This window comes from Lygodium microphyllum, chromosome 18 (genome assembly GCF_053477565.2).
Source record: "Lygodium microphyllum isolate KBCC chromosome 18, Lygodium_microphyllum_v1.1.10, whole genome shotgun sequence".
Taxonomy (NCBI): Eukaryota; Viridiplantae; Streptophyta; class Polypodiopsida; order Schizaeales; family Lygodiaceae; genus Lygodium; species Lygodium microphyllum.
In genome coordinates this window covers 135,813,445-135,885,533 of record NC_141152.1, presented here as the reverse complement: position 1 = coordinate 135,885,533, position 72,089 = coordinate 135,813,445, and the positions used below count along the sequence as shown (strand labels likewise).

General features: G+C 38.8%; 1 protein-coding gene across 1 annotated transcript; it reads left to right on the top strand.

Annotated features, from left to right (window-relative positions):
- The first annotated feature begins 55,061 nt into the window (after positions 1-55,061).
- On the top strand, positions 55,062-59,474 carry LOC148021417 (phenylacetaldehyde reductase-like). Its single transcript, XM_087699271.1, has 6 exons — positions 55,062-55,450; positions 55,542-55,708; positions 56,498-56,686; positions 57,601-57,763; positions 58,886-59,075; positions 59,185-59,474. The coding sequence occupies exons 1-6, from the start codon at positions 55,312-55,314 to the stop codon at positions 59,339-59,341; spliced, it is 1,005 nt and encodes a 334-aa protein (XP_087555397.1). The 5' UTR covers positions 55,062-55,311; the 3' UTR covers positions 59,342-59,474.
- Positions 59,475-72,089: the final 12,615 nt, after the last annotated feature.

Sequence of the window (72,089 nt, the reverse complement as noted above, 5' to 3'; positions counted from 1 at the left end):
TTCACCTTCATGTGGTAGTCATTGATGCTCATACTTTCTCTTTGCACATTATGCAACTCTTGCTTGAGCTGCATTTTCCAGGCTTGCGTATTTGTACTATACATTTTTGACAAAGTATCCCATGCCTCCTTTGGCGTACTTGCATCCTGAATATGCACAATCATAGAGTCTGAAATACTGATAGACAGCCAGTACATAACTTTCCTGGCTCTCTCATGCCATGCTTTGAATGCCTGCATTTGCTGTTGATTGGGAACATCAAGAAGAACTGGTTCTTCTTCATTTCCTACAACAAATTCCCAATATCCTTTTCCCATAAGGAAATTCGTCATTCTAAACTTCCATGCTTGGAAGTTGTTCTTGTCAAGCTTTTCAGTTACAATCTGTGAAAGAGAATCAGACGCCATTACAGAATACTGCAAAAAAATTCTGTCACTGCAGAGAACACAGCTTCAGCCTCACAAGGGCAAATCTGCAAAACTGACGAAAGTGGTATTTAACCACACAGTCACTTCCTAGTGACGATTTTGCATCAACAGGCAACAAGGATGATTCTGTAACTCCCAATGTCTCTGCGCACAAGCATACGGTGCAATTTCTACAGTAACTTTTCACCGATTTGTAGAACAGTGGCTGCACAGCATAAAACTGGGCCTTTTCCTGAGTGCATGCAAAAAACTTCCGCCTCCAAAACAGGCCCCGAAATGGCCTCAAATAAAAAAAAACAGGGTCGCCGAGGGCTAAAGCCTACTCCCACAGCATATACTACCCTCTTGCTTCACCGCGAAGGGGATCTCAACCTGAGACAATGCACTCTTGCAATTTCCGGCTGTGCTACCTGCAGAGATCTGCTCCCAAAACAGAAAATGAAAGCAACAATGCTCCTCTTACCAGAACACTGCGAGCTTGGCTTGCTTTCTTGAGCTCCTTACCACAAACAAGGCTCTGATACCATGTCAAGATTGTGGGAGAGAAGGAAGGAGTCTCACTTGTAGCTTTCTTGCTTGCACAATGGGGAAATACACACAAGGGTGGAGGCTGAAAATAGTTTTCCTCTTCTTAGTTGTGTAAGCCAAAAGGAAGTCAAGTACAAAGAAATAGAAGAACCCTATATATGGGTCTCAAACCAAACTCAACTAACTAAGGTGGCATACTAACTGAGCCAGGAACTAGAGTAGATAAGGATAGCTGTCATGTAGCTATTATTCATGGGCAGTGTACCAACCGCATTTGCAACTGACAAGTCGGTGACATAAATGCACAACGGTCACCCTAGCATATCACGACTGGAGCTCGATATCTCAACACCCATCCTTTTTTTACATGACCGGCCATTGTGGCAAGGTCCTTTTTCCATTTCCCTCTTCTAGCCTTGTGCCTCTAGCCTACACCCATCTAATATTTTACAATTGGCACAGGAGGGAGCCTGGCGTTCTTTTACAACAGTTTTTCGACTTTTTTGAGATGCCTTTTCATTTAAGGTTGCGCCTTTTTTCCCGATTCATCTTTAGAGGCCACCTGCGTATATTTGCTCTTTTTCCATCTTCCTTTTGCTTTTTCCTCCATTTTTTCACCATCTCGACTTGGGGTTAACATATTGTTTTTTTTTCTGTTGGAAGAGTAGAATGGCAAGAACACCATGTATTAGAACTATCCTTGCCACCTCTACTACATCAAATGGAAAGGACGCCAAGGAGGAGGGGAAGGTGGCTCTGAGGGGCTAACAGAACAAAGCCATATCATCAGGATCAATAAGAGGGTTATCAAGAGCATTAGGTAAAGTCTTATGTCGAGGTGATTGTTAGGATCCCCAGGGAGGGTAATACTTCTTGAGGTGATATCCATTAATCAAGAATGGATCATCTAAAGTATTGAATGTCTGGACTTAAACATAGCCATTAGGGTTGACAGAAAATACCTTATAAGAGCCCATCCAGCGTTGTTGAAGCTTGCCTAGAAACTTGCCAAATCAGGAATCATAGGCTGGGACTAAGTCACCTTCCTTGAACTCCTTCTCCTTTGATAAAGCTGTCATGATAGGCTTTCTATGGGCTTTTGTGGCTCCTATGCACTATAGGGCCATTTTGTGAGTCTCATCAAGACATTCTAGATGCAAGAGATGGCGTTGCAGGGACTTTTCATCTCCCAAGCATTCTTTGATAGCCAGGCGCCAAGAGGGTAGATCGAGTTCGACAGGAAAGACAGTAACCATTTCAACTAGAAAGAGGGAAGCATCAGGGAGGTCTAGATCATCCTACTCTTCTTCGCTTTGAGGGATTCACGACAGATGATTAGCTAGGGAAATGAGAGTGACTAGGTTTGGTAACCACTTCAAACTCCTAAAACAGAAGGAGCCATCTCATCATTCTTCCCTTCACATCGGCCTTGTTCATCAGGAAGGACAAAGCTTTACGGTCCATGTAGAATTTAAAGTGCATCGACAGCAGGTAGTGTTGGAGCTATGGGTATATTTCATGAAGGAAAAGAGTGATGTATTTGAGCACTTCAAATCTTTCAAGGCAGATGTTGAAATAGAAACATGCTTGAAAGTGAAGTGTTTGAGATGAGATGGAGGGGGGGAGTACCTCTCTTATGAGTTTAATGGCTTCTTGAGGACTCATGGGATAAAGAGACAATTTACTTCCAGGTATACCCCACAGCAAAATGGGATTGCAGAAAGAGAAAATAAGCATATTGCAGAAGTTGTACGTGCATTAATGGCCAATAAGAATATGCCAAATGGTCTGAAGCTATCCAAACTGTTGTCTAAATTACGAACAGAACCCCCATAGCTTTTGTTCATGGGATGACTCCTGAAGAATGCTTTACCGACAAGAAGCCTATTGTATCACACTTGAAGGTATTCGGCTGCATTGCATATGTTCATGTGCCAAATGAGCTATGGTAGAAGCTTGATCCAAAGGCTAAAAAATGTATTTTGATCGGATACTCTTTAGAGCAAAAAGGGTACCATTGTTATAACCCTATCACAAAGCAGAAAGGGTACCATTGTTATAACCCTATCACAGGTGAGTTCAGAGTGAGCAAGGATGTTATTTTTTATGAGATGAGTAATTGGTATGCACTTGTTGGTGATGTATTAGATGATGATAATGATCATGATAGTTATGTGCAGAAAGAAAAGCAAGAATTATGGAGTCTTAATGGACTAGAAACATCATCCGGTACTACACCTATAGTGAGCCCTTAGTTTGGGAGACTAAGGAGTAGTCCCACATCTTTAGGTGGATCTATAAGTGTTGCATGCAAAGACAAAGGAAAGAAGAAAGTGATGGATGGTAATGATGCATCTAGTAGTCATTTGGGATTTGATGGATATTCTAGTGGTTCGAGAATTTGGATGATGAGCTTGGTATTCCTTCAGTGGGGATACCAGGTGTATAAAAAGATCATAGTAATGTAAAGGCTCCATTGAATGATCTAGTGGTACACAGGTCTAGTAGGGTCAGATACCCTATTAAAAGATTTTTTTTTGAAGGTTATGCAGCTCACCATTATGCTTATATGGTGAAACTAGTTGAGGATGTTAAGCCCACTTGTTTTGAGGATGATGTTGGTCATGCTCAGTGGGATGCGACAATGGATGAGGAGATGGTTGCATTAGAAGCCAATAAGACTTGGGATTTGGTACCCTTACCTAAGGGTAAGAAAGCTATTGGCTGTAAGTGGGTTTACAAAGTCAAGCATAATAAAGATGGTTCCGTTAGCAGGTATAAGGCTAGGCTGGTTGCAAAAGGCTATGCTCAAACATATGACATAGATTATAAAGAGACACTCAATCCAGTTACTAGGATGGCAACTATTAGATGTGTGATTGCCTTGGCAGTAGCCAAAGGTTGGAGTTTGCAGCAAATGGATGTTAAGAATGCTTTCTTGTATGGTGAATTTGTTAAACAATGTGGATCTAGGACATGACACAAGCTATGGTGGATCAAAGATGTAAATCAAGTTCATAATGACATGGACAAGTAGAGATAAACTATTACACAAGTGAATTAGGTTCCAAGATAGATTAGCTTGAACTCATAAACTACAATCTTGTGTAGAATTGACAATGACAGACAGTTAACTGAAAGTACAAAGCATCATGATATTTTGTTCATTTCATAGTCAAGTACAATGCTTTATAGGCTTTGAGTTGTTCCACTCTCCTCACTGTGCATATGGGATTCAGGACAGCTCCTCTTGGAGCATGCATCATTTGTCTATTTCTCAACACCCCCCTCAAATGATGAGTCCCTACACTTGCTAGCTTTTGCCCCCCCTTCATGATAACATGGCCCAGAAGACTAGCTCATAAGCAGCCTAGTCAAGTTAAAGCTTGAGACTTTACATCTTGGCAAGGGTTGTACAAATCAAATTCACTAAGAAAGATCCACTATGGGAAAAATATATGAAAGATACAATGAAAGTTCTTCAAAACAATCTGTCAGAGTTGTTGATAGTAGTGGAAGCATATTCTTCTTCTTCTCTTTCTTCCATGTATTGGTTCTGGTGATGATCATTTTGCAATTGTTGGGCTCTCTTCTTGTGGAAACATTCACTAGCTACATGGCGAGTCTTACCACAAGAGTGACATGTAATCCGATCCTTGTTGTTGTTGTTGATGAATCCTCGACCTCTTCCTTTGGGTCCAGTAGCTCCTCTAGTGTATAAGAGGTTTTCCCTTGGGCTAGTTTCTTTTACATCTTTGCTTTTAAACTTGCTTTCTTCATCAAGCAGTGAGTGCTCAATATCTTTGAGTGAGAGACTCGGAACATTACTTAGAGTGGACACAAGGTTCTCATATGGATCCTTGTTTACACTTGCAAGCAGTACGGCTATTGCTTCATCTTCATCAATATTCTTTTTAAGAGATGCAAGCTGAGTTTTTAAACTCTTAAACTTATTAATATGTATGGTCATAGAAGCATTGTCTTTGATATCCATTTTATAAAATTGCATGAGAAGTTTTACCTTTGAATTCTTTGCTTGAGTACCAAACATTCTATCAAGTTCCTCCCAGGCGGTTCTAGCATTTCTAATGCCAGATATATGATGTAGCACATCATCACTTAATCCCCAGGCAATGATGCCTAGTGCCTTATTATTCATCTTCTTCCAGTCTTTGGATTTGAACTGGTCTTCTTCAGCGAACCCGTCTTCATCATCTTCCTTCTTGTTATCTGCATCATCTTCAAACAAGTCCCACAAGTCTTTCCGCATAAGATGGTACATGGTCTTCTCCTTCCAGGCATGAAATCCTTCACCGTTGAATTTAGCTATTTGCTCAATCTCTGCCATGTTGCTAAACTTCAGTTAACCAGCAAAAGATTGTATTTTAATGTGTCAAGAGACACAAGACAATCAATGTCAAATTGACACTAGTTGGGTGTTAATGGATACTAGTCGGTACTTGATCTGCTTTCTCTTAGGAACTTCGTGGATGTCTTCTGAGCTTCCTTGGACACTTCCAGACTAGTAATGATCTTCAGAGAGTATTCCTCAGTGATTAAAATCATTGTTGATGATGGTAATGAGAAAAGGAACAAGGTTGCCAAGCTTTCCAAATTTCTGGATATGGCTTCCTCTAGGGTTTCAAACAGCCGACTGTTCTTTCAGTTCGTGCAGCTCAAAGAGTTGACCATTGCCCAATATATTGTATGGGGAGTAGGCTTGCATAGTGAGCTTCAAAAGCCCTATGCTCACAGGGTCGATTGCAGACTGTACGATTGGCGTCAGCAATACGACCATGGATAGGCGCAGACATGACAGCGCATTTCAATTTGTGTAATGCTGAAGCTAGGAAGCAGTAATGTCATCGATTGAAGTGCTAGGATGAAGCGTCTTGAGCAAGAGAAGATACCTCCAGAAGGAATCACCTGAAGATATGTCCTATAGAGAGAGATCCAAGAGCTCCAAGTTCGGTAGGTGCAGTCTGGCTATGGTTGCCACAAGGTCCAACTGAGATTTGAAGTTGAAACTGAAGATATGAGCTGAATGTGAGCTGGTTAGAGATCACCAGAGGTGAAGGGAGACTAGAGATTCAGAGTATGAGCTGTGCCATGCCTAACTGAGCTCTGATACCATGTTAAACGATGTGGATCTAGGACATGACGCAAGCTATGGTGGATCAAAGATGTAAATCAAGTTCATAATGACATGGACAAGTAGAGACAAACTATTACACAAGTGAATTAGGTTCCAAGATAGATTAGCTTGGACTCATAAACACAATCTTGTGTAGAATTGACAATGATAGACACTTAACTAAAAGTACAAAGCATCATGATATTGTGTTCATTTCATAGTCAAGTACAATGCTTTATAGGCTTTGAGTTGTTCCACTCTCCTCACTGTGCATATGGGATTCAAGATAGCTCCTCTTGGAGCATGCATCATTTGTCTATTTCTCAACAGAATTGCAAGAAGAAGTGTATATGGAGCAGCCAACAGGTTATGAGGATTTAGAGCATCCCACATATGTTAGAATATCAAGCTCATTTTTTGTGTGTTGACCAACATGAGCTGGACACAGCTAGTCTAGCCATAGTAGTTAGATACATTAAATAAGTCGGTGCCTTTGGTGTGAATGGTCTTATGACCGTAGATTGTATCTTTCACTATTGAGTGTGGTATGTATAATAAAAAGAGTGTGAGAGAGGAAGCTAGTTGCTTCACTCTGTTTGTCATCAATCTGCCTCTTTGAATTTGAACATGGTATCAGAGCCATGAATGGGCTCACTGGTGGAATGCACTCAATAAGAAGACTTGAAGAGTGAACTGAAGAGCTGGAAAAAGAAGAGGACTGACTGTCATTTCCATCAAAGGTCACACTAGAGGTATGTACTGTGAAGCATTGGAGTCTCATGGCTTGAAGTAGGGTTGTGGCTTGCTGAGAAGTCTTCCAAGGACTGATTGAGCATCAGTGAGTGCATCATTATCATAGTAATGAGCAAGATGTGCAGCAACACAGATCTTCCCAGCCAGCGTGTTTGCACCTGTTTCCAGGCTGAACTCCATGGCTGAGATTCAACACATGGACTGCTTACCAAGGCTCTATTGAGCATCACCAGGAGTATAGCTTGTTTGGAGATTCACCAAAGCTTCTTTGAGCATCAACAAGTGGGTAAATCTGATCTGAATGTACTCTGAACAGTCTGTGTGGACTGTGCCTATGAAGAAGCTGCTCTCTTTGGCTGAGATTCAAGAAGTATAGCACTTGTCAGGTGGCATAGAGCTTGGATGCATACCAAGGAAGGTTCTTGAAGGGTATACCTTACTATTGCTCTTGTGGGAGCTCATGTGGGAGCTATAATAGAGGTGTACAGATCTGAATACACAGGGCTGAACTGTCATTGAACTTACAGTGACATTATACACTTGAGAAGTCTGCATTTTTGGATGCTCTTTGGCATGTACATTGAACTTGGATGTAGCACTTGATGCTTGGTAGAAGACATGTCATATTTCTTGGGTATTTTGACATAAACTTGGAGTTTGAAGTGGCCTGATTTGAGAGCCTGTGATAGGTTGAAAACTTAAAAAAAAATTTGCAGACATAAAGCATAAATTGGGCATTTCTGAAGATATAGTTGGCTGGGTTTGTTCCACAGGTACTTGAAGACTTGGTCTATGACTGTTGAATGCTTGAGCATTGGAAACGGAAATTATGCAAATGGTTTATGGTTTTTTGGGACTGAAATTAATCCCTGTTGCCAGTGCATTGGCTGTTTGAAATCTGGGAATTTATTTACAATGTTCATATATACTGGTTATATACTGTTTTGAGGTTCTATGCCTATGCATGGCTTGACACATGTACTAGCAGCAATCTATGGAAGTTTGGGACATGTATGACATGTATACTACTCAGTTTTGGGTTTGAGATCACTACTGGTCACTCACAGAAGTACAGTTTTCAGATTGCATATATGTACCTTGGCAGTGAGGTTGCAGGAGTTCAAACCGAAGTGGATACATAGTATTTGCATTGACTGCTTTACTCACAGGTTAAGCCACTTGGTGTGAGCTGTTTTGGACTGTTAGTGGGCTGAAATACCCTGGTTTTTTACTAAAAATAATTGCAGAAAACTGTCATAAACAGTTTCGGGCTGAAGTTGAACTGTTAAGAAGATCTTGGTTTGTAGGTAGTCAGGCAAGGTCTGCAACATGTCAAATGCTGATAGAACTGATAATGTAACCTAGATTGTGGGAGAAAAGCTTGATAGCAACAATTATGCAATATGGAAGTTCCGCATGGAGAACTTTCTGATAGGCAAAGGATACTGGGACTTAGTGACAGGTGTTGAGGTTGAACCTGAAGTTCCAGATAGGAATCCTACAGCTGATCAAATACGAGCACATTGAGCTTGGACGGAAAGAGCTCCCAGAGTTTTACATTGGTTGTCATTATGTATCTCGGATGCTATGGTGATGCAGATCATGAACTGTAAATCCCCAGTAGATGCATGGAATATATTGGTCAAATACTATGGCACAACTACAAGTGCAAGGAAGATACAACTGAAGCAGAAATTCAATAACATGGAGAGGAAGAATAGATCCATACAAGATTATATCACAGAGGTTAAGACTATAGCAGATCAGCTGGCATCTGTTGGCTCACAAGTAGAAGATGAGGATATGGTTGCAGTGACCTTAAATGGCTTGGGTCCGGAGTATAAGTCTTTTGACACTTCAGTATCTGTACGGGCTGAGATGCCTGATTTTAATGAGCTGGTTGCATTATTGATTCATGAAGAGGTAAAGCTTGGCTTAGCTACAGGGTCAAGCAGCTCAAAGACTAAGGATACAGTTTTTTATTCGAATCAGCGTGGTCGTGGTAGCTGTGGTAGAGGCTATGGATCTGGCAGAGGAGGCCAGCAGAATGCATCCTATAGTAATAGCAATCAGCAGTCATCAAATGCAAGAGGTAGTGGCAACTTTCGAGGCAGGGGGAGATCGAACTCCCGTGGCACAGGCTCATGGCAGCAGCAGCAGCGTCAGTCAGACAATCCAAATAAGGACAAGGATTGTCACTACTGCGGAAAGTATGGGCATATTGCAAAGGATTGCTGTAATAAGCAGGGAAATTAGAAGGGCAAGCAGCATGGACATTATGTTACATCCAGTCAGGCAGATGACTCTGGTGATAGACTGTTTGCCATGCAATATGTCAAAGATAAGGCTGCTGAAAAATCATCTGATGATGTAGTGTGGTACATTGACTCGGGGGCGTCGAATCACATGACCCCTCATGGTGATTGGTTCACGGATATGGTGGCTAAAAAGCATGGCTATGTATGCACGGGTGATGACACGCAACATAGCATTGAACATAAAGGCAAAGTGCCTCTGGTTGTACATGATGGCAGGAAGAAGAATCTTCATGATGTTTTGCATGTTCCTTTGATTACGAAGAACCTATTGTCTGTGGGCCAAATGACAGAGCAGAACTTGCAGGTTCGCTTCAATAAGCATGGCTGCTTTATTGAAGAGTTTGGCAATGGATGCAAGTTGATCGTGAAAGGCCACAGAAATGGAAGAATGTTCACTCTTGATGCTACACTGCCAGAGATGAATTCTGCTATGTTTGTCTAGGGTTCTGGCACTATCAGGGACTTAGAGATTTGGCACAAGAGAGTGGGGCATGTCAATTTGCAGAGGCTGTAGACCATGCAGAAGAAGCAGCTAGTAACAGGGTTACCTAGATTCCAATATTCAGATATTGGTCATGTATGCGAGGCTTGCCAGTTTGGTAAGCAGTCACGATTATCGTTTGTCAGGCATGTAAGACAGAGTACATGACCACTGCAGTTAGTGCACTCTGATGTTTGGGGACTAGCTCATAATGCATCTATGAGGGGTGCCAGATACTATGTATCTTTCATTGATGACTACAGTCGATATACCTGGCTTTACATATTGAAAACAAAAGATGAGGTCTTTGTTGTTTTTCAGAAATTTAAGGCACAGGTTGAGAAGGAATTTGAGTGTTACATCTCTTGCTTGAGATCCGATAGCAGTGGGGAGTATGTCTCCAATGAATTTGCTGATTTTTTGGCTGAAAATGGCATTCGTAGGCAGCTAACCTGCAGCTATACTCCGCAGCAAAACGGAGTAGCTGAAAGGAAGAACAGGGTTCTGATGGAAGCTGCTAGGGCCATGATGAATGAGAAGCATATGCCGCTTTACTATTGGGCAGAGGCTGTTGTGACAGCCGCATATATTCTGAACAGGACTCCCACTGCAGGCATTCATGACATGACACCGTTTGAGAGGCTCTATGGCTATAAGACGGATGTAAGACACATGAAGGTTTTTGGCTGTCTTGCTTATGTGCACATTCCAGATGAGAAAAGGAAAAAGCTGGATCCCAAAGCGCATAAGAGTGTGTTCATTGGATACTCGCAGGAGAAGAAGGCATACAAATGTTATGATCCCTCTACCAGGGAGACTTTGGTAAGCAGGGATGTCATCTTTGATGAGCTGGGCTCTTGGTATGTCTCACCAGTTGCAGTGCCATCTGATCTGCCTTCCACTCATGTCTCTACAGTTGATATGCAGCAGAGCACTGCTATGACAGGACCTATCAGTCAGACAGTATCCCCATGGACAGGGAGATTGAGGAGCTCACCGTCCACTGACACGGGTATGTCAATGAGGGGGAGACATGATGTCTTGGATAGCAAAGGAAAAGAGAAAGTTATTGAGGATAGTATGATGACACCTGGCAGAATGACTTCGAGCTATGAGTCTAGTGATACTTTAGACAGCGAACTTGGTATTCCAACTGTCTATACGCCTGGCACGAGGCAGAACAGGTACATTCCGCCTCATGAGAGAGGTGAATCGAGTAGTGCACCACAGCCTAGACGATCGCAGAGGGTCAGATACCTTGTTGACAGGTTGACGTACTCTGGTTATTCTGCAAAGCATTATGCATACATGACAAAAGTGATGGAGATCAAAGAACCAGGTACTTATGCTGAAGCAGCAAAGGATGAAAATTGGTGCATGGCTATGGACGAAGAAATGAAAGCCTTGGCTGAAAATCAGACTTGGGATTTGGTACCACTGCCTGAAGGGAAAAAGCCTGTTGGCTGCAAATGGGTTTATAAAATCAAATGTAAGTCTCATGGCAGTGTGGAAAGGTACAAAGCAAGGCTGGTCGCTAAAGGATATGCTCAGCAGTATGGGTTGGATTATGATGAAACATTCAGCCCGGTTGCAAAAATGGCAACCATACGAACTGTTATTGCCTTGGCTACTGCAAAAGGTTGGAAATTGCAGTAGATGGATGTTAAGAATGCATTCCTCAATGGTGATTTAGCAGAGGATGTATACATGGTTCAGCCGGAAGGGTATGAGCACCCTGATTTTCAGCATTATGTGTGCAGGCTGAAAAAGGCACTGTATGGGCTGAAGCAGGCTCCGAGAGCCTGGCATGCTAGGATCAGCAGTTACTTGCAGAGTCTTGGATTTGTTGTTGGCAGGGCTGATCACAGCCTGTTTACAAAGAAGACTGGCAGTGGCTTGGTAGTGCTGGTCATATATGTTGATGACCTGATAATCACTGGAGATAATGACATGGGAATTCAGCATGCTATGAAGATGTTGAAATCTGAATTTGACATGAAAGATCTGGGAGATCTGAAGTATTTCTTGGGTATTGAGGTCGTACCAGCTGAAAATGGCTTATGGCTGATGCAGAAGCACTATGCCATGGAAATGCTTAAGAAGTATGGCATGGCTGAATGCAAACCATTGGACACACCTCTGGACCAGAATGTAAAGCTAGACATGAACACTGGGGCTGAAGTAGAAGATGTGACTATGTACAGGCAGATGGTCGGCAATCTGATTTACTTGACCATCACTAGGCCTGACTTGAGCTATGCAGTAGGGCTGATAAGCCAGTTTATGCAGAAGCCGAGAAAGCCGCACTTGGATGCAGTTAGACGCATCATGAGGTATGTTAAGTCTACTGTAGACTATGGGTTGTTCTATGTTAGAGATAAGCCCTTGATACTGATTGGATACACAGATGCAGATTGGGCAGGATGCTCAACTGACAGATGATCTATGAGTGGCTATGCCTTTGGCTTTGGTAGCGGCATGATCAGTTGGAGCAGCAAGAAGCAGCCTACGGTTGCTTTATCTAGTACTGAGGCAGAGTACAGGGGGCTGCATTGGCAGAATGTGAGATTGCTTGGCTGCTCAAGCTTATGGCTGATTTGGATATTCAGGTTGATGCTCCAGTGAAACTGTTATGTGATAATATGAGTAGTGTACTCTTGGCCATGAATCCAGTTTACCATGCCAGGACAAAACACATAGAGGTACACTACCACTTTATTCGTGAGATGGTCCTTGCAGGAAAGGTTGATCTTATGCATGTGAGGACTGATGAGCAGGTAGCAGATATCTTTACCAAGTCTCTGGGTAAAGATAAGTTCTGTGGTTTTAGACAGCTACTTGGAGTACATATGTTGTCTTGAGCTTGAGGGGGAGTGTTAGGATATCAAGCTCATTTTGTGTGTGTTGACCGACATGAGCTGGACACAGCTAGTCTAGCCATACTAGTTAGATACATTAAATAAGTCGGTGCCTTTGGTGTGAATGGTCTTATGACCGTAGGTTGTATCTTTCACTATTGAGTGTGGTATGTATAATAAAAAGAGTGTGAGAGAGGAAGCTAGTTGCTTCACTCTGTCTATCATCAATCTGCCTCTTTGAATTTGAACAACATATGTGTGTAGGTTAAAGAAGGCACTCTATCGACTAAAGCAAGCACCTAGAGCATGGTTTGACAAGATTGGAGAGTATCTTGTCAATATTGGATTTTGTATTTTTTATGCTGATCACTCACTTTATGTGAGAAGGGGAGATGCAAGTTTGGTCATCATAGTCATTTATGTGGATGACTTGATTGTTACAGGTGGTGACAATGACAATGGGATTGCTGAAGTTAAGGACTTCTTAAAGAAGAAGTTTGAGATGAAGGATTTGGGCGAGCTGAGATACTTTTTTGGTGTAACGTGCCCGCCTATTGGTTGTCCAAACACGTTTTAGTGCTCCATCGAGAAACGAATCTAAGTGTCGTCGCCTGGCACTCCCATGGAATGTTTCGGGGTTTATTGCCTAGGGTTTTCTGAGCCTGCCTCGCAACGAAACGTTTGCCACCGAACCCACTAGGATCGACCTACATTTGAGTCCCTAGGGGTCAAGGTCTCCTGATAGTATTCTAGCGTCGGATTCTGGATGTCCTACTTTACATAGAGATACCCAATCCGAAGCAGACTCATGCCGCACTTGGTTCAAAGAGAATGGGAAACGAGAGGGATGCGCCGTCCGATCTCTCTGCCCATAGGGCATAGTCCCATTCCGCTCTCCTAAAACTGCATGAATCAGGTTCTAACTTATGAATACCTAAAGTCAAACGGTGATAAAACCTTGTGAGAAGCCTCCTAGTCCTCTGGGACCACCCTGCCATAGGGTAGACCATCAGGTTGTGCCCACCTACTTCCCTTGATAGCTTTAGTTTTCTAATTAGGTCCTATCACATTTATGTATGACATTCACAATCACCTTCCTTAATTAGGCCTTTTAGGGAATTGGATTCGTTTGCGTAATTTACAGCAGTAACATGAAAACAAAACAAGCAGTCCTTTTGACAAACAAGTTCCTTAACTTATCTTCAAGTTAATCTTTGTCTCCTACCCATACAGGAGATTTATGTATCCCTTCTGTCCAACAGAAGTACCCGGTCCAAATCACATGGCACCATAATTTCTATCCTTTAACTAGAATAGGATCTTCCAACGCCCTAGATGTTGGGCTCACGGCAGTCTATAATTCCGTTCTGATCTAGGCAAGGGCTGCCCAAAGCTCCACTAACCCCAAGCGACCTAGGAGTGAGACACAACTTCCGTGGTTGGCCTTTTCACCACTCTACCTCCTTTGACCCGTGAATCGAGCAGTGCCCTCTCGGGGTAATCCGCGGTGCAATCTTGGAGATGATCCACTCGTGAAAAATATTCTTCCTTCATTAATCCAATTAAGAATCAAGCATAATCAAGGCAATCAGTCCTAATATCATCTTCCAGGCAAAACATTCCTTTATTCCCATGGCAACTTGTCATTACAGACCCCTGTCATGCATTTACCATCAAACACAAGCACTTGGAATAATCATCCAAACCACAATCCAACAACCAGTTGATTGTAAAAGCATTTAATGTGTTGTTTGATCAGCCAACAAAAACCAGTTGTATTTTTTTCCAAACAGTACAAGAATAGACGTAATAACAATTTTATCGTATATTCGCTCTCCCCCTTGGGATCAAGGAGTGATTCTATGTAAAATTTACTTAATATTTGTATGCACAATTCTTAATGTCATTCTTTTTACGATTATGCTATTCATAATCCCTAACTGATTGCTCTATCAACGAATAAGCCATACACAACTAAGTGCAATTAACTTTCCTTAATACATGCACTTTGCAAACTCCATCTTTTGAATATGTGAGAAGAGGCCTATCCCTTCCCATGACCCATTCTCGTACACCATAGTATGGAGCCTAATGTATCTCATGCAAGAATCAAAGCAAGCATCTATCAATTTAGAAATACATTACTTAGGACTGAAACCGTGGTTGGATTGGTAGTGATGCCATCACTTGAAGCTTCGTTGATGGTTGTAGGATTGCCATCCGCATGCGACATTCTTTGCTTGGAGGCCATCGTCCACAAGTGTACTCAAGAGATTAAGAAGGCAAAATAGATTCAAGATGGGAGAGCATAAGAGAATATGGTTAAGTCGAGGATCGAGATAGAGAGAATTGAGCTAACTCTCTCCCTTGCAGCCTCTTGGGATAACTCCTCTCTCTCTCTCTCACAATCTCTTGGAGGGTTATCCTTCTCTCTACCTCTCTCTCGCAGCTTCTCAAGGTCTGTTTATGCTTCCTTGTGTCTCCCCATGCCTTATATTTATAATGAATTAGAGAAGAGGGGATGAGGCTAAGAACAAGAGTTCTTGGTGGAGGGACTCTTGGAAAACTCAATGATTTGATGCTTAACTCATAAATCTGATGGCTCCAAAAGGGGGATAAAACTCCAAGACACTTGGTTAGAAGGCTTTCAAACTACTCCTTCTTTCTCTCCCTAATCAAAGTGCTGTCTACTGCTTGTAGACTGTGATTGCAGTGCGCACGATTTTGCCAATCACTCTCTTTATTTGTTTTTTTTTTATAAAATCTCCAAAACTAACTAAAACATCACTTGTCTTTTCTTTTAAATGACATCGAGTTCTATCTTTTTAGGATAATATCTCAAATATCTCAAATATGTTAGTTTTGCCCAAAATCTAATATTTTTTTGCCATCCATACTATACATATTAACATTATTGATTAATATGGCTCATAACTCTCGTTCACGTTGTAACTTCCATGAAGAGTGGCTATGGTCCTTGTTAATCCGAGGAAAATATTGGATTTATGACTCTCGATTTTTCTAAATAAAATATTTTTAATTAAATAAAAATTATTAATGATTAACGTTAGTTAGTTTTTACCTTAGTTAGTCTTTAGTTAGTGACCTTACTAACTTACTATTTGACTAATTAATTTTCAAACTAACCAACTAACTTTTAATTGCATGGAAACATTACACTTGGTATTGAGGTGATCATATGTGATAATGATATATGGCTATCCCAAAGGCAGTATGGCTTGGATATGTTATCCAAGTATGGTATCATAGCATGTAAGCCTTTTTCAGTACCATTGGAGAAAAATGTGAAGATGAGTGATAGTGTTGGGGATGAGATAGAAGACCCTACTATGTTAAGGAGGATAGTAGGGAGTTTGATTTATATGACTATCACAAGGCCAAACTTGAGCTGTCATTGGCCTTATCAGTCAGTTTATGTAGATGCCTAGAAAGCCTCTTTTGGATGCAATTAGACATATATTGAGGTATGTGAAGTCCACTTTACATTATGAACTTTTTTATGAGGTAGGTAAGGATATACAGGTCTTTGGATACACAGATGCAGATTCGGCTAGTAGCATGTTAGACGTAAGATTTACTAGTGGATTCATGTTTTTCCTTGGTGCAGCAGTTACATGGAGTAGTAAAAAGTAACCTATTGTTGCTTTATTGAGTATAGAGGTTGAGTATAGAGATGCTGCTATGGTAGAATGTGAGGTGGTATGGCTACAAAAGTTATTAGGTGATTCGGATGTGCAAGGAGATGGTCTAGTTGTCATTCATTGTGACAACATGAGCAGTATATAACTAGCTAGGAATCTAGTGTTCCATGCTAGAACAAAACACATTGAGGTGCACTACCACTTTGTGAGAGAGAAGGTACTTGCAGGAGAGATTGACTTGGTATATGTCAGCACACATGATCAAATAGCTGACATTTTCATGAAGGCATTGGATGCAGAGAAGATTCAAAAGTTCCAAAGCTTACTTGGAGTTACAGAGATAGAGCTAAGCTTGAGGGGAAGTGTTGAGATGGCAAGCTCAACATGTGTGGACATTGATGATGGACCGCCTGGCTAGACAAGTTCGTACATCTACACTTAGCACATTGGTGGTCATTATGATACTCACATGTCCACTGACTTATCACTTATTATATTTAGTTTGTTACACCTACCTATAGCTAGCAAAGATATAACACCAGTCAATTAGTGTAGTCTGTTATGCACTGTTTGACTTAGTAGGCCACTTTCCTTTATGTTGTATCTTATCTATACTTTGTGTACATTGTATAATGTGTGGAAGAAGAAGAAGAAGAAATCAGCAAGAAAATGTTTTGGTCTCCATCTCTCTTCTTGTGTTCTTGAGTGAGCTTCCTCTTGTGTATAGAGTGTGTGTTTGGCACAGTAGCTCAAGTGAGTCCCCCCACCATGCAATTCTTGACGCCTTCCGGCTGACATAATAGATAGGTTGATCTAACTTCAAGGGGCCCTTTTGGCATTTGAGGAGTTTATGTAAGGGGGTTGCCTTTGTTGCAAAGTGTGTAATGAATCTTCTGTAATAGCCCATATGGCCAAGAAATCCCCTCAATTATTTGAGGTTGGTTGGTGCTGTTAAGGCGGAAATCTTCTCAATCTTGGCAAGATCTATTACTATCCCTTGTGCAAAGACAATGTGGCCTAGAAGAACACATTTGTTGAGATTGAGAGAAATCCCATACTCTTGACATCTGTCAAAGCACTTCTCTAGGTGTCCCCAATGCTTACGGATTAGGCTATAGACACACAAGTCATCAGGGTACACCTCAATGAAGTCATGCAGATGGTTTTGGAATGCAGCCATCATCACTCACTGGAAGGTAGCAAAGGGGCATTATAGAGCCCGAATGGCATCACTCTATAAGCATAGGTTCCCCATTCGGTTGTGAAGGTAATTTTGGATTGATCTTCTTCTACGATTTGAACTTGATTGTATCCACTGAATCCATCCAAAAGGGAATAGAGCTCATGGCCTGCCACCACTGTGTCCAATAGTTGGTCTGTGAAAGGGATAGGGAAATGATCCTTCTTGGTCTTGGAACTCAAATTTTGGAAATCCACGCATATTTGCAGCTTCCCATTCTTCTTGGATACTACCATAATGGGAAAAACCCATTCACTATTAGCCACTAGATAGATGAACTCGGCTTCAAGGAGCTTCAGTAATTTGATCTTTATTAGGGTAGAATAATTTTGATTCATACGCCTCTATCTTTGCCTCACAAGTTTGGCATCAGGCTCTAGGCCAATGTAATGTTGGCATACTATGGGATCAATCCCCTTCAGATCTTTATACGACCATGTAAACACGTCCAAGTTCTCCTTCAGTAGGTCATGCAAGACCGAGAGTTCTTCTTTTGGAAGATTAATTCCCATCTTCAAACATTCAACACCTTCTACATCCACGAATGTTACTTGCTTTTCACCTTCCACTTCGTGGATGAATGTCCCACGAACGACTTATAGATATAAATTTGACTCCTTTAATAGCATTGTCTCCTCTTCTAATGATTCATTGAAACTAACTTCCTCTTTCAGTGGAGACTTAGTGCATGCCTTGGGGAGCAGAAAGGGTATTAGAGCAGTTTTGGGTTTGGTTTGAGGATGAGTTGCTTCTTGGCATGAGGACTCGTCTTTCAAGGATGCATCTAGAAACATCACATAAGAGGAACCTTCTACGTTCCATTTAAGCTGCAGGGCTCGGGGTTGTTGGCAATGTACATCGTCGTCATCTTCTCTTAGAAAGCGTAACTTTGGGTGACAAGAGCCACTACTGAAGGAAGGCCTATTCTTCTTAATCCATTTCTTATAGAGGCTTTTCTTATGATGTGACTCATTAATCAGTCCAAAGGGTACCATAGTCATCTCGTCAAACTGAAAGGGATCTTCTACTTATTTGAGGCTTCATGAACTTCTGGAACTTCTTTCTCATCTCTGCCTTCTGCGGCGAGGAAGATAGACTCATTTAGCTCATTTTTAACTCTTCTTCTACATTACCACTTTCCTCCTCTTGAAATTCTGTTTCTGCCTCTATGGATGCTTTGTAAGAGAAGAACAAGCTCTCTATTATGTCCTCTACTTCTGCTTCTGCTTCTATCTTTGTCTCTGTCTTTGTCTCTCTCTCTTGTATGTGTCTCTATCTCTATCTCTACTACTACCATGTAATAGGGAGAACAATACATCCATGCTTCTATCTCATTGTCAGAGGTAATTTCAGAAGTCAATTCAGGTTCAGGTAATCCCCTTATTCATTTGTGCCACTCCTTGTATCAACCTTTCATTCATTTTTATCAAACCTTGATTTAATTTCTTCAAGTCCTTCGAAACCTCTTTATTCATGTGGCCCAACTCTTTGGATAATAACAAGTAGTCATTGATTGTAATTGCAGTGAAACTCGATGATGAGTAGGAAGAATGGTATATATATTGCAGATAGGTCCATTGCTTGCTCATAAACAAGTTAAGCTTGGAATATCTATTGGTTCTAGTGGTTCAAAGGATAGATATGCAGTTTTTTACTCGAACCAAAGAGATCGAGGTAGTCCCGGTAGAGGGTTCTTCAAATTTATTGACCATTTGCAACACATCCTCACTTTGATCATATTCAATCTCACTCTTCTGTCTTTTAGATGCCATTTTCCCTTCTATTGTTTCTTCAACTTTCATCTTTTTCTCTTTCTAAAAAGATTTCCATGCATTTCTTTTTATGATCAAGTTCTTCTAGTTTGTTTCCACACAATGTTTCATTTTCTTGCTCATAATAAAAAATTCAATATTTTTTTCTTGCATGCAATCCAAAAATCTCAAATTTGCATCTTTACATTGATGAAAAGACTCTACATATAAAGAAGATACATTAAAATCAGAATCACTATCTAAATCTTCCTTCTCTTTGTCATCTTTGTGAGAACTTTCTTCATAGTTTTCCTCTTCTTCTTCTTCTTCTTTATCTTCTTTGTTATCTTCCAATTTCTTCCTTGAAGACATGTCAAATTTCCTTGGTAGGCCTCTTCTATCATAGATGGTGATGGTCCTCTTTCCCAGTCTTGCACTACTCTTGTTTTGCGAAGCCCTGGTTGTCCCAATATTAAAGGAAAAGCACCTAGACTTGCAAGCATAACATGACAATTAATCTTAAACAAAACACCATAGACCTTTACATTCAAATCTTGCATGATACCCAACCATTTTACCTTTTAATGGTTTGCTAACCTGATCTTGAAATTTGAACCTGCAACAATTTTCAAACCATATTTCTCAACACATGCTTGGGTTATGACACTTAAGAATCTTTTCCCCAATCTAGGGCTTGAACATTAGAAGCATGACTGGTTGTCTCTTTCACGTGTTGGAACACCTCTTCAGCTTCTGTAGACCAACACAAAGGATCATTTAGCAACCATTTGAAGAGGGTACAATAATTGTGAAACCAATGGAATAAAACGAGAAAGGTACCTTACCTTGTGAAAGCATACCATAAGCTCTTCTGTGTTCATAGGTGAAGCTAAAGTTTCAAAATATTTTACCTTTTCAAGGTTGAGTTCTATACCATTTTGTGAAACCACATGTCTAAGAAACTTAACTTTAAGTTGAGCAATTTTACATTTTTTGGGATTCATCTGTCTGACATCCATGTCATCCATTCTTTCAAGTACTTTATCTAAATTTTTTAGAATGCTCCAACCTATTGATATGTACATACAAATCATTAGTGAAGTCTGTAACAAACTTACCAAGATAAGGTGTTATAACAACATTCACTCTTTTCTAATGCCATTATGGTTGTAGATTTTGAGACAACTAAACAAGCATTCTTACTTAGATTTAGAGGGGTAGAGACTACCCAAGAGCTTTGGAAGAGAATTGAATGTTGTCATTTGCGAGAAGACTAAGACATTGAGGATTTTGCATTTGAGTATTAGTGACTATGGGATTAATGGAGTGCATCCTTAGGTGAAGGGGAGATAGTAGCTCTCTTATGTTGAAGATAAAACATTTTGTTGGAAAAATGCATGGGGTAGTAAATGCCAGCTTGAATTAAAGGAACCAAACACATTTGAGGAAGCAATAAGGATTGCCATCAAGAAAGGGAGGAAGGAAAAGAATTTCAGGGAATCGCAAGAGAGACCAAGAGAGGGAGTACCACAAGGGGAAGCTAGAGAAAAGGTTTGGGGATCAAGAAACATATCAAACAACACCCAATCAAGGGACATGATTACCTCCTGTGAGGACTCTGAACAATTGTCAAGAAGCTTTAATAGAATGACATTGAACACCTTGAGAGAAGGACCCATTGGGAGAGGAAATGGAGGATTGATTAAGCCAATGCATCAATGGTATCAAGGGATAGGAAGAGGAGGTGACAGATGGGAAAACGGAAGAGGTTGATTGGTGGAGAAGCTCTCCATCTTCTCCTCTCTTCTTCTCTTCTTTTCTTTTCTTGTCTCGTGTTGCGCGCGGCTATGGAGGATGGAGCAAGGTGGAGGATTGAGGATGCCTTAGCTTGCCTCTTGAATTGTGGAGCTATAGGATGGCTTGAGGGAGGAGGCTACTCCATTGAGTATCAAGGTAAGCTCACTACCCTCATAGGATCGAAGGTGTGTTAGCTTTAATCGAGAACAAGAAAAATGAAATTTCAAAAGTTTCTTTTAAGATATTTTGGAGATTTTTTATATTCTAGCTTTTGGTTTTTTAAAAAAACCAATTGGTCAAATTTCATGTTTTTTGGAAATGTTTTTGGAGGTAAAATATAAATTTCTAAAATACGAAAATTCTTGAACATCCCTACTCTCTAAGCTATTTTCCGCCATATTTATACTCTCTCATGGCTCTATTGTGACCTCTTCTCTGTGTTTATGTAACCTTCATTAACAGAGTGAATTACTTATACCCCTTCTTTCCCTTGGCACCTTTGTGTGCATCTTTGTATATCTCCACTCTACCTTCTGTGACAACCAAGTAGGCTCCTCGTTTCTATTAATAAGACACTTTGAGCAATCCTAAGTTTAAGGCTGTGAAGGAAAAGGTGATTGAGTGCACATTGAAAGATGTGTCAAATGAGTTCTCAGCTGTGGATACACAATCCATTTATGACAAGGCTAGTATTAGCACAATGACTTATTCAAAGATATTCAAAGGTGTGAAGGCTGAGTTTAGTGGTGTGGTGTGCTAAAGAGAAATAGATTCGTCCTCTTCCTCAACCTTCAAAGTTAATAGAGGCCCAACAGTAACTTAATGCAAAGGTTTTGGAGCTGATAAGAAATCCTGTGTATGTTCAATATGTGGAAATACTAAAGGTTGGGACCAAAAATACATATGAGGTGAAGTTCACCGAACTCAACAATTACTATTTAGATTTATACAAGGTGTAGTCAGCAATGGTAATGTACAACAATATGTATGTTGAGGAATGTAATAGTAAATTGCAGTTTGTTATTAAATTGGATGAAAGTGAGATCGTCAAAGGAGTAAAGCTTAAAAGAGTTGGTGTAACTTTGATTAATAGAGCTTTATAATTCGACAAGAACAACCCAAGGAAAATTGGTGTTCAATCGGAGAGTCATGTGTGGTGGCTCGCTATATTTGAAGTTCTAAGGAAACATTTGAGGTGCTACAACTATTCTTTATTCACACAAGTATTCCAAACATCATTGATCGTCCTCAAGAACATGGTGAGATGCTTTCGGTTGAAGGGTATGGTCTGAATGGCATCTTGCAGGAGACTTGAAAACTTTAAAATGCATGTGTGGAATCTCCAATGGTGCAAATACAAAGAATCCATGCATATATTGCTTGAAGGGGAGGGTGGAAGGAAAGGATGAAAAGAAGAACTGACAAAGGGTGACAAAAGTTGCACCAACGTGCAATAGAGATGGTCCCACTTAAAAGCCCATCTTCAACATTCCACTAGATCCTATTCACATTTTTTCATCACATGCTTTTGTCAGAATCATGGAGAAACTTGTATATGAATACATTTGCTTTTCTTATAGGATACAACCAAAAAAAGAAACAATGGCAACATGTAGGAATGTGGAGCGAGTACTATCAGAAATTTGGCTACACAAGCATCAAGTGATGATTGAAAATATGAGAAGAGATCAATAAAATTTGGTAACTTGCCAAAAAAGCCTTGCTTTGGAGGAGAAAAGGCTAGGAAGTTTCTTTCAGCACCCATCAATGAGGAAGGGAATGTCACAGTTCATAGGCCACAAGACTATGATGGGTGAAAAAAGTTGCATTATACTGTTCCCGATCAAAGTAATGGAGGAAACACAAGGTTGGCCAAAGCTAAGGTTTGGATTAGTCTTAACAAATTGGCTCCCTTACTTCGCAAGTTGGTGTTTAACAATGAAAATAAGCAAGAATTTATAGTTGATGTGCATAGCTTCTACGAAAACATGGTGGAAGCATGGGGCAAAAGCTCTATCACACATTACATGGTGCATACTAAGCCAATATTTTAAAATTGTATAAACTATTGAGCATAGTTTTACTTATGTATGATATGTGTCTTTGTAGCATATCCTTTAGGTATATGGGTCATACTTTGCAAAAAGGGAAAGCATCAGAGTTTGGTCCATACAAGGGATGGAAAATTCACATTGGATAGCACATGGTGCATACCAAAGAAAAACCGATCATGGGTGAAGGGGTGAATGGTAGCAATCCAATGATCCAATTGCTACCTTGGTGGTATAGAATCATAGTAGAAGATGAAGCTAAACTCTCACAAAAGAAAGCAAATGAAAGTGCTCATGAATTGACTGCAAACATGATGGAATCACGTCATGTCACTAAAAGAGTGTGTTATGAATCCTCAAGTGCCAAAGAAAACTATGCCAAGTGGCTAGAAACAAGGCTTCGAGAAGGCAACAAATGAGTTTGAAAAGAGCTAAGATAGTAAGATGAACAATGTGTTCAATGTGAATACAATTCATTGTTTAAGAGAGAAATAGAGAGTGTGCATCTATGTGAATGAGTCTTGTAGTTTAGGGTTATATAAAAGAGAGTTTTACTTTCTATCTTATTCATTGAGTTCTCACATCTCTTGTGTAAGAAAGATAGCTAGGCCTAAGGTAGAAGCTTCCGTTCCTCAGAGCCCCATATCATGTTAAACCCCTTGGAGCATCTACTGGCTCAAAAACACCCCTTTCTCAATCTAACCCAGCTTTCTCAAGCCACTCTCACAAGGGTCCTCCTCAGCATTTCCACAAGAAATGCAAGTGAAAGTGAGGTACAGTGGCTGTGAGAGAAATTAGTAGGTATCAGCACTCTCTTTTGATCTCATCATTCCGAAGGCGAGCTTCTCACCATGACTTGTTCACGAGATTGTGCAATACCTCTACCACACAGAAAGCAAGAGAGGCAGTTTTTGGCACAAGGTCAGGATAGACCTGATCGCTTTACAAAAGAATATCTTCATTCTCTACAATGTGCTGCAGAGGCATTTTTGGTTGACTTGATGAGGCTGATGTTCAGCATTGTGCAATACATGCAAAGCGCATCACTCTAACTCCCAAGGACTTCCAAATTGTAAGAAATCTTCAAGCAGTGAAGGATGCATTCGTTCCAATGGAATGAACACAGTTTGTAATGTTATCTTTTTTAGCATAGTGTTCTCCTCGTGTATTGGACATATGACTATGTCCCAGTGCAAAACTGTTGTACGCACCCTTAAAATATGAATTAAATTTTACTCTTGTCCTTCGTTCTCAACTTTGACTGTGTATCATCATTATATTTTTAACTCTTACTTATAGTTTTTGCTACCTAGCACTTTCAATTTCAATAGGACAAGCATGCAAAAATTTTGTCATTTCTTGTTGCAGACTTTACTTCTGATGCCTTTGTATAGTGTATCTGGTGCAAAGTTTCTAAGGGCCAGTAATCAGAATGTTGATTTCTCAATTATCGATCTATCCATAATTTTGGAGTGGGATAATTTTTAAAATACCAAACTGTATCAGAATGCGACGAAACTTTACATGCGCACTCGTTAGGTGGCCAAGAGTCCTTTTTTTTGAAAAAAAAATATTTGCAAATCTTTAGTTCTAAATCTGGCATATGGAGCCCCTTTTCTAAAAGAAAAGTTGCTCTAGATGCTAGACTTCGGACTAGAGGTTTGCGGGCATTTTTTCCCCAAAAATGACTCTTGGCTAACTAACAAGTGCACTTGTGAAGTTTCATCACATGCCGATAAAAGGTTATGGATTTACAATCACACTATGGACAATGCGTATGAAGTTACATTAACCCAGTTTTGGCATTTAAATGGGATAAAAGTTCATTCTTCTTCTCATTTTCACATCTTGCTTTCTTTACTTTCTTTATTCTCATATCCCTAACCTCTGTCTCTTCTCTATCTTGCTCTCCTCGAGCTTGCATGGTGGCACGCACTAAGCAAGCCAGGGAAAGGCCTCATGCCAAGGCTTACCACCTGGAGCACAAGATAGAGCCTCCTCTGGTGAAGCAACAAGTGCTCCCCATAGAGCACAATGACCACCACAAAAGAAGAGGAGATGGAAACCGGGCACTGTCACCCTTCAAGAGATAAGGAGAATCCAAAATGGCTATGAGCTTCTCATCTCAAAAAGATCTTTTCATAAGGTTGTTCAAGAAGTTATACAAGACTTGGAGCTAAAAGGACTGGGAAGATTCTGGGCATGAGTGCGCAATGGCCCATCAACAGGAAAGTGGACTACTCTAGCTATGGAGACCCTGCAAAATGGCTACATAGGGGTTTCTCATTGACTTGTTCGATGATACACAGCTAGTGACTATCCATGAAAAGTGCATCACAATCATAGATAAAGACATGAACTTTATTGTTCGGTTTCAATACAGCAAGGGGACTCCTCCATAGGTTATGAGATCAATTATGCAAGGTTTTGTAATGAGTGTTATAGCACCATAGCATCTTGGAAGGCCAAAACATTTTGTATACTTTGTCACATTGGAATATATATATATATATATATATAATATCTCATGTGATGTGTACTGAATTCAATTAATTGAGTAAAGTTTTTTTCTTTTGTTTCTTAAAATGCATGACTCTTAATTTTTGTTAAACATATGTATGCATCGAAAGTAGTAATATGCACGGATACGAGTTACATTATCGCCTATGCACAATTGCAACTACAGTACTACGTGTTGACATAATTAAATTGGATTATGTTAACATATGTGAATGTGTCATTCACATACCACACATTATTGTCACACTTACATGAATCACATATTTATTTAATAAATATTTATTTATAGGGATAAATTAAAATATATTATATTCATCAAGAAAAATACATACAATGGTTGATAGTGATGGTGGCAGATACAAAAATCGATAGCCAACAAGGACTCTCATTCATTTCTTGGCTTTTTCATCAGCGGAGAGAAGGGGCCAGCTTTTGATAAAAATAGAAGTTCCTTCTTTGCATAAAAAATGACACGCTTCCCCTTTAGCTCTTTCTCCAAGAGAAGCGATATATCTGACACTCTAGTAAGGTCACCTAATGTAGCAAGCACATATATTGCTCAACCACACGTTTGGTCAAACAAGTAAAGAAGCTTTGACCGCTTGACTAGCACCACCTTCTCCAAGTTAGATATCCTAGCAGGTATCGCTCGAAAATGTCAAAACTTGGTAAAAACCCAAATTTTCATGATTGTTTCCTGCCCTGGTGGTGAGCATTTCTTATGGAAGACCACCAAGTCTGTAACAAGGTTGTCAATGTACTTATTCGAAGCTGAATCCTTTCGTTGATATGCATGTCGAGCCCCTCCTTGCCTCAATGCAAACTCATCTACATACAATATGTCCTGAATGATAAAGTCAAATCAAACAATATAATTAGAAACTAACCTAAAGTTATCAAAAAAAGTGAGGAAACTTGATCGCAGGATGCATCGAGTCTCCCAAAGTCCATTAGTAAAATCTTGGCCAAAAATGATACCTGCAGCTGCTCTGAGTCAAGTGTCTAGGGCCACTTTCATGACAGACTTCGAATAGGGCAATCTGTAGGCATCATTTTTTGCCAAGATTTCACTAGTGGACTCTAGGAGACCCGATACACCCTATGGTCAAGTTTCGTTGTGTAAAAATATATGGTAGTCAAAAATATCACCTTCTCCAGATCATCTTGTATCCTCATTTCCTCATGTGTCAACGAGGAACCTCTTTGGCGGCAAAGGGATCTACAAACTCCTTGGTAGCAAGCTGGGGCCTTGGTCCGAACAGATCATGCTATAGTGCTTCAAATTCAACATCCAACACAAGGTAATCTTCTTTAATCGAGGCAATCTACTCATGTGCTGCTATGATGACACTCGCTATATATAAGCTTGTGACATCATATCTTCCAATCTCTGCCATTGTCGGATGCGCATCCATGTAATCATAACTGATCAGGTCTTCCATCGAATCATTGACTAGGATGGAAAACAACTCTTCTTCCTTCATTTCCAATTATTGCAACATATCCAACAGAAGCAAGTACTACACGCCATCCACTTCAATGGGTGTTAAGGAGGCAAGGTTGGGTATGTTGACTTATGGATGTTCTGAAGAAGATGCCACCATGAGAGCCAACCCTTGCTCTACCACCACCCGATGTTCCTCTTCAACATTTATGAGCTCTTCAATCGGCTCTTCTATTGTGTATGTGATAGCAACAACCTTTGGAGCTGTACCTTCATCGCTCTCCTCCTGTAGGGGTGTATCCAATGCAAGGAGGTAATTTGCCAATGTGCAATCACATTCCACGAGATCCAATGGAGTTGTACCTGGTGCACTACCCATGGGAATAGTGCATACTCTATGCAAAGGATCCACGTGGGCAAACACCTATTCACCACTTTTTGTGATTCTTCCCTATTCGAAATACCATGAGCTATTCCAGAGGCACCCTAGATCCCGCAATGGAGTATGTGTAGGTCCCAATAGTACTCTCAAAGTCTTCCAAAACCTGAAGGGGGAGATCCAGCACGATGAGAGCATGCTTTCAAGGTTGAAGTTCTTAGAGAAAACTTGAAATATCTCGTTACCCTGGTTGGCAAATACAATCTCGTGGATCTACTCATCAAAGTGTGCGTGAGCATCCATCGTAGTAGGTAGGAGGGATGTGGTGGATGTAAAGAGATGAAGAGAGAAAGTATGAAATGAAACAATGAAACAGGAACTAAACTAGTTCTGCCTTAAAAACTTTAATTTTTAAACCATTGAGGGCTATTCGCATATGATATTTCATTATGGCTTTACTTAATGTCTTTATAAAGTTCACATGCATATGTAAATGTGTCGATGTGAAAAGTATATAGCAAGTGTATGATTTTGCAAAATTACCATGATTTTTAAATATTACAAGTTTGCAAGTGACAATATTCCATTGGCCAAAAAAATCCAAAAATTTACAAGTCTTGGATATTACAACTTGTGGTGTTGGGATTTTTAGGGAGGCTCTACAATTTCTAAAATATGTGGAGCCACACACTTTCCATTGGTAACAGTACCCTTAGTTCGACTTTGAATTTTTCTACCGTCTAGTTTAAAATAGAAGCTAGCTGGTGGATTCTACATTAACATTGTAATTTCTTGGAGCATTATACTCAAGGGAAAATCATCCTCCATCTGCAACACTTGGGGCTCACAGCCCTCACAAATGACAGTAACATCCATAGCTGCACTTTCACATGTGTCTTGATCAAGGCACAACCATTCACCCTTGAGCATCCTCCATCTACAACACTTGAACACTAGGCATAAAGTCTGTTGTCTGACAAAGTAGCTGTAATTGAAAAGGAAAGTTAGCACATCTGCAAAATGTTGAGATATCGAGCTCCACTCGTGATATGCCAGGGTGACCGTTGTGCATTTATGTCACCGACTTGTTAGTTGTAGATGCGGTTGGTACACTGCCCATGAATAATAGCTAGATGACAGTTATCCTTATCTACTCTAGTTCGTGGCTCAATTAGTATGCCACCTTAGTTAGTTGAGTTTGGTTTGAGACCCATATATAGGGTTCTTCTATTTCTTTGTACCAGAGTTCTTTTTGGTTTACACAACTAAGAAGAGAAAAACTGTTTTCAGCCTCCACCTTTGTGTGTATTCCCCCATTGTGCAAGCAAGAAAGCTACAAGTGAGACTCCTTCCTTCTCTCCCACAATCTTGACATGGTATCAGAGCCTTGTTCGTGGTAAGGAGCTCAAGAAAGCAAGCCAAGTTCGCGATGTTCTAGTAAGAGGACCAGTGTTGCTTTCATTTTTCTGTTTGGGAGCAAGTCTCTGTAGGTAGCACAGCCGAAAAGTGCAAGAGTGCATTGTCTCAGATTGAGACGCCCTTCGCGGTGTAGCAAGAGGGCAGTATATGCTGTGCGAGAGGGATTCAGCCCTTGGTTGCTCTGTTTTTTTTATTTGAGGCCATTTCGGGACATGTTTTGGAGGCGGAAGTTTTCTACACGCACTCAGGAAAAGGCCCTGTTTTATGCTATGCGACCACTGTTCTACAAGTCAGTGGAAAGTTACTATAGAAATTGCATCGTATGCCTGTGTGCAAAGACATTGGGAGTTATAGAATCATCCTTGTTGGCTGTTGATGCAAAATCGTCACTAGGAAGTGATTGTGTGGTCAAATACCACTTTCGTCAGTTTTGCAGATTTACCCTTGTGAGGCTGAAGCTATGTTCTTTGCAATGACAGAATTTTTTGTAGTGTTCTGTAATGGCGTCTGATTCTCTTTCACAGATTTTCACTGAAAAGCTTGATAAGAACAACTTCCAAGCATGGAAGTTTAGAATGATGAATTTCCTTATGGAAAAAGGATATTGGAAATTCGTTGCAGGAAATGAAGAAAAACCAGTTCTTCCTGATGTTCCCAATCAACAGCAAATGCAGGCATTTAAAGGATGGCATGAGAGAGCCAGGAAAGTTATGTACTGGCTGTCTATCAGCATTTCAGACCCTATGACTGTGCATATTCAGGATGCAAGTACGCCAAAGGAGGCATGGGATACTTTGTCAAAAATATATAGCACAAATACGCAAGCTAGGAAAATGCAGCTCAAGCAAGAGTTGCACAATGTGAAAAGAGAAAGTATGAGCATCAATGACTACCACATGAAGGTGAAGAAGATTGCAGATGCACTTGCTTCCATTGGGTCGCCAGTGGATGATGATGATTTAGTTTCCGTGACCTTGAATGGTCTAGGAAAGGATTATGCACAGTTTCGAACATCCATTTCTGTCCGTGAAAGATTTCCTGTGTGGTGCATCTTCTTCAGGAGGAACTTCAAAAGAAACTGTCTTCTACTCAAATGCTAGAAGAGGTAGAGACAGAGGTAGAGGAGGCCGATCTAGAGGCCGTGGTAGAAATCAGAATATGCAGCAAACTCAAGAAAACCAGTCCTATGGAGGAGGATGTGGTAACTCTAGAGGCAAGGGGAGCCAAAGAGGTCGTGGTGGATGGCAAAGAGGCCAAAATGCAAACAGCAATGTTGAATGCTACTACTATGGTAAAATGGGACATATGGCTAAAGACTGATATAAAAAGCAGAATGACATCATAAATGGAAAATTGCAATAAGGGAATTATGCATCTTCTAGTAGACAGGGTGATGACAGAAATGAGCATTTGTTTATGGTGCAGCACATGAACAATTCTGTGACAAGTGCAGAAGAAAGCAACGAAGTGTGGTATGTTGACTCAAGTGCGTCAAGCCACATGACAGGTCATACAGAATGGATGCATGATATAAGGAAAATGGAAAAACTAGGATTTGTGGAGACTGGTGATGATACTGCACATCCTATTGTGCAGATTGGAAAATTTCCTTTGTCTATGCAAGATGGGAAAAAGAAATACCTATCAGATGTATTTCATGTCCCGAATTTCACCAAGAACCTGGTTTCTGTTGGTCAAATGGTTGAGCAGGGCTTGCAGGTTAGATTTAATCCTCATGGATGCTTTGTTGAGGATATGAAAAATAAAGGTCGCTTGATAGCAAAAGGAAAGAAGAAGGGCAGAATGTTTACGTTGGATGCAGACATGTCTGAATTGAGTGCAGCAATGTTTGCACATGGGACTGGTGTAGTTGCAGATATTGATATTTGGCATAAACGCATTGGTCATGTTAATGTACAGTGACTTAAATCAATGCAGGCCCAAAATATTGTTGCAGGATTGCCTAAATTCAAGGTTGCAGAAATGCATAAGGTATGTGAAGCCTGTCAGTTTGGAAAAGAGGCAAGGAAACCATTTCCTAGACATGTTCAAGAGAGTAAGAAGCCATTGGAATTAATCCACTCTGATGTGTGGACTACTAAAGCTGCATCTCTTGGAGGCTGTCATTATTTTGTCACTTTTATTGATGACTATAGCAAAAAAGTTTGGGTGTATTTTATGAAAAAGAAAAGTGAAGTTTTTGGGCATTTCAAAACTCTTAAAGCTATGGTTGAAAAAGAAATAGGCCTGCAAATAAAATGCCTAAGGTCAGATGGAGGGGGAGAGTACCTCTCAAATGAATTTGCAAGGTTCTTGCGGGAGCATGGCATAAAGCAGCAATATTAATGCAGTCATGCTCCACAACAAAATGGAATTGTAGAAAGGAAAAACAGACATATTGGAGAGGTATCTCGTGCCATGCTCAAGGAAAAAGACTTGCCAAATTTTTACTGGGCTGAAGCAGTTGCTACAGCAATCTACATAATGAACAGGACTCCCACTGTAGCAATACATGGGCTGACTCCAGAGGAGAGGTATACTGGTAGAAAACCAGATATTTCTCATTTGAAGATTTTTTGTTGCATTGCCTATGTTCATGTGCCAGATGAGTTGAGATCCAAGTTGGATCCAAAAGCTGAGAAGTGTATCTTTATTGGTTACTCTCTGCAGGGTATAGATGCTATAACCCTTCTACTCGTAAGTTTACAGTGAGCAGAGATGTTGTTTTTTATGAGATGAGTAGCTGGTATAAACCAGTAAATGTGATTGATAATGTAGATGCACTAAATGGTAATGCTACACAGAATTCACAGCAGCAGTCACAAGATATTAGTGGACCTGGAGCGTCCTCTAGCAGTGGTTCACATTCTTTGCCATGGACAGGCAGATTGAGATCAGGAGAATCTTCTCAAAGCAATGCAGATAGTGGTATACAGGTATCACAAAAAGGAAAAGAGAAGGTAGATCAGCCCATGTTTGATGTGAATGCAGGTCACTCTTATATGGATGGTGAATCCAGTGGCTCAGAACAAAGCATTGATGATGAGTTGGGTATTCCTTCTGTTGTTACACCTGGAGTAAGGAAGACCAGGGATGTTTTGAGAGCATCTAGAAGTGAGCCTACTTTGCGCAGGTCTACCAGAGCTAGGTATCCTATGGATAGGCTGAAATATGATGGATTTACAGCCATTCACTATGTCTATATAGTCAAAGTGTTAAAGGAACCAGAACCCACTTCTTTTGAGTAAGCCATGGGAAAAGAAAAATGGGAGAAAGCCATGGATGAAGAAATGGATGCTTTGGAAGCAAATGCTACATGGGAATTGGTACCTTTGCCTAAAGATAAGAATGCAATCGGTTGTAAGTGGGTTTATAAGGTGAAGCACAATGCAAATGGCTCTGTGAACAGATACAAGGCAAGATTAGTAGTCAAGAGGTATGCACAAACATATGGCATTGATTATGAAGAAACATTCAGTCCCGTTGCAAGGATGGCAACCGTAAGAGCAGTCATTGCTATGGCTGCATCAAAGGGATGGTCTTTACATCAAATGGATGTAAAGAATGCCTTCTTGCATGGTGATTTGCAAGAAGAGGTCTATATGGAGCAGCCACCAGGTTATGTGCATGCTGTTCATCCTGAGTTTGTTTGCAGGTTGAAGAAAGCCTTGTATGGCTTGAAGCAAGCACCTAGAGCATGGTTTGACAAGATAAGACAGTATATTGTCACTATTGGCTTTCAGATTTCCAAGGCAGATTTCTCACTTTATGTGAGAAAAACAGAGAAAGGTATTATGCTGCTTGTCATTTATGTTGATGATTTGATTATCACACGTGATAGTGATGAAGATATCCTTCATGTGAAAATGCTATTGAAGCAGAAATTTGAGATGAAGGATTTGGGAGAGCTGTGTTATTTCTTGGGCATTGAGGTGATTAGATCACCAAGTGGGATATGGCTCTTGCAGAGGTAGTATGGATTGGACATGCTGTCCAAATATGGGATGACAGGCTGTAAGCCTATTTCAGTTCCTTTGGAGCAGAATGTGAAGTTCAGCGCAAATGCAGGTGAGCTTCTCGAAGACCATACTATGTACAGACGCATAGTAGGAAGTTTGATTTATATGACTATTACCAGGCCAGATTTGAGCTATGTTGTTGGATTGATAAGTCAGTTTATGCAAGCTCCAAGGAAACCACATTTGGATGTGGCTAGACGCATATTCAGGTATGTGAAGTCCACATTACAGTATGGACTATTTTATGAGACTGGGGTTCAGATACAATTGCATGGATACACTGATGCTGATTGGGCTGGTAGTATTTCTGATAGACGATCTACCAGTGGATATGTGTTCTCTTTTGGGAGTGATGCAGTCACTTGGAGCAACAAGAAACAGCCTATAGTTGCCTTTCGAGCACAAAGGCTGAGTACAGGGGTGCAGCAATGGCTACATGTGAGGTAGCTTGGTTGCATAAGCTACTTTATGATATGCATCAATCTACAGATGGGCAAGTTGTCATTTATTGTGAAAACATGAGTAGTATACACTTGGCAAATAACCCACTCTATCATGCTAGAACAAAGCACATTGAGGTGCATTATCACTATGTGCGGGAGAGGGTTTACTAGGTCTTATTGATCTAGTTCATATCGGCACAGAGGATCAGGTAGCTGACATATTTATGAAGGCATTAGGCACAAAGAAGCTGCGCAAGTTCAGAGACCTGCTTGGTGTGCAGGAATTGGGATTGAGCTTGAGAGGGAGTGCTGAGATATCGAGCTCCACTCGTGATATGCCAGGGTGACCGTTGTGCACTTATGTCACCGACTTGTTAGTTGCAGATGCGGTTGGTACACTGCCCATGAATAATAGCTAGATGACAGCTATCCTTATCTACTCTAGTACATGGCTCAGTTAGTATGCCACCTTAGTTAGTTGAGTTTGGTTTGAGACCCATATATAGGGTTCTTCTATTTCTTTGTACCAGAGTTCTTTTTGGTTTACACAACTAAGAAGAGAAAAACTGTTTTCAGCCTCCACCTTTGTGTGTATTCCCCCATTGTGCAAGCAAGAAAGCTACAAGTGAGACTCCTTCCTTCTCTCCCACAATCTTGACACAAAATTTGCAATTGGTATAAACTTGCTTAGATTTGCATACTTTGAGCCATTGCTTGGCTTCATAGAGTTCAATGTCTACTAAAATTTTTATGATATACACATGTGCAAAATGTTGCTACTACACAATGGCCATTCTATGCTATTGAGATTCAGTATGTGCATAGACTCAAGGGTTCCATATTCTCGACCCCGCTTGGGCAATATGTACTTGGAGTTAAAAAAAACAAGGTCCTCTACGAGCTGCTTAGCTATACGCCCCTCAAAGAGCAATCTAACAATTTTGAGGTGGTAACACTTAAAAGAATCTATGAAACTCTCAACATTTTGCCACTCACAGAAATTCGAAGGTGTCGCGATCTAAAATGGGCCCGACACTAGCTATAAGCACTAGCCGAGCCTCTCTATACTAAAAAAACCACACCCCCTTGACCTTGTGGGGCCAGGAGCATATAAGGGACACATTGCCCTAGCTGTTATCATAAATCTTGTGTTTGGTCTTAAATTGTAGTCCAATGGCTAACTCTTTCCCTACTCCTCAGAAGGAGTCCCTACACATATATCGATATAAAATACCTCATAATCACACAAAAAAGAAGGCACCCCTCCGATTGAATGTCGTGGCCCCATTGCAACTCTCCTACACCTCAGGAATTGGCCCCTCGATGTGCTACTAACATAAATAACACAGGCATAAAAAACTTCACTATTATTTAAAAAGCGTTCCAAGAGATAAGATATTTCCTCACTTAATAGTTTCCCAAGGAATCTGAATGCCTAAACCTACAGCTTAGGTGTCTCACAACTCAATGTAGGTCATATATATAAGAAACCAATTGCAATGCATCCAGGGATTACACCATGTGATATGCACAATATTGCAATTGTAAATGCCATAGTGCTAAAACATTTTATGATTTATAAACCAGCATAGTGAAGTGCAACAAACATTTCTTTCAATGATTTCAGCCTCCTACACATCATGTTGCGTTGCTAAGGGTCAACACTGAGCATCCTCGTGCTGCTTAACCCCTTCTAAACTTAATTTATAAACATCTTATATGATAAGCACAAACGAATAGATCAGAATTTCAAATGTTCTCAACAACTAATCAGCATCAAAATCCCTCTTTCCCCCTACCATTTAGGTTATGCATCTTTGATAGGTAAAAAGAGTGGTTTTCCATGTGTTTTTTTAAAAGCAATAAAAATGGACTTTAACATGAAGACACGGCTGAAATGAGGCTTATCCCTCATGCTATAACATGCCATATATTCACGATCATAAAGCATATTTTTCCTTAATTTTCTAGCACAAAAAACTAAAATTTCCTATTTTCACTATTTTTAATTGATTTAGATAAAAATTATAATATTTCTAATTTATGGGTTGGGACTTATCACAATTACTGAACGTTGATTTTATATTCATTTCCACTCCATATGAACCCCAAAATCACAACAAAGCCACCGAAATTTATCATTTTCATGAAAAACATATAATTGTGAGTTTTTTATGTTTTGATGTAAATTATTAAATGACTAAATTTTCTCATTTTCTTCAATATTTCTAATAAATTTCAATATTTTCAATCAAAGGAATCCATTTACAAAAAATTTCATCAAACATCTTTCATAAAACAAATGAAATGAGCGCTTACGCATAGAAACCTAGTTTTGGAGGCATGTATTTAATGGTTGGGAGGCCGTTGATGCTTATTTTCTGATGTTGATGCTCTCTCCAACTCTGATCTATGATCTACTCCACACTTGTACCATTATTCCATCAATATCTCGCATCCAACTCCTTTTCCTTTTTCTATAGAATCCTGTGTCTGAACAGCCATTAAGAGGAGAGAGGAGGGAGAAGAGAGAAGAGAGAAAGACAAGTTTTCCAACTCCACCACTGGGCAGCCATTTTTTGATCTAAAACTGATGACGAGAAGTGAAGAATTGCATGGATTGCTTGCCTTCATCTATTGCAGGGGTTGTTTTTTAGTCCCCCTCCTTAAAAAACATCGCCAAGAGGGGGAGACAGCGTGTTTTTTCCTGCACATAGTTTCAAAATGTGCCCCTCCCCTCCCCTCCCCCTCCCCCATATCAAAAGGTCCATGCCCAATTTTTCTTAAATCTTTGGCCATTTAACTTTTTCTAGCCTTGTGCATCTCGTCCATTCGGTGCACAAATCCAGGTCCGAAAAATCGTGCATGTCCGACTTGCCATCCCGAATAGCAGAAAGCCGTCACTTTTCAATCCATTATTGAAAAATTTACTAAAAATCTGCAACCATTGCAACAGTAGAAGTTTTGCATTTACGTCTTCCTTGGTCTCTAAAATTGTCAGATCTTCATGTTCCGCTTCCGTCAGCTTTAAATTCCCACCTAAATTTTGCACTAATCCGCTCCATCTCAGCACTTCATGGGCCTTTAAAAGCTTCTCTCAGAAGGGTATACTTCTGTAAATACGAGACAAGTAGTTACATAGATATCATGAAATTTATTATTCTCAATGAGTTGCAAATACTTATTGTTTGTAATGTTTCGTTGAAGAGCACAGTGGGTGCAATATGTATTTGTTTTTGCATGAATACATGTTGTACCAATGCCTCTGTTAGAAGGTGAGAATCAACATTCCTTTGTCAGAGAACTAAAATTTTACCCTTCCAGTGCTTTGATACATCTGCAATTGCAGATGCTTTCTATGTGAAAGCTCCCTTCATACTTGGATGCATATGTACCCAAGACGAGCAATGATACGTATCAATGATCCAATTCCCTTCTTCATCCTTTCTGTTACGTACTTCTATTGAGAGAATGCTTGTTCTTCTCTCAAGCATAATAACCTAGGAATTAGATGTAAAGAAGTATGTATTAACCCCTAAATAGTAACATTTTAAGTTTGTCTAGTAATCACCAATATGCCATACAAATCAACATGGCATTAAGAGATGTTTACACTTTTGTAAACAGACACAAGCATCGATATCTAAACACATGTGGATATGTATATTGACATAAAGTATAGATTCAATTTCAAGACATCACTTTAATCATACCATTTACATGAAATATAATGGAAAGAATAGCACAAGAATACTCAGAGAATTTTGCCAAAAAAAATTCATTATAATGAATAGGAGTTTGATTTGACTTAATACATTGTATGAAACGTGGGTATTACAGAGTAGTTGTTACGAGGATAGCAGCCACATGGTATGCAAATCTTGATAGACACATTGCATTGACACCTGAGATATTCTATGACTCAACACATTGCGCATTATATGGATGATATGATACAAGAGTTTCATGGATCATTGCCAATTGGAATTGAGATTTGAATGGACACGCGTTACCAATAAAGCAAAGGATTTTTGTGTTAAGAATCTAGCAATCGCACCTGCTTGTATGCCTCTTTGTATAGAGCAATGGGCAAGGAAATCACTAGCAATCTAGTAAGAGGTCTTGAATCCCATAAGCACAATGGTGCAGAATGGTACCTACCCAACTACTATAAAGCATTGTACTTGACTATCACTTTCATATGGAATGAATAAAATATCATGATGCTTTGTACTTTCACTTAGTGTCCTTTTCATTGTTAGTCCATTACAGAAGAATGTCTTTATGAGTCCAAGCTTCCACCTTGGAACCTAATTCACTTGTATAATAGTTGGTCTCTCTTTGTCTATGTCAACATGAGTCTTGTCTTCATCTTCCATCTTCCATAGCTTCTACCATGCTCTAGTTCTAACATTCTAACATGGTATCAGAGCTCAACTGAGCATGACCTAGCTCTCCTTTCACTCCTTTCTGCTCATCTTCATCTTAGTCTAGCTCAATTTGAGTGTATGACCCTCATTCTTCACTTGAATCTCACAATCAGCTTGTGGTAGCCATAGCCAGATTGTACCTAACTCCATTAGAGCTCTCAAATCTCCCTCTAAAAGCCATATCTCCACAACGTTCCTTATAGGCATATCTTCATGGACTTCTTGTGCTCTTCTCTGGCACCTCAATTGGTAACATTGCTACTCCGTGGCTACGACGTTGCTGAAATTCATCATGTTGTTCACAACTGCACTTGTGCTATTCGTATGGCCTAATCTCTCTCCACGCAGTGTGATTCATCCCTGCAAGTTTAGGGAAATTGAAGGTCCATATATGAGCTACCTCCCACATAAATCTTGTGCCATATGATCCATTGTAGCAGCTACAATCATAAAAAACCAAACCTACAAAAAACCCTAATAGACGTACACCATAGCCATTGACTTGCAAGCTAAAAACCACTTCATTTTCTCATTCTTCTCAAACAATTGGAGTTCATGCCACTTGGTTTAAAGTTCTTACTCAATAACCAACACACATTTGGGCAACAAATCAGTAAGGAGGGAAGATCTTGAAGGCTTGGAAGATTTGGAACACCATTAAGCAACATCAACACCAAGCTCTCTTTCCACTACATTTTTTCACTCTCCCTAAGCTGAGTCCCAGCTTAGTTTCAAACAAGCATTCATCTGATTTACCAACAAGGAGGGGACTCAAGTTACATGGCAATCATCAAAGAATCATCTTCAATCTCAACAACAAGTTCAAGCATAGTATCTACATAGTGTGATTTCACACTGCCATTGTTTGTGTCTTTTGACACACTAGATTTCAACTCTATTGCTGAAAAGTTTCAGAGTTTCAAGCTGATTCTCAATGGAAATTATGAAGACCTTAATGTAGAACTCATTCATGAGAAGTAACATGATTATTGTTACTCACTTATACTACACTAGAAAAATGTCTTTTCTACTTGCAGGAACACATGAAGCTGCCTACATCAAAGAGCAATTAATAAATCCATTTGAAGATTTTGAAGACATTTTTGTTGCCTTAAAGATGATGATACCTTTGCTTGAGGGGGACATGGACATGAAGACTAATGCAAGTAAAGCCAATAAAGAAGAAGACCAAGAAAAAGAGGACCATGAAGAAGAGGACCAAAAGATGCAAGCTGCAAGTTTTAACGGAGAAGAAGAAGAGCAAGATCAACCATGAGGACCCTAAAGCTACAAGCAAAGTGAAGGAAAAGTACTGCATGAAGAAGGGAAATAAGATTTATAATGACATCTAAAAATGCTAAAAACCACAAGGGCCTGTCTGTCCTTGACCCAAATTTTTACTAGACTTTTTTATTGCATGTACTTGCCATTAATGCTCCCTTCATAGGCAATGTAAACTCCTAATGTAGCCTATTCATAAGAGCCTCTACACACTTAGTGAGGTCTTGTAACAGCCCCTGGATGTCAACCATGTTTATGGTACCCACACTTAGGTTCCACTCACAACAGCCTCTGTACACTTAATGCTTTCCCATGGTTGTGATTGAGGGGTGTTAAGAATCTAGCAATCACACCCACTTGTATGCCTCTTTGTATAGAGCAGTGTGGGCAAGGAAATCACAAGCAGTCTAGTAAGAGGTCATGAATCCCATAAGCATAGTGGTGCAGAATGGTACCTACCCAGCTACTATAAAGCATTGTACTTGACTATCACTTTCATATGGAATGAATACAATACCTACCTAGCTACTATAAAGCATTGTACTTGACTATCACTTTCATATGGAATGAATACAACATCATGATGCTTTGTACTTTCACTTAGTGTCTTTGTCATTGTCAGTCCATTACACAAGATTGTCTTTATGATTCCAATTAGATGCTTTACCTAAACCTTGTAAAATACCTGCATGTATAAAAAAATACCTACATGAATCTCGTTTTAAAAAAATACTTGCATGAACCCCTTTTAACAAAAAATATCTAGATAAATGCATGAATAGAAGCAACACAAAATAGGGCCAATTTACCTCTAAGCTTATCTGCTCAAGATAAGATTGCATCGTTGCTGATCAAAACCCATTGCAAATGATGGACAAAAGAAAACATCAATCCCATCAAACATAAAAGTCACTAATCAAATTAATAAATTTTGGCACCACAAAATATGACATATTTACCCGTAAATTGAGCTACAAAATCTCTACTCTACCTTGTGTTAAGTGATGCAACAACAATTGATCCTTAAGTTAGAACTAGCATCAAACCCTATTGTAAATATAGTAGAAAATGGAAAACACAGAGAGGAAGAAAAAGAGTGTATGTGAGTACACGAGAGAGAGAAATAAATGATCACCTATCCAATCTTTCCCAAATTGATCTCTGCAAAAGACAATAGCAAGAGTTAGTATTTACATGAAGGTGTATTGAAAAAACAATAGAAAAGAGGAAACGTAGAGAGAGAAAGAGAGAGGAAGAGAGATATGAGCGCTTATGCAATGTCACCCAAAATTATCTCTGCAATAAAACAACAACAAGGGTTAGAACTAACATCATGCTATATTGAAAAGATAGTAGCAAAAAAAAACCATATATATATATAATACCTTTGCTTCTTGCTCCAAACAAACTCTGTAAGAAAACAACAATTAGAACCGATATCAAATTCTATTGAAAACACAACATACAAGAGAAACAACACATAGAGAGAGAGAGAGAGAGAGAGAGAGAGAGAGAGAGAGAGAGAGAGAGAGAGAGAGAGAGAGAGAGAGAGAGAGAGAGAGAGAGAGAGAGATGGGCACCCTCCTACCCAAAACAACCTTTGCAATAAAATAACAATAACAATAAGAAATGACATCAAACCCTATTTAAAAAATAGCAAATAAGAGAATATGCAAAGAGACATGGACACCTCTATTTTGCCCAAAATCTGGAGTTGCACGAAGAAGAAAGTGCAGAGGTAAGCAGAATGCTCAAAACCTTAATTACTCACACCAGGGAGCTTCAATGGTGGAGACAAAAATTCACCAATATAGAGAAAAGAGGGAAAGTGATCTATTGCTCAACTTTTGGGTTAAACTGATTTCAAGAGATAGAAAAAAACCAAAAGTGAAAATTTTTCAAAAAAGGGGAGAAATACGAGGTGAGAGAAACTCAAATTTTTTGTACTATTCATTCTCCCTAATTTTAAATCCCCCTGCTACCCCTTTTTTTAATTAATAACCCAAGATTTGGAGAGAGAAGATTCACCCTCCATGGATGTCAACATCTAGCCTTCCTATTAGACAATTCAAAGGCTCACATCTTAAACTATATTATTTTTAAGGATCCATTTGTGAGTTCATTTTTTTCCTAATGCTCCTTAGAGGGAGTCCCTAAACATCTTGGTGTTGTACGCCACATAGCACACACAAAGGGAGCACCCCCCCTTGGTGAAACATCATGCATCAACTCTATCATATGGTCACACACATTAATCTTATTTTTAATTATATTTTTTTACGTGATAATTTTAATTTTTTTTCTTATTTTTCTCTATTTATTTATAGAAAATTATTGATAATTACTTATTTTTATATGTAGACTAATAAACTTATTGAGAATAATTTTCTTGTCATGTTTCAACCCATAGGAATAGCAAATGCACAACAAAAATCGCATATTTTCCCTTAAACTGCATAGTCTCGGATTTTGCGTATTTTGCATAAAATTATTATACAACCAATTTTCCTTGAGCACTTCAACACAATTGATAAATTAGACCATGGGAAATCAAATGCAAGCATTTCTATCCATTTCAAGCTAAAATTTATCATAAAATAACGAAATCTACATTTTTCCCATGAAACGACTCATTTTATGATGCACACTTTTTGAACTTGGAGCCCTGCTAACGCTCTTCCATGGTTGATGATGATCTGTCTAACCTCAATTCATGTCTCTTTCCACTCCCCCTATCATCGTTCAATTAAAAGCGTCAATCTCAACCCATTCTCCTCTCTTTTACATTGATCCATGAGAACAAACCACAAGAGGACAAAGGACAGAGGAGAGAGAAAGCATGAAATTAGATCTTTTGATTCGATGTGTCATTTTCGATGATTTTTGAAGCAATGATGGGCGAAGAATTGATGGAGCCTGCTATCTTCATGATTCCCTGTGTATGGTGTTGATCCCAAAAATCCATTTTTTAATCAATTTAGGGGACGCTAAAAAAAAGAGTCCCCCCCCCCCCCCACATTTTCATGAAATGGTGCATCTCTTCATTCCTAAGCTAAAACTAACTTAATATTTTGGTTTTAGAACAACTAGTTCACAATTTTGTGTTCACACTTTAGCTAAGTGGTTTTTTCACTTTTGGAGGGCCAAACGAGCTTCGATTCAAGATCTGTCTGGATGTCTAGCTTTGTGACATAAAAATCTATAAACCTAGCCACTATGACACACTTTTTGGCTCTCGGATCATATAGTTGCTTTATAATGTGAAACCTTGTGGGGATTAAATGGGGGTCAAATGGACTTCGATTGACGAACCAAGGCTTGAGTTGGGTTCTCGGAATCGAAATCCATCTAGGAAAACTCTATCTCATCGATCTACAACCGTTTCATTTTGCATGAAAAATCGGTCTTTGACGGCCTCCCGAGCTCTTTTCCACTTCCAAAGATGGCTCTAAAATCCGCTCTCACTTTCTTCATACTCGCATGAAGACTTCTCTTCATACCTTCTTGCCCTTGCAACTACTACCTTGGAGGCCATCATACCTTGATTTTATGTAGCAAGAGGAGTCCAATAAGCACCATAAAGGAGGCATACGATGCCATGTGGCCATTAGCCAAGGCAACGCAAATTGCACTAAATTTAGGGTAGTTTTGCATCACATGACCTGCCTCTTTCTCCTATTGGCTAATCATTGATGACTTCTACCTCTTTGTTGTGGCCATCTAAAGCTTCTCCATCAAGACTTGAAAGGTATTTCTCTTCTATTGAGCAAGAGGCTTCATCTATGGTGTTGTAATATTTAGGACAACATTAAATATCTTTGATCATCTTGATTTAATATTCAAATCTTCATTTATACTCTTGAATATAGTCTCCTACCATTGCTTAGAGCTAGAATAAGCCCTATCTCTTAACATTCAAGCCTCCATTTTTCATCTTCTACCTGATTTGTACTCTCTTGAAATAGTTAAATAGAGCAGCATTATGTTATAGCAAGCATATGGAAAATCCTAGCAAAAAGCATTAGAGACAGTAAAGAGTATCATGAGATACTTGAATGGCACTAGATCTATGTGCATATGCTTCAGAAGGAAGAATGCATATGTTCTTAGATATGTAGATGTTGATTTTGTAGGGAGTGTCTAGTACTAGACTCTAGGAGGTCTAGTACTATTGTTGTCTTCACTTTAAGCTTGGCTAAGGTGATCTTGATTTCCATCTCTCAAGGGACTCTAGGTCACTAGTTCAATGAGTCGAGAGGTATAAAAGTTGGGGTGCTTAAGGATCAAATGATCAAGCCACCTTGGAGGCTTGTTTATTATAATCCAATGGCTTTGAGATACTCCTGGACTAGTCCTAATGTTTGACTCGATTGTTGCAGGATGTGTCTTAGTGAGTTGAATTCAAGTGCTTGATTTGATTCACTGTGATGAGTTTTGGCTATGGGTGGGTGAACTCAATTGGCTTTTGTCAAGGGCTTGAGTCTAAGTGGGGGAGTGTGGCAAGTCTAAGTGGATTTGTAGTTGGAACTTAGTCTGAGTGGATCCACATGTGTGTTAAAGTATGATAGGTAAGTCTAAGTGAGATTAGGTCCTAGCAGTTGAGTCTAGTTGATTGAGCCTAGGAGGTTAGATTCTTGTCACTGAGGCTAAGAGGGGACGGTTGGGTTAAATCTTTAAGTGATGGATCTCATATATGTATATGCATGAGTGCCTAAGAGTGTTGTGTAGATGGGTGCATTGAGTCTAGATACAAGAGTGGATAGTGATGGACTCTTAGGTGGATGGTGGTTTATGCTCATGAGTGAGTAGTTTGAGCTAGTTTGAGCCTAGCCCGTGAGTGGTGTTTGTTGCTAGTAACTTATCATTCTAAATATAAATTGCTTTGTATGTTTGTTTTGACATAAGATGGAGCAAATGAGCCATGAGACATTTACAAGATTTTGAAAAAGAAATCCATGGTGGCTTCCTATATTAAATTCACTTTTTAAATTAGCATTGTTTATATATAGTTGTTCAGTGTCTATTTACCTTGCTTTTCCAAAATTTTCATTTATCGCATTGTGATTTCATTCATACAAACCTTTACTATCATTCATACAAACATTTACTATAATGTATATCTTCAAAGCGAAATGCTTATCTTACTTGTTTAATGTATATTTTGATCTCATCTATTTTAATTTTTACTCCATTTATTATTAATTAATTGGTCACTTTATAGAATAATTATTGGTAATAGGTATTTATTACTTGTTAATCATGGCATTTCATTACTTATTGCAAAAATAGCTCAAGGATTTCTTGTTTTGTCTATATATATATATATCTATATATATGTATATATATGTATACATACATACATACATACATACATACATACATACATACATACATACATACATACATACATATATATATATATATATATATATATATACATATATATACATATATACATATATATACATATATATACATACATATACATATATACATATATATATATATATACATATATATACATATATATATATATATATATATATATATAGAGGGTATACCTCCAACAAATGCAAATATTCTACTAAAGAAAAGTTCAAAAATTCATTAAAGGGTTTGAAAATATCTAGCCCAATAGGAAGAGGCCGGTTCACTTCATCTTAAGGCTGGGTCATTTTAAGAGAAAATTCATTTGATTCAATGTGAGGAGGAATTTCCTACTTGTGAAAAAATACAAGTGAAAAGGATTTAGGCCGGTTCACCTTTAGCATAGAAGGAGAATATCCTTCTCATGATTAAAGTAGAAGGATGAGATTATTCAAAATATACATGGAAAAGGATTTTCAATAATACATATCAATTTTCAATTTTTAATTTTAAATTAACCTTTTAAGTTTTAAGTTTTCAAGTTTAAACCTTAAAATTCAAACATTTTAGCTTTAATTAAAATTAAAGTTGACTCAAGAGTCAGCACTACAGTCTGTTGCTAGCAAACTGGAGAGAGAGAGAGAGAGAGAGAGAGAGAGAGAGAGAGAGAGAGAGAGAGAGAGAGAGAGAGAGAGAGAGAGAGAGAGAGAGAGAGAGAGAGAGAGAGAGAGAGAGAGAGAGAGAGAGAGAGAGAGAGAGAGAGAGAGAGAGAGAGAGAGAGAGAGCCAAATGGCAAAAACACTTGTTTCATCATGCAACTCAAGTCTACTGTCTGTGACTTTTTGCCTCAATGTCCTTTCTGCTACCTCTTGATTCTTGGTTTGTGTGACTTGCAGGCCCCAAGGCTACAGAGCAGCATATGCTCCTTGCATCCTACGCTAGGGTTGCCCTTCTTGCATCCTATACCCCCAGCCTCCAAGACCTACAAGCCCTAGTGCTGCACTTCTTGCATCCTGATTCCTACACCCCCCTGGAGTCGTCAGTCCACACTCCATTTGTCACCTACAAAGCTATGCCCCCCCAGGGCCCATTGCTAGTAGTCAAACTTTCAAAGGGCCAAGTTATCTTTCAAAGTTTCCTATGCCATGGTCCACAACTAGCATGGGCCAAATCTCTTGGCCCCTAGGCAAAATCGCTTGTTACCTTGGCTTGGGTGGAATCTCATGTCAGCCATTGGAGTGTGGGCACTGAACTCTAGAGTGTGGGGCATGGGTGCTTGGAGGGTTCTCGAATCTGTGATCGCTGATTCTGCAGGAGCCTGGGCAGCTAGCAGTGGCGATAACTACACTCCCAGGTGTTGGGCAGTTGTGTAGAGAGAGAGAGAGAGAGAGAGAGAGAGAGAGAGAGAGAGAGAGAGAGAGAGAGAGAGAGAGAGAGAGAGAGAGAGAGAGAGAGAGAGAGAGAGAGAGAGTGTGTGTGTGTGTGTGCATTTGACTCAGTTTGAACTTTGTTTGAACTTTGTGACTCTATTTTGATATTTGAAGGCTTGTTTAGAGAAAGCGAGAGAGAGAGTCTTTGACTTATTTTATGTCTATTAAATATTCTGAACTTTTAAGGCTTGTTTTTTAGAGAGAGAGAGAGAGAGAGAGAGAGAGAGAGAGAGAGTCTATTTAGCATCACTCCTGGGACCTTAAGGAACTTGCAAGCTACGGTGTTACAACACAAGGCTCAAGCACAAGGATAAGAAGAAGATCAATCTCCTAGGTATATACAACTCTCTCTCTCTCTCTCTCTCTCTCTCTCTCTCTCTCTCTCTCTCTCTCTCTCTCTCTCTCTCTTCCGAGTTCCCTCTCTCTCTTTCTCATCTCTAAATGGAAAATTGTTAATGAAAGCTTAAAGGCAAAATATTAGTACTTTTTTCTTTTTGCTATGTGGTTGTTAATAGATTAAAGGTTTGCTCGGCGAAGTTACTATATATATATCCTCTACATCACATGCATTCTCCAGGCCTATTTATAAATATCCTTATCTGTAAATTTTTCTTAAATAAAGCATAACCCTTTTCTATTCAATTTGTAAATAAGCCCTTTATATTACACCCTTTTGTATGTAAAAGATGTATAAAAATTGTATTTTAAAAATACCTTATTTTGAACTCACATGATGCACACATATATTCATAAGTAACTTACCCGAGAAGGTTTGTGAGATATTGTAGTTTGAAGATAGAGGCTGGCCATTGTAGGAGCTTGGATTTTCAAAGGGAATGAACACATAACAAAATGTAGAAAATTTCAATGATTATAAAATACACGGTAAGGTCGCAACCACTCTTTTTATTGTTAATAAGTGGCACCTAAATTGAAATATAAGAGACAAGGAAATCTTCTTCCATGGGTTGGGATTGAAAACATAGCCAAACATCCTTCTAAAAAAGTAAAAGAAAATATGGATAATGTCAGGGGCTCAACTTCAATTAATGTGTTATCTTGAAATGAATTGTTTGATAACATGTCACTTGAAGAAAGGGATGATTTGAAAGAAAAAAAGAATGAGGCTTACTTTTTCAAGAGGATTGGCTAGACTAATTTAAAGGGCTTGTTTATGATAGAGCTGAAGTAAAAATGTATTGCAAATTTTGTTTGAAATATCATCATCCACATCGTGCATATTTAAAAGGGGGGTCTATAAACTTTAATATTAGCAACCTAAGATCCCATGTTCACACATCATGTCATAAGTTTGCTATGCAAGCTATTTTGCTTGAAGAAGAAGACTCCATTGAAAAGAGTATTTTAAAAATAAGAGAAGTAAAAGATGAGGCATTACTTTCATTATTTAGAATTGCATATTTGATTGCAAAGAAAAATTTACCATTTTCTGTGTTTCTTGAAATCATAAGCTTTTTGCAAGATTGCCATGCACCATACACTACTAGTCTTTATAATAATGATAAGGCATGTGCTGAAATGATTTTTTGCATGGCATTGTCTATTATGAAAAGTAAATAGAAAAGGTTTTAGCTAGTTGGTGTTTTAATTGATGAGTCAAATGATATCTCCTCACATGGACATATGGTTATTTATTTATCATATTTTGAGGCTGATTGTGTTCCTAAAACAAGCGTTTATAATATCATAGGGGTGCATGATGGCACTGCAAGATCTTTGTTTGAGGCTATTATTAGTGAGCTAAAGAAGTGTAAGCTAGATTTATCTAGATTCATTGCATTTGGGTTTGATGGATGTTTCACAATGGTAGGAAAGGAGAATGGTGTCCATGTCTTATTGAAAAAACATGTTGATCCATTTTTAACATCAATTCATTGTGTTGCCCATCATAGTGCCCTTGCAATATCTAGTTTAGCAAAAGAGATACCTTATTGCAAAAAGCTAGAAACACTTATTAATGCTCTAGCTTCGCATTTTAATATTAGCATGAAGAGATTAGAAGGGTTGCCAGCTATGCAACAAGATTTGCATGCCCCATTCTTAGACTTGAGCATACTTTTGATGTGAGATGGTTAAGTAGCATACAAGTCTTCAAATGCAATACTTGAGATCACAAAAAGAGAGGCATTGCCTATTTATGAAGAATTGGTTGAGTTCAAGTGTGTTTATTGCGTACATTTCTTAGCCGACATTTTGAGAGGTTTAACAAAACTGAGCCAAATGTTTCAAAAAGACTTTGTAGATGTCACAACTATAGATAGTCTTGTGAAGAATGAAATTGTATCTATAACATAATATTACATTGATTGTCCTCCTACTGATGTGAATGCATTAACTGTTGGAGTATATGGATATGATATCCTTAAAAACTAATGGCTTGAAAAATGACATTTATATACATTAAGAGGTGCTTTGCATGGGAATAAAAATTATAAGCATGATTTAAAATGTAAAATTAATGGAGAAGACTTTAACATGGCCTTAGAATTTTAAGTTGCTTTTGCCAATTCAGTAGTGAGTAACTTGAATTCTTGATTTCAAGATAATTCCATACTTAACTATTTAAAAATACTTGTGCTTGCACAATATCTAATACATGAGAAGGCCTTAAAGAACAAAGGAACCCAAGAGATAGATCAATTAACTTCATATTATAGTTTCCCTAAAAAGCTAAATATAGAAGAAATCCCTGCAATGGTAGAAGTCGATGAGTTTAAGAAAGAATCTATAAATTTTAAGCATCAAGCTTCTAGAGATTGGATACGATTCACATTGCCAGAGATAGCTTCAACACTTGCTTGCAATAGTATGTGGATGGATAATTATACAAATATTCTTACTCTTTATCAAATTGCTCGAGCATTGCTATTCCTGAGAGAGGTTTTAGCGCTTGAACTATGATAAAGAGTAAGCTATGTAATCGTTTGGAGATTAGATGCATTAATGAAAATATTTATTGAAGGGCCTTCTAAGTTCACTGATATGAAGTTCATTGAGAGTATGGACTGATGGGCTGAAAAAACACATTGACATTTATACATAACATAAGGAATCTACTTACTGATTTTATAGTAAATTTGCATACTCATAAGAGCAATTGATTTTTTATGGCCTATGATGATCTTGAAGTCACAATGCATTATTTGCACTTTTCTTATCTTGATTCTTTTAACTTTTAACCATTTTTCAATGTTAAACTTATTTTTTCTTTAGTTTCTTCTATCTTTTGAATGAAAATCTTTCACATTTACTTTTAGATCATGCTTGCTTTTAATAAAATATGCTTGAACTTTTAACTTTTTTTTAATAATTTTGGTCGTATTTTAGTATGTTCTCTTTCATGTTAGTTTTGTTTTTTCTTTTTATATCATGGTTGCTTTAAATAAAATGTGCTTGACTTTTTTTAAACATTTTTGTTTTTTGTTTTACTTATATTTCATTATGTAATCTTTTATGCTAGTTTTGTTTTTTTCTTTTTGTTTCTTCTATGCTTTAACTTCCTTTCTTTTGGGTTTCTATTTTATGCGTTCTCTTTACCTTTGTGTTTATGATGTATATACTTCTATGAGGCCATAGACCCACTAAGAGACATAGAAACCACTTGTATACATTTGTTTTTATCTATTAAAATTTTAGATAAGTAATGTAGATCATGTTGCTTAATGATAATAAGGGTTTTCATTTCTAAGGTGTAAGAGATAAGTAATTGAAAAAATTCTAAGGAAAACTTTGAAATATAGACCCCTTCAAATAACAGAAAAAAAGATGATTATCCTTTCATTAAAGATTTAAAAGGGAATTTGTTGCCAGGTGGCACCTACGCAAAGGGATGAGTACCTTAAATGGTTCTCCTTTGTGTGTATGTTGGTGGGATGAGCACCTTAAATGGTTCTTCGTCAATGCGGGGCACGTTCTTAAGAATTATCTTAGATGGAAGGTCAATGGGGACGCCTATCCTTTTCGGGCATTGATGCAAGTGTGAACATGGGTGGTACCATTTTATCCACACGAGTATTAACGTCTTCGTGAACTAATTATTGTATGGAATTCCAAATTAATTGATTTATGTGACTAGCTATAATTATACAGTTGCTTATTATTCTAACATGATTTTTTGAATTTTTGGCAGCTGATGTGTAGAGCAAGGAGAATTAGAAAAGTGGGCCACGTGTAAGCGTTCTAAAGATTATTTCCCCAAGAATTTATTGGATTATTGTATTAGACGCATTGCTACTTCTTATAAAGCGTGCACATAGCCTCTATGTAAATATTTATTAGCAAAATAGATTTTTAGAAGATATGTCCAATAAAATATTAATGGTTCTAGAGAGTTGTGGGATACACAACTGCTAGCATCCATTAATTCAGATTACTCTATCTCTTTTTCAGTTCACTCAAACTCTTTATGTAAAGAGTGATTGTAAAGGGCCTAAATCTTGGGCAAAGAAGATTTCATAATATTATTATAAATACGGCATGAAAGGAGCTACCCACTTCATGTCGGGGGGAGATTGAACCCAATCTTGAGTCATTTATCTTACTTTACCTTTTCTTTTAGTCTATTTTTCAATTTCTCATGAGTCGTATGCAATTTTATGAGTAAAAGAGAGAAAGAGGGAGCTTCTTTCATTCGCTATGCGCAAATCATGCATCTGTTGCTCGCAATAGTGGTATCAGAGCCGAGCCTATCTCTGGGGCTTCCAATCACCTATCCTCTGGTGTGAAGGCGAGGCCTTTGCTGCAAATGGGCTCTACGGTCCATCTCATCGCGAACTGACTACACGGTTGGATTCCCAAGCCTTCAAAATCCCAAATCCCTCTATCACAGTCAAGAAATTCTGTTGTTTTTCCAAACATTGAAGAATACCCACTCCTACATCATGGCGCCATATTTCATGATGAGTTGGAGCTTATAGATGGTTAGTGAGCTTAATTAAAGCTTAAGTAAAAGCTTAGCTTAAGCTTAAGCTCTTTTTTTTAAAAAATCTCATGCTTAAGCTCTTTTTTAAAAAAAATCTCATGGGGGGGCCGTTTTTTGGCACCACAGCAGCATCCATGACATCATTTTGGCCAAAAACGTTAAGTTTTTTAGGCTTAAAAGCCTTATTAGGCAAGTTATATTACTAACCTACTTGATCAACTTTAACCTCTCTTACTCCGTGTCATACACAGACTCTGCCAATCTTCACAAGTCACAGCCGACCATCTCTCCCATAGAGGCAGTTCTCACACAGTTCTTTCCAGCTTCATAAATCTCACAAAATTTCCATAAAAAATCATCACATTTCTTGCCTATTTCCATCCATAATTTCTTGTCCAAAGTCTGTTTGAAATTTTGGTCTTGCACGCCAAAATTCTTCAACAACAAGCAAGGTGTCTTTTCATTTGCAAGGCATCCTAAATTTTCGGATTTCTCCATCAAGCAATCATGGCCAATTTCGACTCTGCATCGCCGCTTCCTGAGCCAACCTTGGAGCAGCGTATGGATTTAATATCCATGCAACTTGAAGAAGAGCGTCAACACCACGTACAACTGGAGCAAGAATTGAAGTCCCTTAACCGTCGTGCCATTGAAATTTCTACCAATGACAACAACCTAGTTCGCGCCATCAAGGCTACTTTGGATGTCCACACTAGTCGAAAGGAATCCAAGATAAGCAAGCGTACATTCAAATTTAATTCTTTTGATGGTCTTAAAGATGGTCGCAAAATTTTGTCATGGTTAAGTCAGTTTGAAGCTTATTTCGACAATGAGAAATACTCAATAAGTGATAAAATTAAATGTGCATCTCATTATTTTATTGAGAAAGCTACATTATGGTGGGATGTCACGCGTAAAAGGATTGTTTGTCCTCTCACATGGAATGACTTTCGCAATAAGGTTCTTGCAAATTTTCTCCCTACACAATTCGAGTTCCGCATGCAACAACAATGGGATCTATTCATGTAACGGGAACGTGAGTCTATCCCTCAATACACAGAAAGATTTTGGAGCACTCTCTTGCAGCTCCGAATAGTGGAACCAGTCGGCCGAATCTACCTTCAAGAGAAAGTATATGTTTGGCTTAATTCCATCCATCCAAGCCAACATGTTCAAGCCCAATAACCTGGACGAAGCCATATCCCTAGCTCTTGACGCTGAAAAGAAGCAGACAAAAGACTGAAGGCAATTTTCGGCATCCAACGGTAACAACATGGGTAACTTTCATTTTAATTCTTTTTGTAACTTCAATTCTCAATATGGAAAGAATCGTTTTAACCGACGACCATGGATGCGAAATATTCTTAATAATCATGGTCAATCAATTTCCAATTCTAAACCTCCCAATCTACCTTTAAATTTGCCTAAATCTGGTGAACCTAAAAATGTTAACCCAAGTGTCTCCAATGCCATTTCCAAAAATGTAATTTGTTATAATTGTAAGCGTCCTGGTCATATTGCGAGTCGTTGTCCTATGGGCAACACTCGTGATTGGAAGAAACCCATGGCACATCTAAATTTTCTTGGAGCTGAAGAATCCAATGAAGACCTTGAAGCAATGTCCGACTTCGATGAGGCTACACTTATTGGCAAAAATTCTAACGAATCTGAAGACCTTGCTGTATTGATGCAAGATAATCACCCTATAGCATACTCTAGTTGTAAAGTGAAACCGTTTGAAGTTAAATATAGTATATATGACAAAGAATTACTAGCCATAGTTCATGCATTGCGCACATGGAAGCATTATTTAATGGGTTCAAAATTTATGATTAAAACTGGTCAACAAAGTATTAAACATTTATTGTCACAACCACAAATATCTGATAGACACATACAGTAGGCATAATTTATTCAATCCTTTCATCCACTCATTGAATATCAACCACGTAAGGAAAATGTAGTAGTCGATGCACTTAGCTATAGACCATCATTAAACAATATTTCTGCTATTTCTACTTCTTCATTAGACACAATGAAAAATACGTATCTTCAAGATCCCGATTTTCATGATGTTTGGGTGAATTTATCTAACAATAAATGGATCCCTACTAATTACTTTTTTGTTTCCGATGGTTTTTTGTTTTATGAAAAACGATTATGTATTACTAATCCTTTCCGTCATTTCATTTTGCAAGAAGTACATGAATCTCCTTATATGGGACATCGTTGTATTATCTCCACACTTAAAAATTTACATGAAGATTTTTTCTGGCCAAATATGCAACGTGATGTTTCTAATTTTATTTCTGACTATATTATATGTACAAGCATAAAAAGACATCATGGTAAATCATATGGTTTATTACTTCCATTACCTATCCCTAATTCACCTTGGGAGCATATTTCTATGGACTTCATTACAGGTTTACCACAAACTTTTTCACAGAATGATATGATATGGACCATAGTTGATAGATTTAGTAAATATGCTTACTTCATTGCTTGTAAAAATACCTTAAGTGCTGCACAAGCCGCTAACTTATTTCTCAAGCATATTTTTGTGCACCATGGATTGCCAAAAATTATTGTGTCTGACCGAGATCCTCGATTCTGTAATAAATTTTGGATTATCTTGTTTACTAACTTAGGAACTAAGATTGATTTTAGTTTTGCATTTCATCCAGAGACTAACGGTGAAACAGAGGCCACAAATAGCACAATTTTGGATTTAATTCGTGCTTACACAATTTCTTCTCCAGCCACATGGGATAATCATTTACACCTTCTACAGTTTGCTTAAAATAATACCACTCACACTGCTACAAAAAAGGCACCTTTTGAAATTGTTTATGGTCACAAATTGCCAACTCCCACGTTTCGTCTAACTCAGAGAATACATTTTGTTGACGATTGGATTCAAAATCATTCAAGTATTTATGAGCAAGTTAAACAAATACTAGCAAAGGCCCAACAATCATATGTGAAACAAGCAAATAAAAAGAGGCAAGCTATGATTTATAAAGGAGATTATGTTTGGTTACGTGTTGAAAAACGTAGACTCCATAGTGTAGAAAAGAGCCCAAATGTAAAATTAGCTCCTCATTTCTATGGACTTTTTAAAATTCTCCATTGTATTAATCCTAATGCTTACAAATTAGAGTTACCTTATCATTGGAAAATCCACAACACTTTTCACATTAGTCTTTTACATCCCTTCAAAGGTTCTCTTCCTGCTCACCCTATTTATGACTCACCACCCTTGATTGCCAATGACCATGAAATCCTAATTCCTGAAACAATCATTGATGTTGATTATATGACTACTAGAACTGGAAATACTTATCCTCGTTATCTTGTTAAATTCCACAATCACCCTGTTGAGGAAACTCAATGGATGCATGCTCGTGATTTGGGATCTTTTTTCAATTTATTGTCTCCACATCCAACCAATAGCAATTGAGGACAATTGCTATCCCACCCTGGGGGTATGTTGCCAGGTGGCACCTACGCAAAGGGATGAGCATCTTAAATGGTTCTCCTTTGTATGTACGTTGGCGGGATGAGCGCCTTAAATGGTTCTCTGTCAATGCGAGGCACGTTCCTAAGATTTGTCTTAGGCAGAAGGTCGATGGGAATGCCTATCAAGTGTGAACGTGGGTGGTACCATTTTATCCACACGAGTATTAACATCTTCGTGAACTTGTATGGAACTCCAAATTAATTGATTTATGTGGCTAGATGCAATTATTCAATTGGTTATTATTCTAACATGATTTTCTAAATTTTTGACAGCTGACATGTAGAGCAAGGAGAATTGAAAAAGCGCGCCACATGCAAGCATTCTAAAGATTATTTTCCCAAGAATTTATTGGATTATTGTATTAGACGCACCATTATTTCTTATAAAACGTGAGCATAGTCTCTATGTAAATATTTATTAGCAAAATAGATTTTTAGAAGATATGTCCAATAAAATATTAATAGTTCTAGAGAGTTGTGGGATACACATCTGCTAGCATCCATTAATTTGGATTACTCTATCTCTTTTTGAGTTCACTCAAACTCTTTATGTAAAGAGTGATTGTAAAGGGCCTAAATTTTGAGCAAATTTTTTTTCATAATATTATTATAAATACGACATGAAAGGAGCTGCCCACTTCATGTAGGGGGGAGATTGAACCCAATCTTGAGTCGCTCATCTTACTTTACCTTTTCTTTTAATCTATTTTTCAATTTCTCATGAATCGTACTCACATATACAACTAAAAAGTCTATCACAACTGTAACTCTGAAAGGCTGCCTATGCTGCTCTTTGTCCTAGTGTCGGTGTGCAGCGTTCAAGTAGCTTTAAAACCCCACCAGTTGAAGTTCTGCATTTGTCCTAGCGTCGGTGGTGTACACTGTTCACGTACCATAACTGTGTTTCACGTTGAGCAGTGAGCTTATGGCTTGTGTGTGCGTTACGGGAGGTACCGGCTACATTGCAATATGGCTTATCAAGATGTTGCTGGCACGAGGCTATGCTGTTCGAGCTACTGTTCGCGATCCAGGTTTCCCTGCTGCTTTCATAATCACAGTCTCAAGTTACAAGCAGAATGATTAAAGTAGAAGGATAAGATCCTTCTAAATATACATGGAAAAGGATGCGTTGAGCAGTAGTGAGCTTATGGCTTGTGTGTGCGTTACGGGAGGTACCGGCTACATTGCAACATGGCTTATCAAGATGTTGCTCGCACGAGGCTATGCTGTTCGAGCTACTGTTCGCGATCCAGGTTTCCCTGCTGCTTTCATAATCACAGTCTGAAGAATGATTCGGTTGGGAGGGGAAACTGCCTTTAAAGAAGACGATGTTTTTGATTGCAGGAAATCAACAGAAAACAGCTCACCTTTGGAATCTTCCGAAGGCACTTGGGAACCTTGAACTCGTGAAAGCAGACCTGCTGGAAGATGGCTCTTTTGATGCTGCCGTCGATGGTTGTGAAGGAGTCTTTCATGTTGCATCACCAGTTCTTATGACCGCCGAAAATCCAGTAGGACTCTCAATCCAGCATCAATGGCAATTTTAACTTCTTTCAATGATTTTGTTAACCAGTGAAGCTTTTTACTCAATGATTTTAATCAATGGCAAATTCTCTGCTGTCATAAGGTGCAAGCCTTTCTTGTCCCTCTATGGTAATTTGTTCAAAAAGTATTCAATGCCTGTCATACAAATGCATGTCTCGGTTATAGAGGTTTAACCCTATGTCAGGTTGATTCTCACAGAAGCCATGATGGACTACATTATTCTACGTTAATGACCACAACAAATTATGCCGTTGCTCTTCCTTTGTAAAAGAAGTTCATGTTTCGCAGCAAAGCTACCTCCAATCCTGAATCCTGATACCAGATAGTTGAATAGTGGTTATCATCTCCCCAAAAGCTTTATTTGTTCATCAAATTTTGGAGCAAGAGTAAGCCTGAGTCATCTGCTGTAGTGCACCATATAAAACCATGCGAGTGGCCAGATTCTGTTAGAGCATTCTTGTCGTTGTCAGGTTCTGGTAGCACATATTGCCAGTACTGCATTGGGCCGTCCTGCCTTGATATATCCAATATTATACGATTATCTCCATTTGATATCTCTAAAGTCCCGTTTGGACATGTGCAAAAAAGATGATTAAACCTTTAGCATATGCCCAGCTGCATCAAGCTAGTGGTTTTTGCATACTAAATGTTTCTGTGATGTCAAGATGCAAGTTTGCAACTGTTTTCACTTTGCTAGGTGTGATAATTGTCCTCCTCCCAAAGAAAATGAGGTGATAAAATGCTCTACTTCTCAGGAAGATCTGATAGCCCCAGCAGTTAAAGGCACGTTAAATGTTCTCAACGCATGCACAAAAGCAAAATCTGTGAAAAGGGTTGTATTGACATCCTCAACAGCAGCAGTGACCGTAACTCCAAAGCTTACAGATGATATAATTGTGGATGAGACGTTATGGAGCGATCCGGAGCACTGCAAACAAACAAAGGTAAGGGCCTCAACCTCACAAGAACAGTGAAAATTACAATGTGTTAGTATACATTAATCAGTTTTCTAGTACTAGAGTTTCATAACAAAGAAAGGTCTAGAAAACCTCACTTGTACATTGCAATTTGTTGAGTGTCTTCTTTTCATTCAGTTTATGGTGTGTTTGACAATGCAGGTTTGCAGCTTTATTTGCCTCCACAGATGTATCCATGATTATGCATAGTTTTGTTACAGAAGGCCAACAACAGAATGTATGGAAGAATGATAGATCAGTTTGCACATAAGAAATTTACTAGTCTACAAACACAAGACCGTACTAGGGTTGACAGAACATATGGCTATCTTAGAGCACTCCAAGTTCCACCATGGGTGGGGCATGCACGTCTATCCTCTCATGGTGTTGATTCTTGAATGCAAGACTTGCTGCAGGATGATGGGAAGTAGGAAATGCTCTTAGAAAGGTTATTTCAGGGCGTGGTCAGTCCATCGATCAGTATGACAGGCCAGGTTTGTACAGGCTCTGCGTGGTTGACGGGCCCAGAGAGACTCCATCGCTAATGCACCACAAGGGTATGCAATATCAGGGCAATTATAGCGCTGCCTGATAACATGCTTGTGTTAGGGTGCAATGTACATACATGTAGACATAAGAGCACATACCATGTCTCCTGGGTGAGAACCAAACGCATGCTACCCTCGCTGCTGAGAATATGCTATGATGTGCATTAATTTGTTTGCACAATTGAGATGAGTTCCATTACTATGAAGACCATAACAAATTTGTAGGATGTCATTTGGTTTTGCCATCTTTCCATACTCTTTTTCGTAACGTGCTCTATGTGGTCTTCATATGATAACCTCACATCTTTATATTTATGTGATTAAAATGCCATTTTTTAAATGTGTTTGGAGTAGATTTGGTACCTTCTTTCCAAGGTTTTAGCCGAACAGATGGCATGGTCATTTGCTAAAGAACACAAGTTAGACCTCGTGGCGATAAATCCCGGTCTTGTTGTTGGACCTAAATTGCAACCACATGTTGATGCGGGTTCAGAAACTATCTTGGACATATTCAGTGGTAGGTCTATTTTATATCCACAAAATTTCCACTCAAAAATCTATTTTTCTCTATGTATGTGTGTGTGTGCACGTGCGTGGGTGGGCAGGTAGGTGGGTGGCTGGGTGGGTGTGCATGCATATAGTTCATGCATGCATGCATGCATGCAAGATTTCAACTTAAAATGTAAGTCTAATTGATTTGCCATATCCATTGTTGAGTATCCCATGAAAGGAAAAAAAATATTCTCTCTTGTTGAAAGGCATTTTTACGAGTTGCATGATATGTGCATTATGGATAAATAGTAGCACATCTAATGTATTTCGTTGGGTCAACTCAATTCATAAGTAACACCTTAGTTAGGCATAGTAATTAGTGCTAAGCTTATGGCTAAATTCAACTAGTTGCTTCTTTGATGAAATGCATGCAAAATACAAGAAGACCAACTTTTTCCTCTGTTGTTTCCATTCTGTTTTCATTTTTTAGGGGGGAATTGGGGTGAGAATGTGCGCTTGACAATGTTGTGCCATAAAATTTTTAACTTTTGATTACTACATTGGTTTTCTTAAAAGGGTTGATGATATATAGAGGTCAAAAGATGTTGCATGCTTATCAATGTTGAGTGATTCAAGGTAAAAGAGAAACCATAAGTTGTTGTGGAACAATTTGGAATATAGGTTTTGGAGATTCAAATGCCAATTATGTTTTTGGAGCCTAGATTTGCATGTTGCAGTTATCTCTAACAAAAGCCTAAGTTGTGCATAGTGGTTGTTTCATTGATGTTCATGCAGTTTGATGATTGTTGGTTGTCACATGGATTTTGGGTTGATTCATGAGTAGTGCTTGTAGCCCATGTAAAGTACAAGTTAATGTTTTAACTTTGATTCCATATACTAAAGCAACATGCATGTATGTATACTTATACTCTTGGATTGTTGATGTATTGTTGTCGTGGTCTGAGAGGGTTTGTCTCTTCCATTTCTTCACCTTCTTTTCTAAGAACCCTTTCCCTTTCTCATGTCTTTCTAGAGTTTAGAGTTGGAGTTTGAAATGTTGGTGCTACTATTCCTGTTGTTATTTTTACTAGCTGCTTAAATAATTTGCTTAAGCTTCTAATGGTTTTTTTTTTTTTTGGATTTTTAGGCACTCACAATATCTTTAAGACTATCACTGTAGGATGGGTGGATGTAAGAGATGTGGTTGAAGCCCACATTTTGGCTTATGAAGTTCCCACGGCCTCTGGAAGGTTCATTTGTGTAGGCAAAGTTCTTACATATGCAATGTTGTTGAATTTGATCCAACAAGTTTGTCCAAAATTTTCAAAATTATCCAAGTTAGTTGCTTTATCTATCCACCAAAACCTTTTCTTAGTTTGATTCACATTGGTTTTAGATTTAGAACATTTCAATGCATATTAATACTTGAATTCTAATTCTTAACAGACATGTACATGAACCAATACCAGAAATGACCTTATTCAAGGTTTCTACTGAAAAGCTAGAAGGACTTGGATTTAAGTTTAGATCTATTGAGGATGCAATCAAAGATTGTATTGATTCCCTCAAAGAAGAAAAGCTTTTAAATCTTGAGCCATTTTGATATATGTAAATAGTTTTGTCCAAACACACTTTCTTTGAAATTTACCCTAGATTTGCTTGGCATGGACAATTGCAATTTTTGTCTCATCACAGTTGTGAGATAAAGGTAGATGATATTGTCTTCAATATCTTGCTTGTCTTATGAAGTATGATTCATTTAACTAAATGCATGAGAAATGATGAAATAACCAAACAATTAACATTTCTATACTTTCCTACATGGGAGTACCATTGCCAATTTCAACTCTGGATTTCCATTTTGTATTGTGTTAAGGTTTCAAACCCAGTCATATTTATATTGTTCACAACCTTTGGGTGCGTAAAGAAGCATATGATACTATATCAAATTGTTGAAAGTGGTATTCATTGCCATTTAACAACTAATTAGCCAATTGCATGACTACTTTGGTAAGTATTCCATGATGAAATATACATTTAAAAACATTATTTTGTCAATATATTAATTTGATTGAGAAACTTGTTCTAGTTTCATATCTACTCCATCTTAAACTACAAATTTAGTGCTTGTGTAGGCAACCACATTGTACTCTATATTGCGTCTATTAGTGTCATAGTCTACTATCTCATCTTTTGAGGCTTCTTTTTTGGATTCATTATTGGAGTCCTCTAGTTCTTCGTATGAATTCTTATCACTAGACAACCCTATTAATTGTTCTAGATCTGAACTGGCCATATGTGCACAATTATATTGGAAACTTAGGTTATGTACCTTGGTCCAATTCCACTCAAAAGCTTTCGAGAGCTCTTCTAAGGGTTCAAGGTTGGCTAGGGTAGTTTTCAGCCTCCCTTTTAGGAACTCTGAGGCTTTAACTTAATGCGCACTTAATATGAGATGTCTTGTAGGCCATTCCTTTTATCTTAATCTCCTACAAGGATTTCGTAATTTAAATAGGAATTTTGGGACATTGCTCTAAATTTTGCTTGATTTTCAATCATTGTTTCTTCTTGAGCTTTTATACTCAACTTTTGACTAGCTTACTTATACTCATTCTTGTTCATGCTAGGGCTGCAAGCATAGGCATCTAGTCTCATGCATATAAGACTTGTTGACTAGCCTAGTGTTCGAGAGGGAGCATTGAAAATCCCTTTTGAGTACCTTAGAGATCATATCTAGATATACACTTGCCTTTGAGGTGTCCACCTCTATTCTAATTGCATTATCTAATCTTGAAAGAAACTAAATCAATTTCCTAGTCTTCTATCAATTTTCGCATTTCTCATCCATGGTCTTCATAACAACAAGTTGTGGTCCACTCTCTTCATAAGTACAAAGTTGATTGGTAATTGTCTCCTATCTAGACTAGTTAGTCCTTGAGGACTCCTACATGTTTGAATAGCATGCATGCCGCCTCCTTCCCATAGGGTTTTCGCTCCTAAGGATCCAAGAATTTTGTTAGGTGTTAACCTACAAGATGACCATGCTAAGCTATGGTTCGTGCATGTTAGCTTCAACTAGTGCTTCTTTAGGTTCTTTCTATCCATGCCTTGAAGTCTCTCTAGAACATCTAATTTCCATCGTTAGTATTCCAAAGGACTCAATTATACTTGAGGAGGCTAGTATTGCTATTATGCATGAGTTTATTTCTTTAGATTCGTTGGCTTTGGCTCTTCCCAAAATATGGCCTTCCCTCTAGTGGGACATTGCCAACATTTCTTCTTTGATTAGTGGGTTGAACATGGGTTTCCCAAAGGTTCTTGATCTTGTTGTGGCAGCTAATGGTATAGTGCTAGACATTCCTAAGGCACTTTAGTGCCAACTCCATCGCTTGGCCTTAAAGATCCAACTAGGATTTCTTGACCCAATATTTCACCTTGTCAATCATCTCCATTGGGATCAAGGTAGTCTCCCACTTCACACTTTTAGGTTTTAAGTTTGAGGTACAATGATTGCACTTAGGAACTTCACTCTTCAAAAGGATTTTAGCTACCTTCTCAATTTGTGATCTTGTCATGACATGCAAAGGTATTACACTTGGATCCTCATCTATGTCTTGGAGGTGTCTATCTCTATTCTAACTATAGGGACATTCTACATTCCTTGATTCTAGATGCATGATAAGTTTTTCTATGTACCTATGGGTGAGCATTGTTGTGGTAGACTTTTTACTATTCTTTTTTATTTATAGTTTCACTTGAATGTGTATTGTAGAGTATTATAGGTATATATTTCTCAAGCTATGGAGTTACGCTATCAATGCCAAGGGCAATGGTAAACTTGGTGGGTTTTTATTAATTTTAGAGATTAATGCAATGAAGGTAAGGTGTTCCATAATTGACCCCTTTACCTTAAACGAAGATTATTTTATTGAAGGGGATCAAGATGTGAACCTTCGAGTTGGTCTATTGAAGGGGATCATGCCTCCTCTTTAATCTTATGAATGCAAAGAAAAAGAGAATGCAACCATAAGGCACTATGTCACTAGCATTCACAATCTTTATAAGAGAATGCTTATAACAACAAATACACCCACATAGAAAGTTGTGGTTGTTTTTTTCATCAACATCATAAAGGATAAGAAGTTGTATAGGGCTATAGTTGGAAACTCAACCTTGGATAGATCAAAGCCAACTGGGTTATTGGAGAGGTACAAAAACAAAGTAAATTTTCAAAGTTTTGCATTATCAGCCTTTAGAGCAATAGAGGGAAGGAGAAGGAATCAAATTTGTAGCAAATGACATTGTGGATCTTAAGCAAGAAATGATGAAGCCAATAAAGAGTCTAAAACCCAGGTTGACTTAAATTGTGTGATTTGCACGATTACCTTATAATAAGTAGTTTAGTAAGCCCAAAGTGCCTCATATAAACAATCATCCCAATCTTGTCAATAAGAAGCGATTGTTTTAGTCAAAGTACCAAAACAATTCTAAATTAAATCTCATGGTTTGCACAATTACCTTGTAAGCAGTTTAGAAAGCCCAAAGTAGCTCATATAAACACTCATCCCACTCTTGTCTATGAGAAGTGACCATATTGGTCAAAATACCATAGATAATTCTATTGCCACTTCTTTTTGTTCATTAGCTCAAGATTAATAAGGCATTGATATTTCATGCTTAATGTTATACAGTTCAAGCAGTTTGCTAATCAAACCATTCGAGAAATGGGATCCTCTACTACTTACTAATTCAAGTGGGCATCCAAATCACATTATAACATTTTCATACATAACTTTAGCTAGTCAATAGCCTGATCCGTTTTGAGTGCTTTTTCTTCCACTTACTTTGTTATATACTCAGTACAAACTAGAATATATCAATTTGGATCTATATCTAGTGGTTGGATCAATTGGACCCATGAAATCAATTTCTCATTTCTCAAAAGGCACTAATACCAATATGGGTGTCAAATTTATAGCAAAACTTTTAGCAGGTTTGGCATACATCACATTTTCTACAATAGGAATAAGTAACTTTAAACAAAGTAGGCCACTAATAACTAGCTAGCAAAACTTTTCATGTTAATTCGTCAATGAAATGCCCACTACAAGCCTCATAGTGTAGCACCTTTAGAACTATTGGGGCTTTATCCTCTCTTGGAAAGAATTTAGACAAATAACCTACTAATAATCCATAAGAGCATGCTTTCATCAATATTTGTATTTTCCTTTATTTATCAACTCTAGTTGGATATTGTGTTGTACTCAAAAAATTAGCAATATCCACATACCATGGAACTTGTGTCTCCATAGTAAAGAGTTATATGTTAGGAAAATCATCTTTAATACCTTTTTCCTTATTATCAGATGTTAATAAACATGAAAGACAATTTGCTAAATCATGAGTTTTTTTGGTTAAGTAACTATTTGGAAATCAAATCCTTGAAATAATGACATCCATCAAATCCCTTGTCTTAAAAGTTCTACTTTATTAAGCAAACACTTTAGGGATTCATGGTTTGCATATATAATAAATTTATTAGCCAATAAATAGCGGCAAAGTTTTTCTACAGAAAAGACCATCGATAAGCATTACTTCTTCATAGTAGTATAATTTCATTCTGCATCACTTAAATTTCTACTTGCATAGTAAATAGGATGATCCACCTTGTTATCATCCTTTGACATAAAGCCACTCGTACTGTGTACATAGATGCATCCACATGGACATAAAATTCCATTTTCTAGTTAGGTGGTGCAAGAATTGGTCTATCAATTAATTTTGTTTTACAAATTCAAACACTTTCTAGAATTCATTATCCTCATAAGGGTTATCCTTTCTTAATAGATTTGTTAATGGTGATGCCACCTTTGCAAAATCTGGGATAATCATTGATAATATTTTAGATACCCTAAAAACCCTTGCAATTGCTTAAGATTTGTTGGCTATGTAAGTGCTACAATTTTTTAAGGATCCATTGCAATCCCTTAGAAACAACATGCCCTAGAGGGTTCCTTTTACAACTCCAAAGACACATTTGTCTTGGTTTAAAGAAATGCCCACTTCATTGCTTCACTTAAACACTTATGATAATAATTGGCACATTTCTTTTTCTTTCCCAAAGACGTATAAATCATCTAGAAATATGTGCATCCATTGCTAGAGGAAAATCTTTGATAGACCATGATCATAACTCTTTAGAACATTGTTGGTGTGGTGCGTAGTCCAAAGGGCATCAGTCTATAGGTGAACACACCCCATTTAGTAGTAAATGTGGTCTTTGATTGATCATCAAAATGAATCAATACTTGATTGTATCTAGTAAATTTATTGATAAAGGAATAAAGCTCATGACCAATGACTTTATCCAGCACTTAATTTGTGAAGGACAATAAAAAATGATCCTTTTGATTTTTGCTATTGAGTTTCTAATAGCCAACACAAATATGGATATTTTTTCCATTCTTTTTAGGTATTACAATGATAATTGATACCCATTCCCACATCTAAGAGCCTTATAATCTCAGCTTTCACTGATTTTGCAATAAACATGATTGTTCCTTCATTGGCATTGGCATATTGATTCTGTGCCTACATCTAAATCAATATAGTGTTGATAAATCTTATCTTTAATGCATTTGATATCTTTATATGACCAAGAAAATTCCTTAATATGGAATTGCAACCCCTCTTTGAATCTCTCCTAATCACATGCCTCTAACTAAGTTCTTAGGTTTAAATATTTTCATTTTGCCAATTCTATCTTAATTAGCTCTACCTCATGCTCTTAAAAATAAAAAGAAGTTATTATGTAAGGTTCTACTAATGGAACATTTCAGATATGCCCATGGGAACATTTTCTATAAACCATGCCTCACACTAGTCACTTGTGCCTCCTATTTAGCATTTATTGAATTTATTGAAGGCATATCCAGAGAAGACACAATGGCTAAATTGCTTTCGAATGGTCAAAGATTTTGAATGTATAAGAATTTTAAACCTTACGTGAAGATCCACTAGTATGGCTTCTCTAATTTTCCTAAAGCATCCAATATTTTCCAAATCCTTAATTACATATAGTTTGAATGAGGCTCCAATAGAGTCCTTCATAGCATACTTTTCCACTTTATTGTTGCAAGGATAACATGCATGTGGATTTTGTCTATAATGTCATAAGATGTTATGTACTTTTCTAAATGCTCATGATCATTCAAACTCCAATGCTATTGCTAATTTTTAGCTTACAAATTAATGAGTGCAAATCTTCATTTTACTCACCTTAAATTCGACAACTAAGATAGTGTATGATTTGCTTAAACTTTGTAAAAAACTGGAAGAGAGACTCAAAAAAGTCATGCAATCCCAAGTCCAATTAAAAGAGGAAGTGATTCAGTTAAAAACAAAGAATTAAAAAGTAAATCAGGCTATGGAGTAGTAGATAGAAACCTTGAACACATTGCCCAAGTGGTAGTGCAAAAACATGGAGCAAGCCAAAAAGAAGATTTACTAGATGGATGAGTAGAACCCAAAAATTTTATATAGATTAGGAGCAAGCTTGGCCATAGTAGCACACAAAAGAGATTTAGCTAGTGAAAGACCAAGGGTAATAGAAAACATTATGGAGATACAACAAAAGAGTTTCACCCAAATCTTGACCACGATCTAACTAACCATGCAAAGATGACATTGTTGAGATCAAAATAAAGATTCAAATTGTAAGAGAAACCATCAAAACTAACATTGGAGCAATGGTGTCTTGACAAGAGTATAGTTTGCTGAAGGAGAGTGCATCCAATAACTTAGAAATGGGGCCACTCAAATGAGGACATTAGAGAAGTGGGGATCTTCAACCAAGAAGAGCCACCATTGTCACCTCAACCAATGGATTTGGATGATTAGGAGGAAATGGGAGAATTAGAATTAGTCTCTAAATAGGATTTGACCACACAAGGTTTGCAAGATGAGCCCTCTTCATTAGATTTCAAAGATAACCCTAAGTAGAGGAGGAAACTAGGAAAGAGAGATCTTGGTTGGGAATAGGAAAACCTCAAATGGAGCCTATGGTCTTCACATTCAACTTCTCAAAGAAGCTCCAATGGTGCTTCCACTAGAAGTTATTGAGCATATCATAGAAGTAGATATAACACTCAAGAAGCTCCAATGGTGCTTCCACTAGAAGTTATTGAACATATCATTGAAGTAGGTATAACACTCAAGAAAAGGTGGCTTCACTAGAAGATGCAAGATCCAAGGTCACTACTACATGAGTAAGAAGGATATTGGGTTGGTAAAGTCTTTGAAGTGCCGAAAGAAGTGTATGGAGGACCATTTGAGTGATGGAAGAACATAGTAGATACTAACTAAAAGACTTGGATTACTTTTTCTAGTGCTACTGCATTGGTAAGAAGAGATCCCACTTGCCTTCCTTACCCTTGGATGCATGGAGGGGATTACGATGTAGAGAAGTACATCAGAGTTGATTTCCCACTTATCTTTAATGTTAATATCCTAAGGGAGGAAGATTGCCTCAAATTTCAAGAGTGGGACATGGTTTCCTCCCTTGAGAGCTTGATGACCACTTAGACCTAACCTTCATCACCAATTGGAATTATCTAAGGTCACTTATCATCCTACTCAACCAACAATGAGCATTGGAAGAAGGTCTTATTCTCTAATGTGAATGTAAGAATTGACAAGTATGAAATGGTTAGGCTAATTCTTCATGCCATTATGTTGCATGCTTATGGCCTTAACTTGATAGAGGACATGAATGAGAGTTAGTTCACAAGCTATAACCACCCTTTCTTGTCCACTACTCCACTAACTAGATTGGCCATAAAGTGTTACCTCATGAGAGTGAGGCCTACATAGAACAATTGTTGAGACCACTTATCCAATACTTGTAAGAAAAGGAGGAGCACTAGAGTAACTAAACAAAATTAAAATGGAGAATTTAAGAAAAAAAAAACAAAAAAAGGGCAAAATCTCCACCCTTAGTCTAGGAGTATGCACAAGCTTTGCACTTAGGGGTCCTCAAGTTGGACATGCTCATCAATGGTTTTGATCATCTAGCTCCATCTCCAACCCCTAGCAACTTTCCCCCATATACCATTTAAGGTCCTCAAGGGCAAGATAACGCAAAAAATTGGTAGATTTGTCACCCTAGATGCCACTACACAATATCACATTAGTAACTTGCACTGATTGATTGGTAGACTTGTCATTCCATTGATGTTCCAAATATTTCACTGAGTGCTGTTGGACTGGTACTCTATAATGAGGGGGGTAATGTTAACTCTTTTAGAGGTTGGCTACAACAATAAAAATAAAAAACTAGTGGGTGTGCAAGGGATCCAATCAAAAGGCAAAGCTATAGCAAGGACCAAGCTAGCAAGAACTACATGACAATACCTTCAAATTTTCAAATACACTTCAGAAAATATAAAAAGTAGGGCATGCCAAAAATAGTGAGAAAAAAAGTGAAGGTGCCTATGAAGTCTAAAAGCGCCTAGAGACACTCTAGAAGTAAAAGGTAGCAAAAAAGAAATCATGGAAATTTAAAAAGTAACCATCGCTAAAATTAGCAAGAAATAACCGTAAGGTCAAAACGCAACATGGAGGCATTGAAAGCACACTAACTACACCTAGGTGATGAGAACTGAAGCCAAAGTGAAATAAATCTTCAACTTATAAAAAGCTAGAACTAGCTCTAAGACGTCAAGCACTCCAGGATAATTCAAAGAATTAAAACTAATGTCCAAGATCTTATTATAAAATCAATTTTAAGTGTCGATCTTACACATACCGTGCAAGTTGTAAAGTAATAATTGCACATAGGAAAAAGTGTCATGTGTGTGTGAGTCAATGAAGTTGAAGCTAGGCATGCGGAAGAGGTTAATGACCCTGTAGTCCTATGCAATAGAGTAGTTAACCATAGCTACCCCAGAATTTATGGACTTCCCCATATGAAAAAATCCCAATCTCTCTTTAAACTGGGATATCAATCAAAGAAATCATTCTTGTAGTTGCAAAATCAATGTAACTTTTCTATACCTTCCACCATCTTTGTTGCTTCTCTTTTAGAGTTTGCCACTTGCACAGGAGGAAACCTTCATTTCTTATAAAATGAATTACATTGCACCTTGCTATTTCCTTGCGAGAGCCCTCGGAGGCTCTCCTTCATCCGTGACAGAGCCTTGCTAGAATATTTGGTGCTTATCTCCAGCCTTTCTGAGCACCTTACTAGAATCTTTGGTGCTTTCCGTCATCCTTGAGAGAGTATCTTTCATCCTTGATAGGGCCTCCCTCATCCTTGAGAGGACCTCGCTAAAGTAGTTGGAGCTCCCTCTTTTTTTCTGAGCTTGCCTTCTTTTGCATTTTTCCAAATGAGCTTCTTCATTCACTTTCTGACTGGGGCTGCCTTGGTCTGCCTATGGTTTGTTTTGGTTGCATGGTGACATGTTGTATAAGATTACCCCCTCCTAGATGGGTGCTAGTTCCAGGATACTTGCATTTTTCATTTGATGAAGGTTCGATGATTTAAACGAGCAGTTGTGTGAGTCGATGATGATGTGATATTGAGGGAATTGGTCTTGGGAAGAAGCTAATCAATAGGCTAAGGTGGTGGAGGCCGGGAGTGCATTGCATGGATGATGGGGCCTCCGAAGTTAGTGGGTTGCAGCCTTTGTTTGTACCTGAGAAGAAAAGAAGATGCACTACCTGGGGGTGTGTCTGCTTTACTGTGCTTGTGCTAGTGGAACTGGGAGTTGGGTCCAAGCATAGGTGTTGTCCCACACTTGAGGACCCAGTTCGTGCATCATTGTAGGTGCGGTGTGTGACTTAGGGAGACAAGTCTAACCATAGGTGAATGTGACGCACCGAGTGCAGCGTCAAACTAGGTATTTGAGTTACCACATCATGATCGTGTAGATCAGCTGCCCCTTGTTCCATTGGTCCTTCAACCCATTGCTTCAGCTCTTGCCATAACGTCGGATGCTGCCTCAGCAGATCTTCGAGGTGGCTTAGAGTTACCGCAGTGGTCACTAGCATGGTGAGGATATCATTAGTTGCTTGACTTTCTCCTTACTCTGTATTTCTTAGTCAATGGTCCCGACTGGTTTGCTGGCCCATAGCATGTAGACTCTATTTAAGTGGCACTGCTTGTGGTGCAGGTGCGTCCCTCTACTTTGGTCGTGGAGGCAAGGTTGGTGTGCTTATGCTTGAGTGATCACATCGATCTCATCTTCCAATATGGGCTCAGCATCCTTCGTGCTCCTGGGCTTCTTTCACCCACTCCTTGACCTTCTCGATGGCCTCAAGTTGGCGTTTTGGGTTGGGGTACTCCCCGCGACCTTTGCACTCCCCTTCTCCATCGTCTTTGGAGCGGACATTTCTGCCTCTACGTTTTTCACCTTTTTTTCGATAGATAGCATCGTGGCACTCTCTGTTTTTAGTGTCACCTTTTGCATCATCTTTCTTTCTCCTTCGCCTATAACTTTTCTTTCCGATTGAGGCTACATCTAAAATTTGCTACGTCCAGGCTGGCTTGCTTTGTCTGTGCGAGAGTCATGACATGCAACGGGTTGGGGTGTCTTCTTTGTTGAATGTCTCAACTCCAAACAACCCCAATGGTACACATGGCTCATTTGTCGCACTAGAGGGTGGTCATCATCTCGGGCATTCGGCAAAACATGTGAGTGATTTCACACTCTGGGCATCTAAGATCGGTCTTTTCCCGATTACCTTGCTCCCATTTGGGGCAGTGTGAGGAGATATGTCCTAGGTGTCCACAAGTCCAACATGAGATTCGTTCTTGGGTCTGCCCTCCAAAGCCCTCTACCTCTACCTAATGCCATCATCAATACAAGTCGATAATCCATAAGGATTGCATTGCCCTCTTTGTCATACGACACGTAAGGGTGCACATAAGGCTCTTTGTCATTCGGCTCCTCCACATAGTGGACTGGAGCGTAGCTCGGTGGATGGGTCACATAGGGTTCAGGTAGCCTAGGTATGCCTGTAGGGTTTATCTCTATCCTAGGAATGGCTGGTTTGGTATCATTAGGTGCCGAAAGAGCCAATGGGGCTCCCCTTCCAAAGAATTTTTGCGGCCTATTTGCTAGATAAGGCTATTCGTATGGTTGTAAATACGGGAGTCTCCTCGGTAGTTGGCCACCAATGCATGACATCATGACCAAACCTACCGCAATTGGCACAAGGTTGGGATCTCGGGTCTTGACACTCGGCTAGTAGCAGGTGGCTTTCGCCACAATACATGCATTGGATGTGAGGGCATGTTGGTCATCTCATCATTTCTTGTAATTTGGCTAGCTCCGTCTTCATCTCTGCCAGCTCCTAACTTGCGTCAGTGCCCTTTCCTTTATCTTGAGTACTTGGGTCTGATCTTTCACTTGACATTGAAACTCTCTCAGAGTTTCTAACATTTGTCTCCTCTCGAGTCAAGATCTTGGAGCTTCTCTCTTTGAGCTAGTCGTCCACTCTAATTGCCTCGTCAAAGACCCTAGCTAGCGCGTCTCCCTGCAAGCTTGAATTGTATGCCAAGGCCTTGTAGAGTTTCTCACTACATATCCCATTGATGAAGACTGTGGAGACTGCTCTTTTGGTGGGTTGCTCACCAGTTGGGATCTTCTTGAAGAGACTCTGCACGTGGGTGACGTAGTCTCTTATGTCCTCCTTGTCTTTCTGCTTGACATTCATCAGCTGCACTAGAAGGTTATCAGAGTACCCAGGCTCAAAGAATCTCTTGATGAAGAGACTCTTGAGGTTGTTAAAGTCAGTTCACTCAGAAGTGTCCAGACTCGTGTACTAGGTCCTACCCTTGTCTCCTAAGCATAGACCAAAAGCTTGTGAGCATAGACTGAGATTGGTGAGGCCGTTGGCCTTGCAGACCTGCTCGAACTCCTAATCATGTAACGAGCAACGAGGTTGCCATTATAATGGCACTTTGCTCTAATGATGAGTTATCTAGTAGTTTCTTCATAAGAAGCTCGCTCAACATGAGATCACCTTCTAGAGCTCTTTCCCTCTCTACATCAAGGCAGCTTGTCCTATTTTTAACGTGCCCGCCTGCAGGTATGTTTTTAGCAGTCCATCGAGAGACGAGTCTAAGCAACATCGCCTGGCACTCCCATGGAATGTCACAGGGTTTGTTGCCTAGGATCGACCTGAAATCTAGGTTTCTAGTGGTCAATGTCTCCTAACAACATTCTAGCATCAGGGTCCTGGACATCCTACTTTGCATAGAGATTCCCAAGCCAAAGTAGATCCATGCCGCACTTGGTTCAAAGAGAATGGGAAATGAAATGGATGTGTCGCTCAACCTCTCTGCCCGTAGGGCATAGTCCCATTCCGGTCCCCTAAAATGACATGATTTGGGGTTCCAACCTAACAATTGCTAAGCGTCGGTCTCATCAATAAAACCTTGTGAGAAGCCTCTCAATTCTCTAGGACCACCCTAAGACCCGTTGAGGGTTCCACCCACCCACTTCCCTTAATCGCTTTAGTTTTCTAATTAGGTCCTACCACAATTACGTGTGACATTTAAAACCAGATTCTTTAATCAAGCCTTTAGGGAACATGGTTCGTTTGCGTAATTTACAACACAAACACGAAAACAAAGCAAGCAGTCCTTGTGACAAACAAGTTCTTTATGTTAAAATTACACAGTGCAGCGAAAAAAATCTGAGAAAGAGATAGAGAGTACACAACAGATAAGAGGAGAATAAAAAATTCTTTAGCTCCAAACAACTGATATAAAGATGGCTCTGTCCATCCTGAGCTTCCACTATGAAGCTTAGATGGTGATCTAGACAAAAGATAGTGAAGAGCTTAAGTCTAGCTAGAACAACTCTGACTGGGTGAAAGATAGATGATGGATGGTTGTGAAGGGGTTTAGCTTTTATAGCCCGCAAAGGCAGTTAGGTCTGCTTGACTAACCTACCATATGAGCCTCCACTAGCCATGAAATATTCCAAGAAATATTCCCTTTATCGTTGGTCCGGGGGGGCGCTGCCCGGGGACCCCAAAATAGGAGCCCCTTTTAACTCCCTTACCCCGCAACTCGATGCAATGTGCCTCGAGTTGCTACTCTATCTAACCCAAAGATTAGACCCACAACGGTCACCTTTTTGCCATCCAGTCACATAGACCTTATTTGACATCCATTGTAGGGCTCACATATGGCTTCTCCTCATAATGGGGGCCTTACAACTTTCAGCACCATTGGATCATTGGTGGCACCTTATGAGGGTAGGGCATTGAGCATATCTAACACCCCCCCTCAATGCCCACTTGCAGGTGAACTATCTCCTCGGCCCAATGCCGAGTCTCTG

Excerpts from the sequence above, each read along its gene's own strand:
- LOC148021417 (XM_087699271.1), top strand. The coding sequence starts at position 55,312 with ATGGAAAAGGATGCGTTGAGCAGTAGTGAGCTTATGGCTTGTGTGTGC. Across the intron at positions 55,709-56,497 it reads TTATGACCGCCGAAAATCCA|GAAGATCTGATAGCCCCAGC; the intron begins GTAGGACTCTCA and ends TCTACTTCTCAG. Across the intron at positions 57,764-58,885 it reads TATCTTGGACATATTCAGTG|GCACTCACAATATCTTTAAG; the intron begins GTAGGTCTATTT and ends TTGGATTTTTAG.